Raw genomic sequence first — 72,089 nt, forward strand, 5'->3', positions numbered from 1 at the left:
GCGAACTGGGAGGGGGCCTTAAGGGGAGCAGAATGTCAGGCTGCTATCTCGGTTTCGTTATTGCCTCTGTCTCTGCGCTGTATTGTCTGCCCCCCAAGGTCGCATACCTAGGCCTGGGAACTCAGCTCCTGGGAAACTGTATTCAGCCTATGCGTGTAATCTCCCGCCTTTCCTGCCTTATAATATCTCCCAGCTAGTGAGTCTCTCATAGCTGTCATTTTATTCGTTTGCACTGTATGCCTATTTGACCAGTAAAAGCCATCTGTTTGGACTCTATATGACTTTGTGGTGATTTCTGGTTCTGTGGGCCAAGGGCTGACAATGAGTCAGCCTGCTGAGGCTTTCTTGAAAGCAGCAGACAGTGGAAGGGGAGAACCACAGCAGGCAGAGCAGGCACAGACGGATTAATGTTCTCTACGCCTACAACCATCCAGGGCAGGGGACTCACCTGCGTCCGACAGCAGCTCTCCACAGCCTCTGGAGCAGCACCGCCAAAAGTGCAGAACATTCCTAATTGAGCGTAGGAGGAGTGCTAGGTTGCAAGCACAAGGAAGAGCACTGCTGGCTGATAGCAATGAGGATAATGTGCCTCCTCCTGCAAGGAGTGCTGAGTCAGAGGAAGCAGCTGATTCCTCCTGAGGGTATTTAAGCAAATGCTTGCATCCAGGTGGGTGTGGGAACAACTTGTGTTACCACTCTGTGCCCACTGTGACTTTACCTGTTTTTGAACCCTGCATGCCTCTGACTCTGGACTGAACCCTAACTCTTCTCTTGGACTACGTTTTGTTACTTTGACCTGGACTCTACAGATTTTCCAGCTTTGACCTTGCACCGCTCCTGACCTTGTACCGCTCCTGGAACACAACAACACTACAGCTTTTGATTTCAGTTCTGCAGTGAAAGCAACTGACTTTATCTAGACCAGAAAATAACATGTAAATAACACATAGATTTCTTGAAGTGGTAATCCAGTACATCCTTCCACTTGAGTTCATTGGATGTCTCTTATTTGGTTGTGCTAATGAAAATCTCTCTACGGGGGGAGGGGAGTTGTACTGAAAAGTTGGTACAGAAGGATTTGCTGTCTATGGATAGCAGGATAACATTATTTGTGAGTAACCTATCATTCAGAATACAGGTGGCAAGACATGCATTATGGCCCACTTGGTGCTTAACCCCCCCCCTTTTTTTTCATTCTCAAGCAGGGATGTATGATGACCCATCTGTCTGGCTCGCACTTGCATGCCATTCACCACCAAAGAACAAACTACCTTTTTAAGGAGAATCAAACTGGCTTATAATCTCCTTCCATTCCTCTCCCCACAACAGACATCTTGTGAGTTAGGTAGGGCTGAGAGAGTTCTAAGAGAACTGTGACTATCTTGGGGTCATCCAGCAGGCTGCACATGGAGGAGTGGGGAAACCAACCTGGTTCACCAGATTAGTGTCCGCCACTCATGTAGAGGAGTGGGGAATCAGACCTGGTTCTCCAGATTAGCTCTTAACCACTACACCACTATGGCCAGTTTCAGGAAACCATTTCATCTGAAAAGCGTGATGATAATATAATAAAAATGTGACGAAGAAATACCCCCTTTCCCTCAAGAGATAATGAGATCTCAGAGGGACCTCAGGAACCCCTTTCACATTCTGGGTCAAAGATAATATTGAAGGCTGAAATCCTAACCATATTCTTGGGAGTAAATGCCATAGAACTTGGGACTTTCTTTGATGTAAACATGAAGAGAAGTCGGCTGCAAATATATTTAATTTTCTGTCGCGCCATATGTTGCAATTGCTTCTGTGAAGATCAGCTGCAGAGCTGTTGATTTCGCACGTTGCTGGTACCATTATTAAATTAAACAAACTAAAAAAAGAAGTACTCGTTCAGTGGAAAACTAAATAGATGAGTGGGTTAAGTAATAAAACTGACCTATTGAAAAATGGGCCTGATCTTTAAAGAAATTGCAGAAGGGCAATGTAGGGACTATTAGCAACAGCCGAATGATGACAGATATTCATTAGTGTTTGCATACGAATGAGAAGGCATTTAATTACAAATTACACTGCTCAAATTATTTAGTAGCTGTATATCGAATGCTAGAAAGATGAAAGATTTTGAGTGCAATGTAGTGAAAAGTTTTTTTTATTTTTATTTTTAATACAGGCAGTCCAATGCAAGAGAGCCCCGTGGTGCAGAGTGGTAAGCTGCAGTACTACAGTCCAAGCTCTGCTTATGACCTGAGTTCGATCCCGACAGAAGTTGGTTTTAGGTAGCCGGCTCAAGGTTGACTCAGCCTTCCATCCTTCCGAGGTTGGTAAAATGAGCACCCAGCTTGCTGGGGTTAAAGGGAAGATGACTGGGGAAGGCACTGGCAAACCAACCCATAAACAGAGTCTGCCTAGTAAATGTTGGGATGTGACGTCACCCCATGGGTCAGGAATGACCCGGTGCTTGCTTTACCTTTAGTCCAATGCAAACCGAGAAAGATACACACACATCTCAAACCACACAGCATTTTTAAAAAGAGCAACTAGAATTAAGAATGTTTCCAAAATTGTCTTTATCTAAATTTCTCCCCAGATTTTGGAGTTGAAGGTTACACGGCCTTGTTCAGAAGACGGGTTGATGCATTAGAAATCCTTCACCACTGTGAGGGGTCCCCCCCCCCCAACTTTTGTCTGGTATCTATGTGCCATCTGCTGTCATTTTCAGTTCCCTTTAGGGTTTTTTTGTCTTTTCCTCCCATCCTCTGTATTAATTATGTTCTGTACCCTGATCATATGATGCTGTGAAAATTGTTTTGACACAACAGTATAGATCAAGATTTTTTTTGATGTTGTTGTATGGTGGTCGCACGTGCGCTTGCGTGAATTGATAAAACTCTGAACACACGCAACACTTGGAGCAATCATAACTATATATACACATCTATACGGCTTTATGCAACAGAGCGGATTTCTAGAATAATAACGAACTGCATCTTCACAAGTACCATCAAGAGAGAAGACAGGTCAAGGGCAAAACATGGCCTCCTCTGGCTCTCCCTCTCCAAACGATAGCAATAGACAACTTCACTTACTTTAAACAATGCAGCAACATAACGAATGTATTATATAGTTGAACAAAACAGATAGATTCGAGCCAAGTAGCATCTTGGAGCCCAACAAGATTTTCAGGATATGAGTTTTCAAGAGTCAAAGGCCCTTTGTCAGAAATGTATCTAACGGCGACAGCTTTGACTCTCAAAACCTCGTACCACAAAAAGCTTGTTGGTCTCTAAGGTGCTGTGTGTGTGTGTGTGTGTGTGTGTGTGTTAAGTGCTGTCAAGTTGCTTCTGACTTACGGTGACCCTATGAATTACGTCCCGTCATTAACATCCTATAATTAACAGCCTTGCTCAAGTCTTGCCAACTTGGTGTAGTGGTTAAGAGAGGTGAACTCTGATCTGGAGAACCAGGTTTGATTCCACCACTCCTACACATGAGCAGTGGATGCTGACCTGGTGAACTGGATTGTTTCCCCACTCCTACACTTGAAGCCGGCTGGGTGACCTTGGCCTAGTCAACTCTCTCAGCCACACCTACCTCATAGGATGTCTGTTGTGGGGAGGTGAAGGGAAGGTGATTGCAAGCTGGTTTGATTCTTCTTTAAGTGGTAGAGAAAGTCGGCATATAAAAACCAATTCTTCTTCTTCTTCTTCTTCTTCTTCTTCTTTTTCTTCTTCTTCTTCTTCTTCTTCTTCTTCTTCTTCTTCTTCTTCTGCCATGGCTTCCTTTGTAGAGTCAATCCATCTCGTGTTGGGTCTTCCTCTTTTCCTGCTGCCTTCAACTTTGGTAGCTCCTGTCTGGGAAATTCCTGGAAATTTGACGAAAAAGTCTGAAGACTACTGTTATGCCTGAGACCATGAATCAAAGACCTAATTCAGTTATGCACTGCAAGGGTAACAGGACTAACGGGTAGGGTTGCCAGGTCCATTTTCTCCAGGCGAACTGATTTTTGACGCCTGGAGATGAGTTGTAATCCCAGGAGATCTTCCGGCCACCACCTGGAGGTTGGCAACTCAACACAAATGACTAGGGGATTCTTGTGCAGCCATAGCAGTCATCATCCCTGTTGTTCGACGCCTAGCACTATTTGTGCATAGCTTTGCTGATTCAGCTTTTATGTTCCACTTCACTACTAATCCAAATGGACTGGAAGGAGAGTATAAGCTCATTTAAATGAAATAGCTGGGGTTAAAGAGGGGAGGTAAATGAAACAGAGAATGTGTGTCGTGTTTCATGAGGCCTTGAGGATTCATTGCCATCACACACATACACACACACACACACAGAGAGAGAGAGAGAGAGAGAGAGAGAGAGAGAGAGAGAGAGAACGAACGAACACTGAAGGGCTGCATATAGAGGATGGTGCAGAGTTGCTGTTGCCCCAGAAGGTTGGACCAGCACCAACAGGTTGAAATTAAATAAACAGAATTTTTAGAGCGTTTCCTCAGTGGAACAGGAGGAAGGTAAGCTCTTCATCCCGGGAGGTGGTAAGCTCTTCATCCCTGGAGGTTTCTAAGCAGAGGCTAGATGGACATCTGACAGCAATGCTGATTCTATGACCTTAGGCAGATCATGAGAGGGAGGGCATCTTGGCCATCTTCTGGGCATGGAGTAAGGGTCACTGGGGGTGTGGGGGAAAGGTAGTTGTGAAATCCCTGCATTGTGCAAGGGGTTGGACTAGAGGACCCTGGTGGTCCCTTCCAACGTTATGGTTCTATGAATCTATGAACTTTTAGTCACAATGGGAGACCACTGAAGAAGCCCAAGGTTGCTACGCAGAGGCAGGCAATGGGCAACCACCTATAAATGTCTTTTGCCTTGTAAAACCTATGGGGTCGGCATAAGTCAGTGGAGACTTTATGGCAGTTTACACCACCACCTGCTCCTAGTATAGACAGAAGGATCCTATTTCAGTCTGATGAGGGGTACATGCATACTGGTGCACATTTTTTTAAAAAAAGATGAGGGATGTTGTGTATTTTTCTCAGAACCTCATTTTATCAGCTTTGAAACAACAGATGATAATTAACCTCCTCGTTTACCGAAAGGGGAAAAAATAAAGTTGATTCTATGCTTTCACTGTCCATTTACGCAGGGCTGTTTCCCTCATGGTCACCCTGCCGACTGCTTTGGGGATTCCTTTTGATTATGCATATAGGGTTGCCAACCTCCAGGTGCTAGTTGGAGATCTCCTGCTATTAGAACTGATCTCCAGATGATAGAGAAAACGGCCTGAAGAAAATTCACCTAGAGAAAATGGCCGCTTTGGCAATTGGACTCTATGGCATTGAAGTCTCTCCCCTCCCCAAACCCCGCCCTCCTCACGCTCTGCTCCCAAAATCTCCAGGTATTTCCCAACGCAGAGCTGGCAACCCCATATGCATGCCTTTCCCAACCGTCAGAGGTTGCCTCATGCTCCTTATTAGGGTTGCCAACCTCCAGGTACTAGCTGGAGATCTCCTGCTATTACAATTCATCTCCAGCCGATAGAGATCAGTTCACCTGGAGAAAATGGCCACTTTGACAACTGGACTCTATGGCATCAGAGTTCCTCCCCTCCCCAAACCCTGCCCTTCTCAGGCTCTGTCCCCCCCCCAAAAAAAAAAACTGCCGGTAGCAAAGAGGGACCTGGCAACCCTATTCCCTATGCGTTTCCGCTCATTTTGCCGACGTTTTCAGGATTCTGGCTAAAACAGCATCCAGAAAACACAGGCAAAACGTGCGGAAACATGCGGGGAGAGTGAGGCAAACTCTGACTGTCGGGAAAGGCATGCATAATCAAAAGGAATCCCCAGAGCAGTCGGCGGGGTGACCGTGAGGGAAACAGCCCTGCATAAATGGCCAGTGAAAGCATAGAATCAACTTTATTCAACTGATGTTTCAAAGTGGATAAAACAAGGATCCGTGAAGAATACACAGTAGTCGGCGGGGTGACCGCGAGGAAAACAGCCCTGCAGAAATGGCTTCTGAGTTCTAGGGGAAGGGGGAGGGAAGGAATTGCACAGAGACCCCTTTGGTGGGAATAAATCCTCGTTCGACATATCTGCCGTGAAGCATGGCTGTAAACATCCTGCATCAGCCATAGTTCACCGCAGAAAATAGCTCCTTGGTGGGAATGACAACATCTCAGAAAAAGCAGAGAAAAAAGATAAAAGGGCTGGCAGGCTTCCAGCCTTTGCACGTTCTCAGATAAAATGCCCCGAATACTGGGAACATCTAGGCTGCAGAGCCTAATAAAGCAATTAGACTTGCCTTCACAGAAAGGAGCAGTGCGGCTTTCACCTTCATTTCCCCCACCCCTCTCAATGAGACAAAGGCAGAGTTCATTGTCATTTTTTTTATTACAGCGGATACGAATGGCGCTCCAGGTTGGGACCCTTCCAATCACGGAGACCTCTAAAAACCATTCAGCCATAGAGATTGTGTCCAAGAGTCGTCCCCCCCCCCTTTGAGGTGACAAGTCGTCAATAACAAGAGAAGCAAGGAACTGGAGGAATCACTTCAATTCACTCCCCCTCCAACTTCCTCCAGATGATCTTGCCAGGCCTGATCTGTAGGATTGCCAACCTCCAGGTATTAGCTGGAGATCTCCCGCTGTTACAACTGATCTCCAGCCATAGAGATCAGTTCACCTGGAAAAAATGGACACTTTGGCAATTGGATTCTATGGCATTGAAGTCCCTCCCCTCCCCAAACCCTCCCCCCCTCAGACTCCACCCCAAAAACCTCCCGCCGTTGGCAAAGAGGGACTTGTCAACTAGGGTTGCCAAGTGCCTGGTGGTGGCAGGTAAAATCCCGCTAATCCACAGGGCTGCCCAGCGACCACCTTAGGGCCAGCGGGCAATGCGTGCATGTGTGCCCGTGCAACGTGCCCACGTCATTTCTGTTTTTACCCAGAAGTGACGCGGACGCTCTAGCAACCTCTGCCGAAAGTTTCAGCAGAGTTTCAGCAGAGATTGATAGAGCGTCCGTGTCACTTCCGAGTAAACCCGGAAGTAACATAGGCATGTCGCACGGATCGCATGCGCGTGTTGCACAAGGCAGTCGACTGCATTGTGTGCTGCTGAAGAGCTCCCACAGGTGGAGCAAAGGGACCTGGTAAGTCTACTGTCAACCCTACTGATCAGATCTGAAACAATCAGATGCACAATCGAGATGGCATTCTCGCCGGGTCAGTCCATGACCTTTGAGCTCCAGGAAGGCGAGGCAGGCCTCCTCTGCATGTGGAGAATCCTAAAGAACACCTCAGGAGATAACCATCCAGCTATTTTCTTAACAGTCTGCATGGCAGAAGAGGCTACAAAAACCAGATAGCTTATTGGGGTGGATCCTACCTTTCTACTGAACAAAGGACAGTCATTTATTTATTAAAATATTTATACAAACATATTTCCTTATGACTCAAGTTTGAAGCCTTCCTACACTCTGAGGAGCCTTCCTCCAATTTAAGAGGCTCTTCCATTGGCAATCGGCGCCAGTGTGGTGTAATGACTAGAAGTTCAGATCAAGGAGACCTGGGTTCAAATCCCCGCTCTGCCATGGAAGGTTACTGGCTAACCTTCGGCCACTCACACACTGCCAGCCAGGTCTACTTCTCAGGGTTGGTGTAAGGATAAACTGGAGGAGAACAGAACGTTGAACGGTGCTTTTGTTCCCTGTTGGCAGGGTTTCCAGCCTCAAGGTAGTGGCTGGAGATCTCCCCCTTTTATAATTGATCTCCAGGTGACAGAGATCAGTTCACCTGGAGATAGGGTTGCCAGGTCCCTCTGACACCAGCAGGAGGTTTTTGGGGTGGAGCCTGAGGAGAGCGAGGTTTGGGAAGGGGAGGGACTTCAATGCCATAGAGTCCAATTGCCAAAGCCGTCATTTTCGCCAAGGGAACTGATCTCCATAAGCTGGACATCAGTTGTAATAGCAGGAGATCTCCAACTAGTACCTGGAGGTTGGCAAGCCTAAAGGTGCAAGCACTGGCTTGATGTCAAATCCCGACATTTACAAGACAGACTATGCTTTGGAAGGTGGACTCTATGGCATGAAACCCCATTGAAGTTCCTCCCCTCACCAAACCCCACTCTACTCCGGCTCTACCCAAAAAAACTCCAGGTATTTCCCAACCCGGAGCTGGCAACCCTACTTGTTGGGGAGACAGGGAGATATGACATTTCTTCTAAATCTAATTTAGGCTTCAGTTGGAAAAAAAAGGATTATTATTATTGGTGTTGCTTCAGCTAGTACTGTAGCAGCTCTTTTGGCAGGTGGTTGAATTGCTCATTCAATAGTCAAACGCCCATTAAATATTGTGAGTGCAAAGAGCTGTGGTTCTGATGAGCAGAAAAGAGCCAGTGTGGTGTAGTGGTTAAGAGTGGTGGACTCTAGATCATAGAATCATAGAATTGGAAGGGATCACCAGTGTCATCTAGTCCAACCCCCTGCACAATGCAGGAAATTCACAACTACCTTCCCCTCACACCCCAGTGATCCCTACTCCATGCTCAGAAGATGCCCAAGATGCCCTCCCTCTCATGATCTGCCTAAGGTCATAGAATCAGCATTGCTGACAGATGGCCATCTAGCCTCTGCTTAAACACCTCCAGGGAAGGAGAGCTCACCACCTCCCGAGGAAGCCTGTTCCACTGAGGAACCACTCTGTTAAAAAATTCTTCCCAATGTCAAGATGGAAACTCTTTTGATTTAATTTCATCCCATTGGTTCTGGTCCGACTTTCTGTGGCAACGGAAAACAACTCAGCACCGTCCTCCATATGACAGCCCTTCAAGTACTAGAAGATGGTTATCGTATCCTCGCTCAGTCTTCTAATCTGGAAAACCAGGTTTAATTCCCCACTCCTCCACATGGGCAGAGGACTCTAATCTGGAGAACCGGATTTGATTCCCCACTCCTCCACATGAATCCTGCTGAATGACCTTGGGCGAGTGACAGTTCTCTCCGAACTCTCTCAGCCCAACCTACAGTACCTCATAAGATGCCTGTTGTGGGGAGGGGAAGGGAAGGTGATTGTAGGCCGCTTAGAGACTTAAAGAGGGGGTATAAAAACCAACTGTTCTGCTTCTTCTTTGTAGTTTAAATCAGGAATGTTTCCCAATTTTGTAACCCCTCTGCTTCAGTTTGAAAGTTAAAGATTTTGCCTCTCCATGCTGATACGTTAATTGAAGTCAGCAGACATAATTCTGTTGAAAGTTGCTCCTGTTCTGGCATTACTTGGATATCAATGGTGTTAAAAAGGCATTACATGTTGTAAAAAGTGCCATAAAAGAAACAAAACGAGTGAAAAATTGCCAAAGAAATTTGATAGGATGAAAAAAGATCCTACTGACCATACATGAAAATTAAAAGAAGCGTGGAAAAACATATTTGTGCATCCCTCGTTTAAAATAATTGTAATGATGATTACGATGAGCTTCTGGTTTGTAATTGCAGCATGCATTTTCATTCTAGGAAGGTCACAAACGAGACGACTGCAGCAGCATTATCCTGCTTGTGTTCCACAGCACCTGATATAACAGGCATGCTCCTCTGATCCTGGAGAGAATAGGTATGCATCATGACTAGTATCCATTTTTACCAGTAGCAATGAATAGCCCTCTCCTCCATGAACATGTCCACTCCCCTCTTAAAGCCTTCCAAGTTGGCAGCCATCACCACATCCTGGGGCAGGGAGTTCCTATGCTAAGATCCACCTATGGTTTGACTCCTGCTATGTGACAGCAGATGTTGTATTGAACACAGTTCTACTTGGGCAAAATGCAAAACCTACTGTTGGAGTTGGTTTTTATATGCCAATTTTCTCGACCACTTAAGGATGAATCAAACTGCCTTACAATCACCTTCTTTTCCCCTCCCCACAACAGACACCCTGTGAGGTAGGTGGGGCTGAGAGAGCTCAGGAGAGGGGAAACCAACCCAGTTCACTAGATTAGAGCCTGCCGCTCATGTGGAGGAGTGGGGAATCAAACCTGGCTCTCTAGATTAGAGTCCACCACCGCAAACCACTGCCCTTAATCACTACACCACGCTGGCTCTTGTGTTTCCATTTGCACAAATGGTCTTACACGAGTGGAAACGTTCTGTGGCATCCAACTCAAAAGCGTCTATTAAAAAGAACCAGCTTCCAAAAACTCAAAACCATCTGCTTGATGTCATTTAGCTAGATAAAAAAACAATTGAATTCATACGTCAGTCAATATGTAAGATGTGATTTCTGTCTTTGGAGATCTAATGAAGTTTGGATTTTATACAAGCATCTGTAATTTAATTTGAGATTTTATTCTAAGAGAAAAATTAAATTAACTAAAGATTGTGACAACCAACCCTGGACCACATCTTGATGCTGCTTTTTAAGAAGACTTGCCCAAAGACTATTATTTGCAAATGTAGTAGCCAGACTGGATCCTAGATTTCTACATTCAGTGTACTTTTCTGCATCGGTTCCTATACTTGTGAGCTTGAGTGTATTACAGAGGATTGCAGGACGTGTTCTTGGGTAAGTGGTTCCCAACATCATTCCTACAAATGTGTTTCCTGGTGTCCAGTTGTTTTTTCTTTCCCTCACAGCTCAATTTTTCCAAAGAAAAGAGCCTATCCCTGCCACCAGTCCCTGCATAAGAACATCAGAAGAGCCCTGCTGGATCAGACCGGTGGTCCATCTAGTCCAGCATCCTGTCTCACACAGTGGCCATCCAGCACCTCTGGAGGGCCAACAACAACCTGGCATAGAGGCTGAGGCCTTCATAAGAACTTAAGAAGAGCCCTGCTGGATCAGACCAGTGAGGGTCCATCTAGTCCTGCATCCTAACTCACACAGTGGCCAACCAGTTCCTTTGGAGGTCCAACAACAGGGCATTGAGGCCGAGGGCTTCCCCTGATGTTGCCTCCTGGCACTGGGATTCAAAGGTTGACTGCCTCTGAATGGGAAGGTTCCCTTTAGTCATTTGTAGCCACTGATAGTCCTCTCCTCCAACCTATCCATCATACTTGTTGCCTGTTTCTACAACTTTTCCAACTCTATGCTTTCCTTTTTGAGAAGGAGATAATGGCAGTATACTCTGCTGATATTTGATAAGTTTCTGGTTTAGCCTGTATGAGAATGCACAAGCGTGTATCCTCGCAAGTACTGTTAGCCATGGTGCTAAATCTTTGGTTCAGTAGCAATGAATCAGAACAAGGAACTGGTGGAAATCCAAAATCTGCATCACATAATTAGTTTATCCGAAGACAATACTTTATGAGGCCACAGCTCCATTTACAGCAATACTCCGTAATATTTCATCCTTTCTATTTAGCATATTTTGGCTCCTAGGAAATACATCTACTGTTTCCAATCATATAACATTTTATCTTGGACATTTCTGTAGTAAAATACCTGTCAACAAAATGGTTCGGAGGCTGTTCCCCACACCCCTCCCCCGCAAAAAAGACTACTTTGCTGGAAAACAAAACAAGACCCTCCCCAAAAGGCAAGAATCTGCAAAGGATGCTACAGTAACTATAATTCACAAAGAAAGATGGGCAAACAGGAACTAGGATTCAATGAAATCCCTTAAACTCTTGAGGTCAGTGGCTTGATTTACATGTGGCAAAATATACAGACATAAGAAAACAGCTCCTCCTTCTGCACCACAACATTCCCCATCAAGAGGGAGCTCTTCAGAGAGATTTATGCAGAGCCAAATCTGCAGCAAAATCTGTCCTCAGAACCACAGCCCAGGGGAGGAAAAGCAGCAGAGAAAGGACAAAATTCCCCATCTTTCATACAACCCTAGCAGGCAAGAAACTAGGAGAGATCTGGGGAGGGGCTGTGGCTCAGTGGTAGAGCATCTGCTTGGCATGCAGAAGGTCCCAGGTTCAGTCCCCAGCATCTCCAGTTAAAGGGACCAGGCAAACAGGTCATGTGAAAGACCCCTGCCTGAGACCCTGGAGAGCAGCTGCCAGTCTGAGTAGACAATACTGACTTTGATGGAACAAGTGTCTGATTCAGTATAAAGCAGCTTCATGTGTTCAATCTCCCAGAATTACAACTGATCTCCACACTACAGAGATCCGTTCCTCCTGGATAAATTAGCTGCTTTGGAGGGTAGGGTTGCCAGGTCCATCTTCACTACTGGCAGGATACTTTTGGGATGGAGCCTGAGGAAGGAGGGGTTTGGGGCGGGGAGGGACTTCAATGCCACAGAGTCCAATTGCCAAAGCGGCCATTTTCTCCAGGTGAACTGATCTCCATCAGCTGGAGATCAGTTGTAATAGCAAGAGATATCCAGCTAGTACCCGGAGGTTGGCAACCCTATTGGAGGGTGGTATCTATGACGTTAAACCCCTCTTAGTTCCCCTCTTCTCCACAAACCCCTCCCTCCCACTCCCAAATCTCCAGAAATATTCCAACCTGGAGTTGACAAATCTATTTCAGAAAAGCCTGTTAGCATTCTTAAGAAGGCCCCAAGTAGGGTTGCCAACCTCTAGGCCCTAGCTGGAGATCTCCTGCTATTACAGCTGATCTCCAGCCGATAGAGATCCGTTCACCTGGAGAAAATGGCCGCTTTGGCCATTGGACACTACTTGGAGATTCCTGGAGATTTGGGGGTAGTCCCTGTGGAGATCAACAGGACTGTGATGCCATAGAATCCATGGTCTAAAGGTGCCATTTCTCTGAGAGAAACTGATTCTGTAGTCCAGAGATCAGTTGAATTTCCAGAATTTCAGGCCCTACCTGAGAATTGACAACCCTATTTATACCCCAATGAAGTCCCTCCCGTCCCCAAACCCCACCCTCCTCAGGCTCCACCCCCAAAACCTCCAGGTATTTCCCAACCCAGAGCTGGCAGTGCTAGATTAGGGGCTGATAAAAATATTTTAAGACAGCAGAGCATTCATATAGAAAGACACAATCTCTAAGGAAGCGCTTACTAAAAAACAAAAATTGTTGGCTCTTTTAGGACCGACTCCCCCCCGCCCCCCTGCACGCAATATACCGTAAATGAATCCTTTCCGGTTTAAGGAGTTTGCATTTTTAACGCTTCTAAAATACCACACGAGGTTTCTTTTATTGGCTAACCTTTGCAGCCAGGCAAGCGATTGGCTGTCATAAAATTATTATAGGCCCCTTTTAAAATTCCGGCAGAGTAATTGGAGCAGCGGCCCAAGGCAGTTAATGTCACAGGTTCATTTTCCAGGTCTCAGGACTAATTTCCCTTTAGCGCTTCTAATTAATTGGTATTAATTGTGAAAATAAAGGGGCTCCGGCCCGGTCACTTTGGGATTGCGATTCAAAGGCACAGCAACATCACCATATTACATAGGGTTGCCAGCCTCCAGGTGCACAGTACACGGGCAATTGTATATTGTATATTTCATATTGCGTTGTGTATTGTAAGTGTCTTATGTATTGGTTGTATTGATATCTAAAGTTATTGTTTAGCAATTCAGTACTATTTCCTGCATGTAAGTAGTTGGTGTATATTTAGTAGATACCGTTTAGCCATAGTTGCATCTTGGATTAACACCATTGACTATGATACTGCATAAAGCTGCAGAAAGCTCGTGTTCATGTTCATGTTATAGGGTTGCCAACCTCCAGGTGGTGGCTGGAGATCTCTCACTATTACAACTGATCTTCAGCCAACAGAGATCAGTTCACCTGGAGAAAATGGCTGGTTTGGCAATTGGACTCTATGGCATTGGAGTCCCTAACCTCCCCAAACTACGTTCTCCTCAGGCTCCGCCCCAAAAATCTCCAGGTATTTCCCAACCCGGAGATGGCAACCCTATCATGTTAACTGGCCAGGTTCCATTGCTCATCTGAGCATGACAACTTTGATTATTGAACATCTTCTTTGTGAAAACTAAACCTTCACTCATCTGTATTAACTGTATGTAGGGTTGCTAACTTCCAAGTACTAGCTGGAGATCTCCTGGGATTACAAATGATCTCCAGCCATTAGAGATCAGTTCCTCTGGAGAAAATGGCAGCTTTGGAAGATTATACACCATTGTAGTCCCTCCCCTTCCCAAACCCAACCTTCCTCAGGCTCCACCCCCAAAATCTACATTTCCCAACCCAGAGCTGGCAACCCTAACTGTATGTGTAGTTTAGGGTTGCCAGGTCCCTCTTCGCCACAAGCAGGAGATTTTTGGGGTGGAGCCTGAGGAGGGCAGGGTTTGGGGAGATAAGGGACTTCAACATCATAGAGCAATTGCCAAAGCAACCATTTTCTCCAGGTGAACTGATCTCTATTGACTGAAGATCAGTTGTAAAAGGAGATCTCCAGCTAGTACCTGGAGGTTGGCAACCCTAGTGTGGTTCCTAGTCTCACAGTGGATCTAGTACAAGAAAGTCCCTGGGAACCTTCACAAATGCTTTTTGCTTTCCTCCAACTCAGATCTTTCATCTGAGGAGGAATCTCCAAACCGTCACATTTCACACTCCCTAAAATCCACTGACAATCTGAGGATGTGAATAAACTCCTACCTCGCCTCCTCTAGGGAAATTTTATTACTCTTATTGAAATGTCCCAATCTATTGCTACAAACTCCTCGCTTTCCCCGACCGGCAAGACTTCCCAGGGCCACACTGCAGGGCTTCATTTCATTTCAGATCGCAACAACAGTGTTTTCCATGATATACTCGCTTATTTACAAATATTCACATTTCGCGTGAAGGAGCAGACAGGCATTCAGAGAGACAATGAAGTCTGTCAAGAAGCATCAGTGTCAAGGAAGGGAGCCTCGGGAGCATCTTTGCCAGCTGACTGAGAGGGGGCCTGAACTTCTGTTTCCTCCTTTGCTACAGGTATTTAAGTCTGGGTGTAGCCAGAGGTAGGAGCCTTGTGGTTGGACTCAAAGGAATCTTGGCTCTTGCTTTTTAGCCCACGGCCCTGAGAACGCCTCGCTCAGAAAGTTTGAGTTGTATATTTTTTTTCCTGTTTATCTAAACCAGGAATGCCAACTTCCAGGTACTATCAAAATAGACACTTCTGTGTACCTTACAGTTCAACCCAAATCACACAGAAACTGAATTATATAAATCAGCCAATTCTATAATCCAAAATACAATTCTTCCATATAGTCAACATATGTTCTCTGGAAAATACATTCATGTCATGAACAACCTGACATTTGTTGATTAATCAAGAAATTTCGTTCCTGTAATAAGACAAGACTGTATTATTTGAAAGTTGGATTGAACATATATGGACTTACCTCTATGTATACTCACCTTTGTAAACATGTTTTTGTGTGATACTCTAGGACATGAATGTTTTTTTCCAGTGAATGTATGTTGACTATATGGAAGAATTGTATTTTGGATTATAGAATTGGCTGATTTATATAATTCAGTTTCTGTGTGATTTGGGTTGAACCTCCAGGTACTAGGTGGAGATCTCCTGCTATTTCAACTGACCTCCAGGCGACAGAGGTGAGTTCCCCTGGAGAAAATGGCCACTTTGGCAATCGGATTCTATGGCACTGAAGTCCCTCCCCATGCCAAGCCCCGCCCTCCTCAGGCTCTGCCCCCCAAAAAACCCTCCAGTTGCAAAAAGGGACCTGGCAACCTTAGGAACCCCCAATGTGGTGCCCGTGGATACCATGGCCCCCACCAACACTAGGGTTGCCAGGTCCCTCTTCGACACTGTCGGGACATTTTTGGGGCGGAGCTTGTGGAGGGTGGGGTTTGGGAAGGGGAGGGACTTCAATTCCATAGAGTCCAATTGCCAAAGCAGCCATTTTCTCCAGGTGAACTGATATCTATCGGCCAGAGATCAGTTGTAAAAGCAGGAGATCTCCAGCTACTACCTGCAGGTTGGCAACCCTAACCAACATCTTTCCTGGTGACCACTGTAGGTGGGGCTTTTGTCCATCAAAGCCTCTGATTGGCCGTTGGAGATTTGATTGGCTCTATAGATTTTTTAAAAGTTTCTTTGGCAGCAGCTGCCACCACAGCACAAGGATCTACATTGTAAGACTAAAGATAAACCATGGTAGCTATTTTGTGGCTGGCTTTACCTCCTGCAGCAGTAGGGTTGCCAACCTTCAGGTGGTGGCTGGAGATCTTCTGCTATAACAACCGATCTCCAGCAGATAGAGATCAGTTCACCTGGAGAAAAATGGCCGCTTTGGCAATTCAATGGCATTGAAGTCCCTTCCCTCCACAAACCCTGCCCTCCTCAGGCTCTGCCCCCAAAACCTCCCACCACTGACGAAGAGGGACCTGGCAACTCTATGTACTCACAGGAAAAATAATTTCACTGGAGATGGTACACACCTTTACCCCATAACTTCAGTACTGGACTGAGGTGTTTTGTAAAAGTCAGGGCATTGACCACTGTGAAATCTCAGTCTGATACACAACTCAACTCTGGACGGAATAGTGGGCATAGTTTCACATGATGGTGTTCTAGAAAACTCTGGAACATGGGGAAAGGGTTATGAAAAAAATTAACTTTCAGCCTGTCCTCCGAACAGTTGCCAGAAAACCTGCCTCCATCTATTGCCTATCAATTGCTGCTCTTTTAAAGAAAGAGAATACAGCCCCAGAGGTCAGGCAATGCCAAAATATATTGTGTCTGTTCTCCCTTTGCTATTTCCTGTAAAACTGTGGCTTCAACATTTCCAGAAACCGGCATGATTTTGAGTATGACAGTGACCTCTTTTATTAATTCATTCCATTTTAATGTATTTGTTTTATTGATTCCTAACACCGATGCCCTCTTTTACAGTATGAAAGAAAACCAGAATAAAATGGAGCAGACCCTCCTCCAGGAGAAGAGCAAAGAAAGAGAATATAGAAAGTAAGCAGAAAAAGCACATGGGTGTGGTCAAGAAGCAGGAAACGGATATCTACTTTTCCAGCGCAGATTAAGAACTTGGGGAGAGATGCTCATGGACCTGCCTTGAAAAGCAAGTTGGCATGCAGGAGTGCCATCTGATTCACCAACTTCCTTGTTACGTTAGGGTTGCCAACCTCCAGGTACTAGCTGGAGATCTCCTGCTATTATAACTGATCTCCAGCCGATAGAGATCAGTTCACCTGGAGAAAATGGCCACTTTGGCAATTGGACTCTATGGCATTGAAGTCCCTCCCCTCCCCAAACCCCACCCTCCTCAGGCTCCCCTCCCCAACCCCCACCCTCCTCAGGCTCCACCCCAAAAATCTCCAGGTATTTTCCATCTTGGAGCTGGCAACCCTACCCCAGGGACAGAGAGAGGGGAAAGTTGCAGGTCTACAGCAGGAGGAGGGAATCAGCAAAAATATTTATTTGCAGCAAATAATATAGCTCTCTGCCATAAATTTGTCTCAACCTTTTAAAAGCCACCAATCTAGCAACCGTGCCATATAACTGGTGGCATTCAAAAAAATGTAAATTCAACTGTAAATTGGTAGTATTCAAAAATCACAGATGTAGGCTAATGATTCACTTATATCAATATTTATAAATATAATTTCCTCAGATTGCACTATTGCTTCATAGCACCTTTTCAATCAACAAAATTAAATGTACAGTTTTATATATACAACAAGGCAAAATTCATAAAAAATCAAATTCAACAGAAATTAGCAATTGACTTGTGGTGTCTTTCTTTCATGAATTATGCATATATTGTCCATAAATGTCCTTGAGTCCAGTTGGGTAGAACAGGATTCCGGTATCTTTGCCTGTTTCAATATTTCTTCAGCTACCCTGAAGGACATATATTTATGACGTCTGGATCCTCTCTCAGAACGTCCCTTGTATCCTCAGCATTTGTTTGTAATATCAGAATGCTGGTCTGTTGATAAATTATTTAAATAGAACTATAAATTAACATTCTAAGCATTGCAATATTAATTATTTTACACATATATAATATAATTACAATTATACTTACAATCATAAATGAATTTTCATACACAGTGACTTGTGTGGTGTCAACCTGACAAGAATCCTTTCTTGTTTCCAGTCAATTAATTCCATACAGGCAGTATACTTAAATGCTTACTGCATTACTCATTAGGATCGATCCCAGGTGCAGGTGTTAATTTACAAGAAGGAGGTAAGATCATTGGCCATATTTAACCCCTTAGGGGATATGCAGTCAAAGAGTTGCACAAAGCGTGCTTCCTGCTGACTTAAAATTCGTTCTATGTTAGATCTCTGGAACTTCTTAGGTGTTGCTTGCCAAACTGCAAAGAACTGAAAGTCACTATCTGTATGTTTGCACTTCAACCAATGCTCCGCTAGGGGCGCTTCTAATACTTGATTTTTTATTCTGGACCTGTGCTCCCCAATTCTTAATTTAAGGGGGCGTGTGGTTTTTCCAACATAAATTAATTTGCACATACAAATGACTAAATAAATAACATTTGCAGAGGAGCAATTTGTAAATTGACGCAGTACGTATGTGAAGCCAGTGTCTTCCCTTGTGAAACTCTTTACTGGGAGGGAGAACCGGCAGACTGCGCATGATCCACAGCGATGATGTCCAACAGCCCCTGTGGTGGGAGGTGCTACATTGAGATCTGTATGTATTAGTGCATCTCTTAAAGAGCCCGTTCTTTTAAAACCAATCAACCTTCAGTTCTTTGCAGTTTGGCAAGCAACACCTAAGAAGTTCCAGAGATCTAACATAGAACGAATTTTAAGTCAGCAGGAAGCACGCTTTGTGCAACTCTTTGACTGCATATCCCCTAAGGGGTTAAATATGGCCAATGATCTTACCTCCTTCTTGTAAATTAACACCTGCACCTGGGATCGATCCTAATGAGTAATGCAGTAAGCATTTAAGTATACTGCCTGTATGGAATTAATTGACTGGAAACAAGAAAGGATTCTTGTCAGGTTGACACCACACAAGTCACTGTGTATGAAAATTCATTTATGATTGTAAGTATAATTGTAATTATATTATATATGTGTAAAATAATTAATATTGCAATGCTTAGAATGTTAATTTATAGTTCTATTTAAATAATTTATCAACAGACCAGCATTCTGATATTACAAACAAATGCTGAGGATACAAGGGACGTTCTGAGAGAGGATCCAGACGTCATAAATATATGTCCTTCAGGGTAGCTGAAGAAATATTGAAACAGGCAAAGATACCGGTATCCTGTTCTACCCAACTGGACTCAAGGACATTTATGGACAATATATGCATAATTCATGAAAGAAAGACACCACAAGTCAATTGCTAATTTCTGTTGAATTTGATTTTTTATGAATTTTGCCTTGTTGTATATATATAACTGGTGGCGGCAAATCCCATACATAAATTAAGTATAAGCCATATTCATTCTAGTTTTATCCTCCAGAGCCTATTGCCAATCAGTTTTATATATTATTCTTATTAATAATAATAACCATACTCTGTTTATTATTTATCTATTGCTATAAGTAGGTTCACACTGTGCATTTTTGCATCGTTTAACATGTCATGTTAATATTTATGCTTTGCCTTCAGATCTCTGGTTAGTTCTGGATTTCTATCAGTCAAATCCTATCGCGTTCTCTTGGATGTCCCATCCTGTTGCTTATGTTGACTTACTCTGTGTAGTCCCAGCAAGAAAGGTGGACTATAAATAACATAGATAAATTGAATTAATAAATAAAACATGCAACCCCTTCCATGAGTGGAAATCTTCTTCTGGATCCTACTCCGTGATTTGGTTGCAAATGCACATCTGGATCACAAAGAAGTTTGCAGAGGGGAAAATGACAGGATTGGATGTACCGTTTTGAGCCAGAGAAGATTTATGAGGCTCATCGCCATTCAGTTGCATTACAGCCAGGCATGACAAGCCGCTGAAGCATGCACTTTGAATGCATGAAACAAGTATTAGGGTGGCATCCCTAGTAGTATGTGACAAGAGGTTTAAGAAGATGCAACAGCTAGCACACTCTGCCTTAAATCGGAAGAAGAAGGAGAAGGAGAAGATTTGGTTTTTATATGCTGACTTTCTCTACCACTTAAGGGAGACTCAAAGCAGCTTATAATCACCTTCCCTTCCCCTCCCCACAACAGACGCCCGGTGAGGTGGGTGAGGCTGAGAAAGTGTGACTGGCCCAAGGTCACCCAGCTGACTTCATGTGTAGGAATGGGGAATCAAATCCAGTTCACCAGATTAGCCTCCGCTCTTCATGTGGAGGAGTGGGGTATCAAACCCGGTTCTCCAGATCAGAGTCCACCGCTCCAATCCACTGCTCTTAACCACGCTGGCTCTGTACGACGCCAACTTGATCAGTTCGAACTGATACAGAATGTACTGAATAGATTATCGGATAAAAGAGGGATGAACTCTTTGCTCACAAACCATCCTGTCGGAATTCCAGCTAGCAAGTACAGAGAAGAAGGCTCTGCCGCGGTCTTTTGCCAGCTCTTGGGGGAAAGGGTGAGCAAAATAGTATTGGGGAGGGGGACACCCCCCTTTCATGATTCGGATTGCCAGGTCCCTCTTTGCCACCGGCGGGAGGTTTTTGGGGCAGAGCCTGAGGAGGGAGGGGTTTGGGGAGGGGAGGGACTTCAATGCCATAGAGTCCAATTGCCAAAGCAGCCATTGTCTCCAGGGGTACTGATCTCTATCGGCTGGAGATCAGTTGTAATAGCGGGAGTTCTCCAGCTAGTACCTGGAAGTTGGCAACCCTATTCATGAAAGCTGGACTCTGTGTCCAGCTTTCATGCCTTTTGTAACGTTTTTCAGGTATTTAAATCTGACTCCTGCAAACTTATTCTGCAAATTGGGTTTTGTAGCCAGTTTGAGACCCTACATAATCCTTAAAATCATCGGTCCCAGCAGGAAAGAAATATGACTGGAAAAATTAACTGGGCACCAGATACTACATCATCATCATCATCATCATCATCATCATCATCATCATCATCATCATCATCATCATCATTACTACTATTATTACTATTATTATTACTATTATTATTATTACTATTATTACTACTATTACTACTATTATTATTATTTAAAGGGTAGCAATTGAGAAGTGAAAACACAGTCCGTAGACCCTTTTACTCCTGCTATTCTATGGATGGATGACCAGTGAGTTTACTACATGAACGTAATACGCTAGAGAATTGTACATAAACGGGTAGCAATTTGGTGGTAGTGTAAATTTTGGAGCTAGCATAGTTTAGCGGTAGCCCTGAGCACTTAATAAAAATGAAATGGAGAGTGTTATAATAAAGTAAGAAGACTTTGGTGATAGATCACAATATTATTTTTTTTTTCTTTGAGAGAAGCAAATCACCAGTTCCTCTACTGCAATATCACTTCCAAAACCCAGTGGGCAACGGCCCTGGGTAAATAATTCTGCAATCCTGGCTTTTGTACGAACAAATCCCAGGTGTAGTAAACAAGACCAGAAAATGAGATTCAAGCCGGCTTTGCAAAGCTCCGGATTTGATATTAGAAAATAAATACATCGGCAATTTTCAGCCACCTCCGAATTATCCCCCCCCCTTCTATTTGAGAACAGGCCTTGTGTAACATCGTGCAGCACTTCAGTCTGATGCTGAGGTTCGCTTGTTTTAAAGCAGATTTTTATTTGTAAAGTGTCCTGTGACCTAGGTTCAGTTCGGGGAAATGCAGCAGGATGCAAAGAGACAATGGCCTTTTATGCAAGGATATTTCCCTGCCGTCACCCCTGTCGACTGCTTCGGGGCTTCTTTTTAATTATGCCTGCCTTTTCTGCCCATCAGAGGTCACCTCACTCTCCCTGCACATTTTGCATGGTTTTTCCGGATGCTATTTTAGTAGAGTTGCTAACCTCCAATTGGCAATTGGACTCTATGGCATTGAAGTCCCTCCCCTCCCCAAACCCCACCCTCCTCAGGCTCCATCCAAAAAATCTCTCTCTGGTGGTGAAGGGGGACCTGGCAACCCTACTCCAGGTACTAGCTGGAGATCTCCTGCTATTACAACTGATTTCCAGCCGATAGGGATCAGTTCACCTGCTTTGGCAATTGGACTCTATGGCATTGAAGTCCCTCCCCAAACACTGCCCTCCTCAGGTTCCTCCCCAGAAACCACCCACCAGTGGTAGACCTGGGAACCCTACCTGGAAGCTGGTATCTCTACAACCTCCAGCAGTGAATTCCTCATTTTAATCACTCGTGTAAAGAAATATTTCCTGTTGTCTATTGTCCATTGCAAGACCATCTGGATTCCTTTCCTGTAAAAGCAAAGTCTATAATTCCGGTAACACATAACGCTGTAGCTCAAAAAGTCATCAAAATATGCATCTGGTGAACTGCAACCAAAGTCCCTGTCAATCAGTTTTCAGCTTCTGCCCAATTTTCTAAGGTCTAACTGTTATTACTATACCTTTTAAATGATCCCGCTAGGGTTGCCGTGTCCCTCTTCACCACTGGTGGGAGGTTTTGGGGGCGGAGTCTGAGGAGGTTTGGGGAAGGGAAGGACTTCAATGCCATAGAGTCCAATTGCCAAAGTGGCCATTTTTCTCCAGGTGAACTGATCTCCATCGGCTGGAGATCAGCTGTAATAGCAAGAGCTCTCCAGCTAGTACCTGGAGGTTGGAAACTCTAGATCCTACCTACCTGGTCTCTTGACGAATTTGTGGCTTCCTCAAATCTTGCCCAAGTCTTCTGCAATTCTTCCTTAAGCATACCTCTGAAATTGCATGAAATGGAACTAAACCCAAGCAAATTGGGTAATGACTGCCATTTTTTGGTCAGACAATTGATTTTAGCTGTTGTTTGAGAAGCAACATTCCTTTGGCCTCTCCAGAGGGCATTTCTCCCAAGGAAGTGAGGCCCATGTTCCCGTTCTGACTGCCAAACTGCAAACTTCTTACATTGAATCTATTGTTCCTGGGATTGGAAGCTGTATTCAGCAGAGGCTGTGATTTTACTACAACACCCTTGCGGTACATTTTAAAAGTAGTGAAATGCCAGTGATGCAGAGAAACGTTGCACACATAAACCCACAGGTTTCCTGTGAGGGTGGGCCACATGGGAAATGAAGAATGCTCGTGGTTCCTGCCCTCGAAGACTTCCACCACTTAGAATAGGGTTGCCAACCTCTAGGAAGTAGCTGGAGATCTCCTACTATTACAACTGATCTCCTGCCGATAGAGATCAGTTCACCTGGAGAAAATGGCTGCTTTGGCAATTGGATTCTATGGCATTGAAGTCTAGGGTTGCCAACCTCCAGGTATGCTGGCCCAGATGGACCTTTGGTCTGATCCAGCAGGGATCTTCTTAGGTTCTTATGAAGGCCTCGGCCTCTATGCCCTGTTGTTGGCCCTCCAGAGGAACTGGTTGGCCAATGTGTGAGGCAGGACGCTAGACTAGATGGACCACCGGTCTGATCCAGCAGTTCTCTTCTGATGTTCTTATTATGAAGGCCTCGGTTTCTATGCCCTGTTGTTGGAACTCCAGAGGAACTAGTTGGCCACCGTGTGAGACAGGATGCTGCATTAGATAGACCAGTGGTCTGATTCAGCTGGGCTCTTCTTATGTCCTTATGTAGTATGACAGCTTTTTATATCTGCATCTGCATATAGGTCATGCATTACTTTGTCCGCTAATTGCTGGACGTGGAGACAGAGTGAACATGGAACTGAGGGAACTGGATGCTACAGTTTTTCATTCTGTGAAATTCTCAAAAAAAAAAAAAGATCATTCAAAATATAGAGAGACTGTTCCTTTTATAGGGGTTCCTCCCCACCCTGTGTGTTCCAGCCATCTGTAATCTTTTGGCATTAGTCACATACAGATGATGTCTCCTCTGTCTGAACAGCACATCAGCAATTACTGGTCCCTTGCCAAGATCATGATGTGCATGCAGATTGCGCATTACATCAAGCGTAGAAACGGTCTTCTGGAACGCATGCTTATGCAGCCTAAGCTTTTATTATTTATCAAGGGTATGAGAAGGTTGCATTCAGCATAAATGTTTCCCGTTGCAAAAGATATACAATTCATTTGAAGGGAGCGGAACACATGCAAGGAAAGGCAACCGAGGAGAGGAGACATGGCTAAGTGGTAAAGCGCACCTTTGGCATGCAGAAAGTACCCAGTTCAATCCCAGGTCTCTCCAATTAAAAGCTTCTCAATAATAGATTTCCCTCTTGGAGATCCTGGACAGCCACAGCCTGTCAATGTAAGCAAGACCGAGTTACATGAACCCATAGTCTGACTCCGTATAAGACAGCTTCATATATGTTTCATGTGCTGGAGGCACACTTTGCACATTATATGATCATCCATCATATCAGTAAATTCTTCAGAGTTACAAAAAAAAAGTGATTTATTTCATTGGGCTCCTGGTCCTATTGAGGCGAGCGATTCAGCGGCCCTGAACATTCACAGTGGATTCTTTTATCCATCACTCTTAATACAAATACATACTTGGGCCTTCCAATGTCTAGTCAAGTGGTTCACAGAGCTGAGGAATTCATTCTAATATACCGTAAACCTGATTCAACTCACCCAATTATGGGGAAAGGGGTGCCTCAGAAGCAGTGGGAGACAGAAGAAGAAGAAGAAGAAGATTTGGTTTTCATATGCCAATTTTCTCTACCACTTAAGGAAGAATCAAACTGCTTTCAACAACCTTCCCTTCCCCTCCCTACAACAGGCACCCTGTGAGGTATGTGGAGCTGAGAAAGCTCTAAGAGAGCTGTGACTAGCCCAAGGTCACCCATGTGTAGGAGTGGGGAAATCAACCCAGTTCACCAGACTCGCAATAATGGGTTGAAATTGCGGGCTGAAAAGGTTTTTTACAGTAAGAGTGGAATCAGCTACCTAGGGAGGTGTTGAGCTCCCTCCTCACTGGCAGTCTTTAAGCAGAGGCTGGACAAGCACTTGTCAGGGATGCTCTAGGCTGATCCTGCATTAAGCGGGGTTGGACTAGATGGCCTGTATGGCCCCTTGTAACTCTATGCTTCTATGAGTGTAGATCTGCCTTATGAATTCTTTTGTATGTTACTTCAGCAGCTCAATCTGCATATTATTTGTGAAATAAATGCCTTCCTGCGGCACTTCATATGTGATAGCATATTACCCATTTCCCTACACAGAGGTTTTCTCAGTACAGGAAAAATATATCACCTGTGAGATATCTTTAAATAATGAGCTCCTTTCATAAATTATATCACTTTCTCAGTTGTCATATTTTAGAATTCTGCAGCTCTTTAGCAAATACAAATCTTCCATGAAAAACCAATTATAAATATGGACATGGTATTGTTAAGTTCAATCTCGGCTCCAGGAAATTGCTTTGGCGTCGCTGACGTCTGCGCCAATGTTCATGTTTACGACATGACAGCAATCCAGGAAATGTACTAGTTTATTGTGTGCATATATATCTAATTCATATAAATAATTTAAAAGTAATGATCAATTAGCATATTTTTATGTACCTGTTTCAAAGGCTGCATAATTACTGGTTTTCCCAGGAGATCTCAACAGCATCTATTCTAGCCCATCATGAGAACGGTGCTCGTTTTCGTAGGAAATGATATAATTACCCAAAGGACCACCACTATCTCCTAGTTACCGTGTCTCTTGTGCAGTATACCATGAGGATAAATATTACTGGCATTTTTTTAACCTGGTACCAGTCCAACAGTTCAGCTGTGTGAGCTAACAGAGCATGTTTGCTAGTATTTCCTGCATTGTGCAGGTGGGGTTAGACTAGATGACCTTGGTAGTCCCTTCCAACTCTACGATTCTATTATTCCACATGAAGCAGCCTTTCCACATGTGCAATCCAAGTTGTATCATGTGCCACGTGGCATAATTATTTATTATTATTGTTGTTGTTGTTGTGGTGGTGGTGGTGGTGGTGGTGATTTATTTAGATGTATAGCCCGCCCCCATTCCCAGCAAAGCCAGGCTCAGGGCGGGTAGATATTATGTACTTGGACTTCCAAAAGGCTTTTGACAAGGTACCTCACCAAAAACTCCTGAGTAAGCTTAGCAGACATGGGATAAGAGGATGGGTCCTTTTATGGATTAAACGTTGGTTAACAGGCAGGAAGAAGAGAGCAGGAATAAATGGACAGTTTGATGTAGTAGTTAAGAGCGGTGGTTTGGAGCGGTGGACTCTGATCTGGAGAACCAGGTTTGATTCCCCACTCCTCCACATGAACGGTGGAGGCTAATCTGGTGAACTGGATTGGTTTCCCCACTCCTACACATGAAGCCAGCTGGGTGACCTTGGGCTAGTCACAGTTCTCTTACAGTTCCCTCAGCCTCACCTACCTCACAGAGTGTCTGTGGTGGGGAGGGGGAGGGAAAATAGGGTTGCCAGGTCCCTCTTTGCCACCCGTGGGAGATTTTTGGGGTGGAGCCTGAGGAGGGCGGGGTTTGGGGAAGGGAGGGACTTCAATTATGCCATAGAGTCCAATTGCCAAAGCAGCTATTTTCTCCAGGGGAACTGATCTCTATCAGCTGGAAATCCGTTGTAATAGCAGGAGATCTCCAGCTAGTACCTGGAAGTTGGCAATCCTAAGGGAAGCTGATTGTAAGCTGGTTTGAGTCTCCCTTAAGTGGTAGAAAAAGTTGGCATGTAAAAACTAACACTTCTTCTTCTTCTTGCAATGGAGGACAATGTGCAGTGGAAATATTCCTGTACCCAAAAAGCAATTAAACTGCGGGATTCATTGACGGTGGAGATAGTGACGGTCATGAGCATAGTTCAAGGGTGTCAAACATGTGCCAGATCTGGCCCCTTGAGCTCTTATTCAGCCTTCGAGCCAGCCGAGGCAGCCACCACCACCCACTCTCGATTTGGGCTGGCGAGACATAGTCTGGCCCGACCAAGCGACATTTATGTCATATCCAGCCCTTGTAACCAATGAGATTGACACCCCTAGTGTATATAGTTTTAAAAGGGGGTTAACCAGATGCATGGGGGAGAGGTTCATCGATGGCTAGTAACCGAAGGGAGCTTTGTAGGGTTGCTGGTCCCTCTTCGCCACCGGCGAGAGGTTTTTGGGGCAGAGCCTGAGGAAGGCGGGGTTCGGGGAGGGGAGGCACTTCAATGCCATAGAGTCCAATTGCCAAAGCGGCCACTTCCTTCCGGTGAACTGATCTCTATCGGCTGGAGATCAGTTGTAATAGCAGGAGATCTCCAGCCAGTACCTGGAGGCTTGAGTCTCGAGAGTTCATACCCTCAAAATCTTGTTGATCTCTAAAGTGCTACCTGACTCCATTCTAGCTGCAAAAAGTCAGTTATTTTCTGATGCCTGAGGGATTCACCCATCTCTAATTAGTACTCGTGTGCAGATATCACAGAATCAAACCAAAATAACAGCAATGCTCAGGGGAATGAAGAGAGAGAAAATCCGAAGGTGCAACACGTTTGAAAATGTTTATTGTATTACAAAAAAATTCAACTCATACCCTGCGTTGTTCAGGGATAATAGAATGTATATCTTGAGTTTTAGATGGAATACATTTGTCACACAAGTTGAACGGCTTTCTCCAAATTATCAGCAAAGCAGAAAACATGAATTTTGTAACAGTCACTAGACAAGATTTTACAAAAAAATCAGGATAAACAAAAATCTACCGGCAAAACCATGAAAAAACAGAGGTATTCTTTCTGGAATCAAAGCGCAGTCTCCCCTGAAGGAGCGTGTGTAAATGTGACAGATGTCTAAATTGTCACAAGAAATATTCTCACAGTGCAATGCAGATTGTACCTTTGCATCCTCTAGGAGTATTCTTTACAATACCTAGGGTTGCCAACCTCCAGGTAGTAGCTGGAGATCTCCTGCTATTACAACTGATCTCCAGCTGATGGAGATCAGTTCCCCTGGAGAAAATGGCTGCTTTGGCCATTGGACTGTATGGCATTGAAGTCCCTCCCCTCTCCTAACCCTACCCACCTCAGGCTTCGCCCCAAAATCTCCAGGTATTCCCCAACCTGTAGCTGGCAACCCTATGAATGCAACCAGCTTCCTTTGCCGATGGTGGGACTGAACCCTGTACACTTAGCTGTATGGATTAGCAGGTTGAAATGTTCTTCCTATCTCTATATCAAGGTTCTGTGTGAGCTGACCCTTGCAGCCAATTCCCACGTTATCAGAGCTGGTTGCTAGGCACAAATAATCCTCTCCGGAGAGGCCGGCTTGCTTCAGCCGTGCTGGAGAAGGTTCTCGCAGAAAATCACATGCAATGCTTCCAGAAGCAGAGATTTTCATCCCCCCCCCCCCACACACACACACACTTCCTTTGCATGCATCTTTACCATCGCACATTCTGTTATCTCCATGTTTGCTCCTGTGAAGCCTGGCTGTACATAAAGGTTTCCTTCCATCCAAATGCTTTGTGTCCTTCAGCAAAGCAGTCTGCTAAAGCAGGGGTCTCCAACCCTTTTGTGCTTGCAGGCACCTTTTGGATTCCGGCACAGAGTGGTGGGCGCAGTCACAAAACGGCTGCTGCATAGGGTTGCCAACGGCCAGGTACTAGCTGGAGATCTCCTGCTATTACAACTAGGGTTGCCAACTGCCAGGAAGTAATATAGACAAACAGAACGTCGGCTTAATATCGAATGTATCTGTATATTTGTATCGCGAGCTATCCTTACACAATCAAAGAAACCTTAGAATATCACAAAAACGCACAGAAAATAAAGTTGTAAGAGATTAATTTCATGCTTACACGAATAACAGTGAAATTATATATACCATCGGTGTCAATAACACAAACCACGTGTCAGTATCAAGTCCAATAGAAGTACTGAACACAGAAGCCAATCTCCTGCTATTAGAACTGCTCTCCAGCTGATAGAGATAAATTCGCTGGAGAAAATGGCAGCTTTGGCAACTGGACTCTACGGCACAGAAGTCCCTCCCCTCCGTAAACCCCTCCCTCCTCAGGCTCCGCCCCAAAAACGTCCCACTGGTGGCTAAGAGGGACCTGGCAACCCTAATCACAACTGATCTCCAGTTGATACAGAGCAGTTCACCTGAAGAAAATGGCCACTTTGGCCATTGGACTCCATGGCATCGAAGTCCCGCCCCTCCTTCAACCCTGCCCCCCTCAGAGTCCGTCCCCAAAATCTCCAGGTATTTCCCAACCCAGAGCTGGCAACCATACTGCTGCAGGAGACAGTCACAAAATGGCTGCCACAAAATGGCTGCCAGATAGGGGTGCCAACTGCCAGGTAATAGCAGAAGATCTCCTGCTAATTCAACTGATCTCCAGCCGATAGAGATCAGTTCACCTGGAGAAAATAGTTGCTTTGGCCATTGGACTCTATGACATTGAAGTCCCTCCCCTTCCAAACCCCGCCCCTCCTCAGGCTCCTCCCCAAAAATCCCCCACCGATAGCGAAGAGGGACCTGGCAACCCTACTGCCAGAAGAGGCAGCTGTAGCCTATCAAATCTCCAATGACCAATCAGAAGCCTTGCTAGGCAAAAAAAGCCTAGCACATGGCCCTGCCCACTTTTTACCAGGAAATGTAACAGTGGGTACTGTGGTGCCTACCAGCGCCACGTTGGGGACTAGGGTTGCCAGGTCCCTCTTCACCACCGGCAGGAGGTTATTGGAGCAGAGCCTGAGGAGGGGAGGGACTTCAGTGCCATATAGTCCAATTGCCAAAGCAGCCATTTTCTAAAGAGGAACTCATCTCTATTGGCTGGAGATCAGTTGTAATAGCAGGCGATCTCCAGATAGTACCTAGAGGTCGGCGACCCTATTGGGGACCCTGCCCTAAAGCAATGTCTCCCTTGCGTGCTATATGATAATCCACATCGCGCAAGCCTTTCCACCTGTATATGTAGCCATTACATGTGCCACTGCGGAAATACAGATTGTATTTATTTTGGGGAGGTGTTTATTTAAGGTATTATAAGTTTCACTTTCCATAAAAAAAATGCTCCAAGCAGCTTACAGAATGAAAATGTAAAACAATCTGAAACATCGACGGTAGAGAAGCATACCTACAAGCTGCAAATAATATACCAGATTAAAAACACACTCAAGCAGCAGATGAGATGCTATTCGGGAAGATTGGATTCCCACGGTTTTATCCCACAGGGGGTCCCCATCTCTCTTTCCCAAGAAGGAGACATTTACAAGGGACAGTTTTGAATTTCTCATCTCTGCTGCGTCAACCCCTCAATCTCTGTTTTGATTTTGCTTCTTCATTGTGGAACCTGGATCTATAATTTTTCATTGTATTACCATTTTCTCTTTTCTCACACATTATTTCCGGGTCCCTAGATCAGAATTATACACAGTACATATAAATAACTTACACTGCATATTTAAACATTGGCATGGATCCTACAGTCAACTTCACTAGAGTAACAGCTATTATGTCCATGGAAGTTTTCTTTTTGTTTGTTTTTTTAAGCTGTTGAACACATGACCATGCCTCATACTGAATCAGACCCTTGGTCTATTAAGGTCAGTATTGTCTACTCAGACAGGCAGCAGCTCTCCAGGGTCTCAGGCAGAGGTCTTTCACATCACCTACAAGCTGATCCTTTTAACTGGAGATGCTGAGGATTGAACCTGGGACCTTCTGCATACCAAGCAGACACTCTACCACTGATCCACAGCCCCTCCTCTTTGTTGTGCAAAGAAAATCCCATTGTATTTAAACACCTATTCCCACCTGCACCGACAGGAGGTTTTTGGGGCAGAGCCTGAGAAAGGCGGGGTTTGGGGAGGGGAGGGACTTCAATGCCATAGAGTCCAATTTCTCAGGAAGCCATTTTCTCCTGGTGAACTGATCTCTATCGGCTGGAGATCAGTTGTAATAGGAGGAGATCTCCAACTAGTACCTGGGAGTTGGCAACCCTAATCCCGGAAGCGACTGGGATACTCTAGCATGTTTCTCCAGAAACTGTATGGAAACCTGGAAGTGACGGGAACGTTCTAGTACATTCCTCCAAAAACTCGATGGTCTGCCCATGTGAGGATCACCAAGTCATTTTATCCAGGTGAACTGCTCTCTGTCACCTGAAGATCAGTTGTAATAGCAGGAGCCAACACCTGGAGATTGGCAACTCTACCCAGGCCCCACCACCTCAAATTTCCAAAAATTTCCCAACCCAGAGCTGGCAACCCTATGTATGAATCAGCTCTGTTCTCATCCAAACTGGAATCTGTCAGAGTCCCAGCTATACCGACGTGCTAACCACAGATATAGCATCTACCTCAGATTCCCATCATTCACACAGTTAAGAACACAAAAGCATAAGACCATAAGAAAAGCTCTGCTGGATCAGACCAAGGTCCATCAAGTCCAGCAGTCGCTTCACACAATGGCCAACCAGGTGCCTCTAGGAAGCCCACAAACATGAAGACTGCAGCAGCATTGGGTCCTGCCTGTGTTCCACAGCACAGTTTTCAGCGCCCTTCTAAATATTCCAGTAGATGATTGCTTTAACAAATCCCAGTAAAATGGCACAAATTTCCGTTGGAGAAGGGGCTTAGCGCACATGTTTTGGGTACAGAAGTTCACCAGCTGAGCCTCTGTCATTTCCGGTTAAAAATAAAGAGCTCTCGACCAGCAGGAATGGAAAAGACCTTTGCCTGAGACCCAGGAGAGACACTGTTGGCCAGAGGACACAATACTGAACTAGAATAGTACCAATTCGTCTGTATCTTCAGCTCAATGTGTACCACATCAAATATTTTCATAAATAGGGTTGCCAGGTCTCTCTTCGCCACTGGCGGGAGGTTTTTGGGTCTGGGCCTAAAGAGGGCAGGGTTTGGGGAAGAGAGGGACTTCAATGCTATAGAGTCCAATTGCCAATGTAGCCATGAAAAGATCTCTATCGGCTGGAGATCAGTTGTAATAGGAGGGTGGGGTTTGGGGAGGGCAGGGACTTCAATGCCATAAAGTCCGATTGCCAAAGCAGCCATTTTCTCCAGGTCTGGGCCTAAGGAGGGCAGGGTTTGGGGAAGAGAGGGACTTCAATGCCATAGAGTCCAATTGCCAACGTAGCCATGAAAGGATCTCTATCAGCTGGAGATCAGTTGTAATAGCAGGAGATCTCCAGCTACTACCTGGAAGTTGGCAACCCTAGCCACAGTCCTAATCCAAACTGGGCCCTGTGGCATGTCGGAATTGGGTTCTCCCAGGGAACTCGCACCTGCCGTCTACCTGCAAGTCCCTGTGGGGACCACATGTAACCCTTAACATCTAGCTCGAACCTTAGATACGCTTACCGATCTGCAAGTCCATGTCGTCCTTTGCAGAGTCACAGAGAAAGTTGAACTTCTTCCCGGCAGACGCATCTCCAATGAAAGTTACCCTGAATTTCCTCTGCCTTTGCTCTATGCCGTCTTCTGCACGTGCCAGAGACAAATAATTATACGGGTTTTGCAGAAATCTGCATTTGGTCTTCCAAATGCAGAGTGTAACTGTTCGGAATGTTTTCTGCAGCTTATGAGACAAACCCCTAGGGACACAATGTTTTGGATTCTAAACTCTCTCGTTACCATATTAATTGCTTTTGTCATGACAGCTTTGGCATCTATAAATGGCTGCAGCCATGCTGTGCTCCTCGAGAGACCAATCAGGGGCAGGGGAAATTGGTTTCCTGGTTCCCAAAGCAGCTTGGGCGGAAGGTGCTGCGTTTCAAGCTCAGATTTTAATTCCTCGAGCTTGAATGAGAAGCCAGCTCTTCTTCAGGCTAAAGAGAGCAAAGCTTCTGTTTCGAATGAAATGGAACAACAAATAATATTAATAATAATATTTTCTACCAATGCAATTTCTGAGAAAGGATTTTTTTGTTAGTGCATCTGATACTTAGGAAACAAGAAAGAAGAGCAGTACAAGTTAAAGATTTTAATAACATGAAGGGGGATCCATAGAGTTGCCAACCTCCAGGTACTAATCAAACGAACGGCTTACAAGTGCTTGCAGGAGTATAGAATTCAAAATATGGCACCAAATAAATATTTCCAATATAGGAAAATAACCATGCAGTTTTTGCAATTAGAAAAATATATTAAGGATATGGAAACAGATACACTTCTAAAGCAACATGGTGCCATATTTCGAATTCTAACCTCCAGGTACTAGCTGGAGATCTTCTGCTATTACAACTGATCTCCAGCTGATAGAGATCAGTTCACCTGGAGAAAATGGCTGCTTTGGCAGTTGGACTCTATGGAATGGAAGTCCTGCCCCTCCCCAAACCCTGCCCTCCTCAGGCTCCACCCCTAAAACCACATGCCGATGATGAAGAGGCACCTGGCAACATTAGGGATTCATAGGGTTGCCAACCTCCAGGTGGTGTCTGGAGATCTCCTGCTATTACAACTGATCTCCAGCTGATAGAGATCAGTTCACCTGGAGAAAATGGCTGCTTTGGCCATTGGACTCTATGGCATTGAAGTCCTTCCCCTCCCCAAACCCTGCCCTCCTCAGGCTCCACCCCAAAAATCTCCCACCAGCGGTGAAGAGGGACTTGGCAACCCTTAGTGGGAACATGGCAAGCCTGCTAGGCCCCCATGTGTGTAGGCCCCACGAATAGGGTTGCCCACCTCCAGGTAATAGCAGGAGATCTCCTGCTATTACAAGTGATCTCCAGCCAAAAGAGATCAGTTCCTCTGGAGAAAATGGCAGCTTTGGCAATTGGACTCTATGGCATTGAAGCCCCCCTCCCAACTCCGCCCTTCTCAGGGTCCATCCTAAAAACCTCCCACTGGTGGTGAAGAGGGAGCTGGGAACCCTACCCATGAAGAATGTCCATCCTATTTCTTACATTTGCATATGCTTAAGGAAGTAGAATTGTCTGCATCTTCTCTTCTACCACACAAACACTGACAAAACCTGGGTAAGTGACCAACTCAGGCCTCAGGCCTGCCTGTTGCTGCAGCAGTTTTATTTCTGTCCAAGGCTGGACACCACCATCAGACTTCACTGCAGTTTTTGATGAATGAGAACTTTGACATTATTTCTACCAGCAATGCCAAGAAGGGAGACAGCAAATGCCTGTTGCAAACAAAGCTCTATCTATTTAGGTGTTCTTTCCTGCTCTCACGTCATCCTGGAAATATTCAGAACCTACAACGATAGGTTAATGGACCTGAAGATGTTAGTTCAGAGGCTTTCATATTTGGTCAAAGATGAGGAGAGAGAAAAAAACTTCTTCAGATGTAATGCTCCCCCCCCCCCCCCCCAGAGGACTGCGACTAAGTTCAGCATGATATGCAGGCTGGAGAATGGCCGAGGAAGAATTTTCGTTCTGTCTGCCAACAGACAGCAGCCCGTCTCACCCTTTGAGAATAATGGCACTGGGTTAATGAAGGATTTCAGTTTAATATGGCATTAGCAAGCTCTCGGTTGCCTTATCCTTCGGAAACCCGAGAAAGGCGAAGGGAAGAGTCATTGTGAAAGATACTCCGCAATTATCTCTCCCTGTTCAACTCTGTCCATTTTGTGACATGCCGCAGAAATGGGGGGCAGATCGACGTGGCAAGACCGGAGTGAGGACATGAAGAGGTAGGCAGAACATCCATTATTCATTTCTAATTCACATCCCAATCAAGAGTCAGAAGGGTAATGGTTTGACAGGCGGGACAAGCCAGGAAATGGCACATTCAATTATATAATCTGCTTCTGATCGAATGCTGGAAAATGCCATGCAGGGATACAATTTTTCAGCATGTATTCCACATAAAAACATGTCCTTGAAGAGTGTGAACTTCAGAGTCCTTTTCCATCATGGATGCTCAATAACCCACTGGTTCAGCTCATGTTTTCCTCATTAGACATGATCAGGGAGCTGATGGTTGCCTGAGCTGTTCAGTTGAACAAATTTGGATTTATCCATTTGCTCAATGGCAGATTTCTTCCTCACACCTTCTACTCCTCAATCCCGGTTCTCTCTCTAGTTGTTAAAAGACAAATAGTTGGAAGAGGGGGAGGATCCAATTGAGATTTTTGAGTTGAGATTTACTATTTAAGTGTCTTTGGCAGCAATCCTAAATTCCTGGGAATACGCCCCATGGAATAAATGGGAATTACTTCTGAGCAGAAAAGTTTAGGATTGCTCCCTGTGTGACGTTGTTCTCTGCCCATAAATAGGGTTGCAAATCTCTGGATGGTGGCTGGAGATCTCCTGCTATTACAACTGATGTCCAGGCAACAGAGGGCAGTTGCTCTAGTCCCCTGATCATTTTGGTTTCTGTGAGGTATGTTAAGCTATTTTATGATAACCCCAGGATAGTATCCTATGTGTAGCATTGTCAGGTGGTAAATGGGGCTTCATTGTTCTCAAGGGGGCCAGTGGTTGAGGTGGGTTGATGGAACTGATTTACACTGGAACAGTAGGGTTTCAAGGTTCCCCATTGCCACCGGCAAGAGCTTTGTTGTGGTGGGGCCTTGGGGGTAGAGATCCTCACACGTGGAGCACACGCAGCAATAATGTCACTTCTGGGGTACGCCCTAGCACATTTTACCCAAAACTCTATGGTTTCCATATAGTTTTTGGAGAAACATGCTACAGCATCCCAGTTGCTTCTGGGGTAAACCCGGAAGTGACGTTATTGTGGCACATGCCTCCCCACACAGTTGGATTGCCCCTCTTCAGCTGACCTGCTTTTGCCTGCTGGCCAGCTGAGAGGTGGCGGGCCGGCCCATTAATTGGCAGGTAATTGCTCGCCATTACTGGGCATCTGGGAATCCTATACAACTAGGGTTTCCAGGTCCCTTTTTGCTACCGGAGGGAGGTTTTTGGGGTAGAGTCTGAAGAGGGCAAGGTTTGGGAAGGGGAAGGACTTCAATGCCATAGAGTCCAATTGCTAAAGCGGCCATTTTCTCCAGGGGAATTGATCTCTATCGGCTGGAGATCGGTTGTAATAGCAGGAGATCTCCCGCTAGTACCTGGAGGTTGGCAACCCTATATGCAAGTGTAGCCCCTGCCTAACAATCAAAATGGTGACCTCAACCAGTTTCTAAAGAAGGTACAGTCTTAGTTTGATTCCAGCAAGTGTTGTGAGTGAGGATGAATTATTGAAATGTTCGTACAGGGTCAGGACATTTTGAAAGAGTGTTTCCTATGAGGGAATGCAGAACACAAGAAAATATTTCTAGGCCCATCCAAGTCCGAAAGACGGGCAAGGCGGACAAGGGGTTGGATCCATTCATGTTGGTGAAATAAGAGAACACAAGCTATCATAACCACAACACTCCCTTTCCAAAGAGAAGTGAAAAGCAAAGGAGAAAGGAAAAAATATAACTGATTCAAAGCAGCTTAAAAAACTGATCTCACAGACTAACCGGGTTCATTAACAATGCAAATATTTCAGTCACTTCAGGTTGGTAATGTCTCACCAACAAGCCTTTAGCACATCAAAGAGGTTTTTCTTGTACTTCAGATCATGAAATTCCCTTCTGAAAGTGAGCTGATAGCACATTTTGCTCTTGAAGCTCTAATCCTCAAACCCTATAAACCTCAGTAGTTCCACTAGGCCCGATGGGACTACTCCTGAGCTTACCGTTAAAGGATTGCACCTGAGTAGGCGAAGGGGAGAGGGGGAAAAATGACACTTCAGCTCAGAAACCAGGAACTCTGCCCAATCTTCTCCTTTGGATTTAAGTCTGACAGCATTACTGCCTCTGCAATTTCATTGCTTGTCACTTTAATACAAATACTCAATAATAAGCTTTATCCTGGCCATTAGATGGTTGGATGCATTTGAAAGGCTAGTCCATAATGCTATTATCAGCATTCGTAGAACACCTTCAAATACATTTCAAAATGCAAGAAACACCATACACATACTTTGTAAAATGTGTAATAGGAGTGGTTCCTCTGTAGGGTTGCCAGCTCCAGGTTGGGAAATACCTGGAGATTTGTGAGGTGCAGCCTGAGGGGGCTGTGGCTCAGTCTGTAGAGCATCTGCTTTGCATGCAGAAGGTCCCAGGTTCAACCCCCAGCATCTCCAGTTAAAGGGACCAGGCAAGTAGGTGATGTGAAAGACCTCTACCTGAGACCCTGGACAGCTGCAGTTAGTCTGAGTAGACAATACTGACTTTGACAGACCGATGGTCTGATTCGGTATCAGGCAGCTTCTTGTGTTCACTGAAATTTTACAAGGATGAAATTGTATTGTTTTCCTTTTGTTATCCATCTCTGTTTTTTGGGGACAAAACAGGGAATAGCCTCTTAAAAAATGTCATTAGCTATTGGATGGCCTTTGGCATCTCTTAAAATTCCACAGATAATTTTTTGCCTAAGCAATGCCTAAAAAGAAGCCCTGCTCTAGACTAGGGGTATCAAACATAAGATTGCAAGCTGGATCCAACCTCTTGAGAGCTCTTATCTGGCCCGTGAGCCAGCCAAGGCAGGCACTCCCCCCTCTCAATCTGGGCTGGCAAGGCATGGCCCGGCCCAACCATGTGACATTTATATCCTATCTGACACTCATAACAATTGAGTTTGACACCCTGTCTTCCACTCTGACATATTTCTGCACTAGGGTTCCAACCTCCAGGTGGTAGCTGAAGATCTCCCGTTATTATAACTGATCGCCAGCCGATAGAGATCAGTTCACCTGGAGAAAGTGGCCGCTTTGGCAACTGGACTCTATTGCATTGAAGTCCCTCCCCTCCCCAAATCCCGCCCTCCTCAGGCTCTGCCCCAAAAGCCTCCTGTCAGTGGTAAAGAGGGACCTGGCAACCCCAAGGTACTAGCTGGAGATCTTCTGCTATTACATCTGATTTCCAGCTGATAGAGGTCAGTGCCCCTGGAGAAAATGGCCGCTTTGGCAACTGGACTCTATGTCATTGAAGTCCCTCCCCTCCCCAAACCATGCCCTCCTCAGGCTCCACCCCCAAAACCTCACATGGGTGGCGAAGAGGGACCTGGCAACCCTATTCTACACTGCCAAGACAAAGAACAAAGGAAGTTGGATGAAGTTTTTAGCTTCCTGTACAGTGCCGGCAAAGTTTTCAGGATGATGAAAGAAAGTGGATAAGGGCATTATCTGCTAGGAAATTGCTTCAAGGTCGCAGAGATTACGTAACACAGCGGCGGTGGTTTCTGTCATGCCAATACCTTGTCACTGTCTGTTACAAGGGGAAATAGTGTGTTTTTTCCCCCTCTGAATGCTTTGCCTTAAACTGACGGATGCCTTTGTGTGTTTAGAGGACAGCATGTTAGGCGTAAAGAATGAGCCTCCTTACTTAGAACACAGCAAGAACTAGAGAAGTATATTCTAGCCATGGCGATGAGACAAAGAAGACAAATCGCTTGCAAGAGATGTTAACCCTACTTTGGGAAATGAGGTAGGTGTTAGAGCAGAGGCTTGGCTGCCCAATGACTTCTTAGAATCACAGAATCATAGAGTTGGAAGGGACCATCAGGGTCATCTAGTCCAACCTCCTGTACAATGCAGGAATTTCGCAACTTCCTCCTCCCACACACACCCAGTAACCCCTACTCCATGCCCAGAAGATGGCCAAGGTGCCCTCCCTCTTATGATCTGCTAAGGTCATAGTATTGCTGACAGATGGCCATCTAGCCTCTGCTTAAAAACTTCCAGGGAAGGAGAGCTTACCACCTCCCGAGGAAGCCTGTTCCATTGAGGAACCACTCTAACTGTTAGAAAATTCTTCCTAATGTCTAGACGGTAACTCTTTTGATTTAATTTTAACCTGTTGTTTCTGGTCCAACCTTCTGGAGCAACTTGGCACCATCCTCTATGACAGCCCTTCAAGTTCTTGCTTCCCATTCCCTATAGAAATGGAAGCTGAGTGATTCCTCACAATCTATTAATTAAAAAAAACCCAATATACTGTAGGTTGAGTATCCCTTATGCTGATTGCTTGGGATCTCAAGTTAGTCTGTATTTTGGATTTTTTCATATATTGGAATATTTTTGGAATTTTTGCATATACATATGAGATATGAGATATCTTGGGAATGGAACCCAAATTTCGTTCTTGGAGTTGACAAAAGCAGCCACAATCAGCAACAACCAAGCCACACTCCTATGCAGACAGAAAACTGCTCGACACGGATCCTGCATGGCTGGGGGAGGGTTGGGGTCACTGGGGATAAGGGGTGAGGTAGTTGTTAATTTCCTGCATTGTGCAGGGGATTGGACTAGATGACCCTGGTAGTCCCTTCCAACTCTATTATTCTATTCTATGATTGTTAGGGTCGCCATCTTTGGGTTGGGAAATACAGTACCTAAAGATTTTGGGGGTGGAACCTGGGGAGGGCGGGGGTTAGAGAGGGGAGGGACTTCAATGCCATGGAGCCCAGTTGCCAAAGCGGCCATTTTCTCCAGGTGAACTGATCTCTATCAGCTGGAGATCAGTTGTAATAGCAGGAGATCTCCAGCTAGTACCTGGAGGTTGGCAACCCTAACCTTAGGTTGATGCCTAGATGCCTGGTCAAGTGGGAAAAGGGGAATAAGCCAAAGGTGAATCCAGACAAGACAGATATATTGCTGGTAAAACAAACAAACAAAAAGTCTGACGAGAACTCTGTTGCCAACTTTGGTGGGGTGGCTTTCTTTCTAGCCATCTGTGTTATGAGTTCAGGACTTGGTTCTTCTAATGCAGGGGTGGGGAACTTTTTTTCTACCAAGGGCCATTGGATATTTATAACATCATTCGCGGGCCGTGCAAAATTATCAACTTAAAAATTAACTGACCAAGCCCCAAGCAGGCAGGTGCCCCAGATGACACCCCCCCCCCGGCATGGGCAAGTAGGCAAGCATCCAACCAGATGGTGGCGCCCATCTGGTGGCACAGGATGGTCAGTTGTAATAGCAGATCTCCAGCTAGTACCTTGAGGTTGGCAACCCTATACATTGTTCAAGTTGAGCATCACCAGGAACAATTCACCCTCCTATGCGATCGAGAGTTTGGATAAGATACCTTTGCCTGGTGATGGCGTTGGTGGCATAGTTCCCAGAATGCTTTGGGAAACCTGTTTTCTGCTCAATGGGCAGGCCTACCTTCTGGCACTGACGTTTTTGCATTTTATAACCAAACAACCTGATGATGTCCATGAACGCATATCACATTCTCAGCCAGCTTTGCTTTTAAAATATACTACGGGTTCCTTTTATCACAGGCTCGAATCTGCCCTGCGGGGCTTTTTGTTTTATTGCTCATTTGTTTCGTCCTCTCCCTGCTCATTTGTTTTCCTGGCTGTGGAAACAGCCGGCTCATTTATCTAAGTAAAATTGTCCTTGACTGGTTTGTCTCCCCCTTCTTTCTTTCTTGCTGGTCACTTTGTACGAGGGCGTCTGTGTAATGCTACCAGGCTCATTATCATTCTTCCTTTACAATAGCCTTCGCATAGCTGCTTACAAAGGCAAATGTCCAAAGGTTTTCTTTAAAAAAAAAAATAATAATAAAAAAAACAGAAATCACACTTATTATTTTTGTGTTAGCAAACAAACAAGAATTCATTAGAAAGGAAATATACTAAAGGGGGTGTCACAGGGCAGAACTAACGCTGAAAGAGCAGTTTGGCTTGGTGTAGAGAAATCTTAAAGACTGCATTTGCTACTTTCCTTGAGCTACAATAAAGTGAAAAAGTGTGTGTGTGTGTGGTTGTTTTTGGGGTGGAGATGAGGCAAGATTGTGTGCGCACGCGGCCGCGCTGACTCGATCACGTCACTTCTGGTTTACACTTGGAAGTGCCGCATCGCAAGGGGACTTTACCACTCAAACTGGGAGTTTGAGTGGTCAACGGCCCCTTGTGATGCAGTGCTTCTGGGTGTAAACTGGAAGTGACCTGGTGGGGTGGGTAGATGCGCATGCATGCCTTGCCCGCTGACCCTCAGCTGGCTGGCGGGCAGCCAGGTGGATTGGCAGGGGTTTGCCCGCCACCGCCTGGCACTTGGCAACCTTATGTGTGTGTGGGGGGGGTGGGATTTTACATTTTCCTTTTCAAATGCTGGCTGCTTGAAATCTGGGTTTCCATGGGGGTCCATTTTTGGTATACAAACATGTGAACACTCACATTTTGATTGATGACTTCCTCGTAAAAATCTTGTCAGCTTTGGTTTTTGAAAGCAGCATTTGAAATCTGGTGTTTCCAAATGCTCGAAATTTGGTTGATTTGAGGAACGCAGAAAACTCAATTTTCACTCTCTCCCACCCTGCCCCATGATAGCAGCGTTCAAACACAAGGACTGTGCTGTTGGTGAATGCTTTTTAGTTCTGGAATTTTCTTCTCCCAGAGGGTTCCCATCTTAAACATAGAACAGGCTTACTGTATAACTATAAAAGGTTGGCAACCCTACCTTTCTCACCTACATTTCATTCTTGCAAGAACTCTGTGATTTAGGCTAGGCTAAGAGAGAGTGACTGGCCCAAGGTCACCAATTAAGCTTCCATGGCACAGTGGGTCTGAAATTCTAACCACTACACCACCACATTACACTTTCATAGGATGGCCGCTGTTGAACAGTAATAAGCATCTGGGCCTTACTACTACATGACATGGCAATCATGTAGTAGCAAGTTGTCCAGTGGCTAGTGGCAGGCCTGGCCCCAATGAGATCTCCTTACAAATGTCAAAAACTGCCCCACCTTTTACTGACAGAAGCCCAAAGCTGAAAGGCTGGCAATGCTGTTGTGGTTGCCTAGCAACAGCCACTGAGGGCATTCATTTCTTAAAGCTACAACTGCTCCTTCTTTCATCGGGGGGGGGGGGCTGTATTTTTTTTAAGTTTTCAGATTTTTCTGCAAACCTGGGACTTTTTTCAGGGTTGTACAAAGGTATATCAAATCTGTCCATGGCCCCAGTCTCTGGATTTAAGTATCTGTAGATGGGCCACCTTGAGAATTAGACATATTGATAACTCCTATGTACACTGTAGACATATTGACAACAATTAATATGCTATCATGTGTTTCATCATTATATCTTACTAAAGAGTTCAGTGTTTTCAGTGTTATAAAGTTTAATTTCATAGCCAAATGTCCTGGTAGTTCTACCTGTTGTGACTATTTGAGTATGTTTCGGTTCAAATAATACTTTCTTTTGGTTACTACAGAATTTGTTTTCTGCCTTCAACGTTTATTTTTCCTACTTCCCAGATTGCAAAAATTAAAATTCATGTGCTGTGGTAGCATAGGGTGCAGAAACTTGCAACTCTTTCTCAAGTACTTTTCTTATAGAAAACAAAGTCATTTAAATTTTGAAATTACACAAATGAGCCAAATGGTACATTTGGATATGCTAACTAGGTTATAAATGATGCATGTTATATTATTACATCAGTAAAAGAAGTTTAGGATTGATGGTCAAGTAAGTACTGTGTGGTGTAGTGGTTAAGAGCAGGGGACTCTAATCTGGAGAACCGGGTTTGATTCCCCACTCCTCCACATGAGCAACAGACTATAATCTGGAGAACTGGGTTTGATTCCCCACTCCTTCACATGAGCAGCGGGCTCTAATCTGGAGAACTGTGTTGGTTTCCCCACTCCTCCACATGAAGCCTGCTGGGTGACCTTGGGCTAGTCACAGTTCTCTCTGAACACTGTCAGCCCCATCTACCTCACAAGGTGTCTGTTGTGGAGAGAGGAAGGGAAGGTGATCGTAAGCAGATCTGAGGCTCCTTAAAGGTAGAGAAAATCGGGTAAAAATCCCTAACTCTTCTTCTATTTCATTTCCCCCCAAAATTTTCATTCCACTTGAAACTGTTGGTAAAGCCAGTCCCCCCCCCCCCCCCGCCGCCCATGGCTTCAAAATTCCCAGAAATTTTCCCTCGCTGGATGTCACTGTTAGAAAACCATAGCAAATCAGGTAGTATCCACACATCCTGTTAGCCAAAATGCTCGGTTATGAATATTTATATAACCGGCAATGGGCTTAACTGCAGGCTCTAAGCCTTTGTCTACCAGAGTCCATTCCATGGTTCAAAGAATAAGGCAGAAGAAATGGAGTTAAAATTAAAAGGTGTTTTCTTGATTATATGTTCGCACACAAACAAAACAGATTTTTGCAAAACACACACACATATCCTAGAGAATATAAAGGTGGTAGAGTAGAGACGTTTGCCAATGTGGCAGGCCCTCTGAAGATGGGTAATACTGTACCTAGTCTAGAAGCAGAGACGTCCAGGGTTCCGTGGGCTAAGATACTGGGAAAGTGGGGAGAAGAAGAGGGGTTCCCGGGACTCGACCAGCGAGGCAGGAGGGGAGCGTGGTCAGGCTGCGCAAGACCCAAACCAACAGAGTGACAGCAAGTATGCAAGGGGAAGACCTAAGGTAAGGTATGGATTACGGAGACCCCAGTTATACCCTTTCCTGAGGGCGGGTTGATGAAATTACCCCTTCGTGGTTCCCGTGGTGAAACAAAAGGTGATAATATCACTAATGGTCTGCTGCCGGGGTGGGGCAAAAGGGCAATTGAGACAAACTATTCTACTCCTACTGATTTGCGCAATTCCGGGAGGACTGGGAGTCATTCGTAGATGGGATTAATGAGCTGGAACAAAGACGCGTGCAACTGGGGCTGGGGCAGGGTTGCTTTGCATAGCCGGGGGAGCGATCCTTCGTTACTACTATCTCGATGCTTTCCGATGGGCCATCAATCATGCAGATGATGCGGGGAGAGGGGGGGGATTGGCGACGATTACGTGCTTGACAATTCCTTGCGAAATGGCTTCTGCTGGAATGGGCGCACAGGAAAATGGATTCCCTCTGGTTCACAGGAGGGGTTGACCTGGCTGTGGTTCCTTGGCTGCCTGTTTTGCGAGATGGGATAGGAGCCCTTTCAATGGCGATTTGGGCTGGCTGTCACGTCTGGAAAGGTGGTGTCACGCATCTGTTGTTGTTGCCATGACCAGTCCGGGAGATTGGCAACCCGTTTGCTTATAATCCTCCCATGTAACAGCTGTCATCTCTTGCAAATAGTGCCTTTTTCCTAGTCAGCTTCTGTGCCAGAGAGTAAAAGGATACAAATAGAACATTTAAAACAATGACAACTGTCAGAAGCAGTGGGAGAAATTCTCAATCAGCCAGGTCCCTCTGCTTCTGACTGCAGAGTCATCCCACTTAAACAAAAAGTCTTCAAAATAAGCCTCCAGCGGGGAACTGCCGAACTAGAATTTATCAGCAAATTGATCCTCTTGGATCCGGACTCAATTGAGACTGGCAGTAGCTTTCCCACTACAGAAAGTAATTGCTTCTCTTTAGGTGTTAATCTAGCATAAATTGTGGTGTGTATCTGCACCTCGGAGATGTTAATACTGCAGATACTGTGAGGTGCAAAAAGCAAAAATCGGCCTAATTTTTCTGTGTAACACTTCTTTAATTTTTTTTAAAAAGCTTCCTATACCTGGTGTGGGGAGGGAAGGTGGCATCAACGCAGCGCCCTGACCTAGGGTTGCCAACCTCCAGATAATGAGTCAGTTACAGGTTACAGGTAGATGGCTCAAGGTTGACTCAGCCTTCCATCCTTCCAAGGTCGGTCAAATGAGTACCCAACTTGCTGGGGGTAAGGCGTAGATGACTAGGGAAGGCAATGGCAAACACCCCGTAAACATAGTCTGCCTATTAAATGTTGGGATGTATATGTGTGTGTGTGTATACACATACATGTATTTATATTTTATAATTTATAACATATAACAATTATATAATTATTTATAATATATAATAGTGATATAGGGATGACTGTGCTAGGTGGTGGTGCACGATGTTGCCCAGGCAGAGCTGTGCTAAACTCGTTTATGTCTCTGCTTGCGCATCACTGGATCCAAGCTTGTGCCTCCACTAGCAACTGCCCAGGCATTCAAAGGAGTGTTTGCTTCATACTTCGCGAGCCTTGATTTGTATAAAATGAACATACTTTGTATGGCAATAGTCACTTGCACAGGGAGCTAGGGGCCGAGGGTCAGTCCAGCCGCACAACGACCAGCTGTTTGGCAAATCTACAGGGAAGGACGGATGGCAGATGTGAGAACAATTGTGCCATTGTGCTGGGTGCTTCCAGCGATCTACTCTCAAGAGGAAAGGAACCAAGGGGAGGGGGGAGACAGGAAAACTACAAATGAGATGGGAAAAGGGAGAACAAGAAGATTTGGAAAAGTAGACTGACCCTGCTGCACATCAGCTAAATGCAACCTGACAACCTAGACATGGGATTGAGAGGAAGGCCTTGTGTAGAGTATGGCTTGGGAAAATGGGGGAGTTACTGGCTTTAGACTACCAGATGTAAGCTTGATGAGATCAGACACACTCTAATGGTTTGCTGCTCACATGAATGCTTTCGTGACGACCGCGTACCAATGATATCCTCAGGCTGCACAACCAGTTCAATATAAACTACCCCACACATACTTCAAACATGTTACCTGGCCCAAATACCTATTTACATTTCTCTGTTACTGACTTAACGCTTTTTAGACTACTATGCTTAAAATTGGCCTAGTGCATTCCAAGCTTTCCAAGTATGGCATACCTTCATTAATCTCTAGGGTCGCCAACCTCCAGGTAGTAATGGAGATCTCCTGCTATTACAACTGATCTCCAGCAGATAGAGATCAGTTCCCCTGGAGAAAATAACTGCTTTGGTTATTGGACTCTATGGCATTGAAGTCCCTCCCCTCCACAAACCATGCCCTCCTTAGGCTCCGCCCCAAAAACCTCCCGCCGGTGGTGAAGAGGGACCTGGCAACCCTATACCAACACCTTTCCTGATGCCTGCCAAGTGGTTTGAGTAAGTGGGCATGGCCAGCTGGGGCTTTGGCCCAACAAAGCTTCTGGTTGGCCATTGGAAATATTATTAGCTGGGTGAATTTTTAAAATTTTTGCTTTGGCAGCAGCTGCCACCACAGCACAAGGATCTTCACTGTGTGCCTGAAGATAGAGCAGCGAACAGGTAGGGGATTTGGGAATGGATCCTGGGGAGGACAGGGACCTCAGTGGGGTACAATGCCATACAGTACATACCCTCCAAAGCATCCATTTTCTCCAGGGGAAAATGATTTATGTAGTCTAAAGATGAGCTGTAATTCCAGGAGATCCCCAGGTTTCACCTGGAGGCTGGCGCCTCTAGCGGGACACCATTCATAGCCACATTTTTCTTGGGGGATCACAAGAGCAGGCTTGTTTTGTAATTAAAAGATCATGTTGAGACACTTGGGTGGGGGGATGCAATCCTAGAATGTGGCATCAGAGGACATCAGAGGACAGAAGAATTTTCTAACAGAGCGGTTCCTCAGTGCAACAGGCTTCCTCGGGAGGTGGTAAGCTCTCCTTCCCTGGAGGTTTTTAAGAAGAGGATAGATGGCCATCTGTCTGCAATGCTGATTCTATGACCTCAGGCATATCATGAGAGGGAGAGCATCTTGGCCATTTTCTGAGCATGGAGTAGGAGTCACTGGGGGGGGGGGAGTGGGAGGTAGTTGCGAATTTCCTGCATTGTGCAATGGGTTGGACTAGATGACCCTGGTGTTACTTTCCAACTCTATGATTCTATGACATGCCTTAGTAATTAAAAAAAAACTTTCTCAGTTAGCTCTGTTATAAGGTTGTCAGCCGGTAGCTGGTACTCAATGGGAGATGGGTCAGCATGACATCACTTCCTGAGAAAAACCAGAAGTGATTTCATGCCACTCTAGGAATCGACAGAAACTCTACAGTAAAGACAAAGTTTCCAGTGATTCCCAGGGCAGTGTGATGTCACATCCAGGTTTTCCACAGAAGTGACATCATATAATTCACCAACGGTGATCTTTAAATATTTTTTTCTCCTGCTGGTCAGTAGTTCGGCTACAGGAAGCAGTGGTTGCTGGCAGGAGGTTTCCCACCATAGCAGGAGACCTGCGAATCCTAAATGCTGTGTTTCTCTATATGTCTGACCTGTAATCCATCATTACTTTGGCAAATGAGAAACTGATGTTTATGATCAAGTACAGAAAAATACGAATGGTATGCTCATTCTATGAACTACAAAGATTCTCTCTCTTTCCCCTCCTCTTCACCATCTAGAAGAACTGAAGCAAGATCAGCTCAGATGGGCTTAAATGTTTCAAATAAGCCCAGAGGTTTTATCTGATGTAGCTGCTTTCAAAACGCCAGCAGAAATCTGAAATACCAAAGCAGAAAAGCTTTGGTGATAAGCTTTCATTAGGAAGTATCAGGAGAGGCGTAGAGTAACTTTTTGTATTCATTCTTTCGACTAATTAATCAGTTAATGCCTATTTCCAAGTGTTCATCTTGTAGGTAGTAAAAAAATGTAATAAATATTTTGGTCATGTGGATCTAGTTTAATTATTTGTTCTCAGGACTGATGCGGCACCCGCTTAATTGCTATGCTTAATTATTCAAAGCATATCTTTCTTGCTAGTTGTTTGTCTATCACTTTTTGCTATTTTGGTAAGCAAACCAATACACTGTACTTTTCCTTCAGATGAGCCACAGAGTTATGTTTCGACGGCTACAAGTTCTAAATTATTCCAGTAGCCGAAGCTGACATGCGCTACGTTTAATCAATATTTGCCCAGAACAAATGACACTTAGTCCACCAACTTAATGTCAGAAGATAAATAACAGGCCAGCCTACGCAATCACTCCATGCATCTTGGATATGGTTTCCATAGAGTTTTTGGAGGAATGTAATGTTAATTGCCCATAGAGTCCACCTTCCAAAGTGGCCATTTTCTCCAGGTGAACTGATCTGCGTCGCCTGGAGAGGAATTATAATAGAGGAAAATCTCCAGCAACTACCTGGAGGTTGGAAACCCTAGGCATTGTATCCCATTGAATTTCCTTCCCTCCCCAAACCCCGCCCTCCTCATGCCCCACCCCTAAAATCTCCAGGTATTTCCCAACCAGGACCTGCAACCCTATTGATTGGAGGGAATTTGAAAAAAAATTACCAGTATGAATATTCAGCTTATTTTGGGTTTTCAGGAAAAAATTGGGTCCAATAAACCTGAACCTGAAATTTACTGAAAATTTGGGGGGGGGGGAGGCAAAGCCCTAGCTCCCATTTTAACGGCTTTTCTGACACTACCTCCTCCCGCTTGGACATTTGTGCGTTCTTTTTTGAACCTTCAGCAATATGATGTCAACCTGCCCTGCCAAGATGAATCTTGTAGCCTATTGAGTGCCTCCAGCTGAGAATGTTCATGGAGTCCAGTGGCAAGGTAGGAGATTGTGGTAGTGCCATATGTCCATGTCATTAGACAGGCTTTCAGATTGTTTCCCCAGATGAGACCCATGGGGAGGGGCTGTGGCTCGGTGGTAGAGCATCTGCTTGGCATGCAGAAGGTCCCAGGTTCAATCCCCGGCATTTCCAGTTAAAGGGACCAGGCAAGTAGGTGATCATAGAATCATAGAGTTGGAAGGGACCACCAGGGTCATGTAGTCCAACCCCCTGCACAATGCAGGAAATTCACAACTACCTCCCCACACACACACACACACACAGTGACCCCTACTCCATGCCCAGAAGATGGCCAAGATGCCTTCCCTTTCATCTGCTTAAGGTCATAGAATCAAGATCGCTGACAGATGGCCATCTAGCCTCTTCTAAAAAACCTCCAGGGAAAGAGAGCTTACTACCTCCCGAGGAGGCCTGTTCCACTAAGGAACTGCTCTAACTGTTAGAAAATTCTTCCTAATGGCTAGACATGATGTCTGGATATGAAATAAATCTGCCTGAGACCCTGGAGAGCCGTTGCTGGTCTGAATAGACAAGACTGACTCTGATGGACCAAGGGTCCGATTCAGTAGAAAGCAGCTTCATGTGTTCATGTGTACTCCAGAGTAATGGAACTAATAAAAAGGGAAGAAGAAAAAAACTCAACTTAACTACACAAAAAACCTAAAAGCTGAAAATTATAACAAAATACTGATGTTATTTATTATGCAGTGTACACTAAATTAAAAACTGGGCCTTAAATATACAGTCTGATCAATTAAAGAATATATAAAAATAGTTACTAATTTTCCAACATAGTTGAAGATAAAAAATCAATATAAATGACCAATAATTAACCCAAATGCATTTAGGCCTATGTGGCCTGCTTCCGTGGTCACATATACACTTACATATTTTAGAAACACATCGAGAAATACGTATACATATAAAGGTATGCTGTAAATTAATAACCTTCTATATTGTGTGGCCTGTTGTCACTTGTTGTGCAACATAGAATTTTCACCATTTAAATTGGCTCACTCAGAGGTCTTATAATGTATTCCCAATGTTGTAAATATCCCAATGTGTATTCCCAATCTGTATATCATCAATCAATGATAAAGTGTATTACGCTACTCCAGAGTAATTTTGTGCAAAGACTGACACTTTCACATTGGGAAAAAAACACAATAGGATACAATGCAATAACGGCTACGCACATTTCATTAAAAAACAAAAATGAAAAGCGATACCATAAATGATCTATTTCCATAGTCCAAATTTCTGCTGTGTTCCTTTAGAAACAGCGCATTTTAGATATTGCGATGAAAGTTAGAGCAAATGCTTCATGATTAACGTATGTGCATTTTTAATACCGTTGTTTCATAATGCAATTCAGAATTGTTTTTTTTGTTTTTTGTTTTAATGTATGCTCCCAAACAAAGGATTTTTGTCATGGTGTCAGGCAAACAAAGCCTGGTACACAGAACAGACTATAAGGAGAATGTAAAATACAGCCGCTTAAGATGAGTACTTCAGTACCAATACCGTTAGCATTCTGGAATGCACCACAAGCTGACAGGTCTACAGTCATGCCGCGTATTACAGAGGTTTTTTGTTTTATTTTTGCAGCGAATCCACAAACATAATCCATTTTAATTGGATGCACGAGGCTGGAGTCACAGCTTGAGGGCATTTCACATGATCACATGCCATGAAACTAGGAGAAACATATAAAGAGAGAAGAAAGGGTTGGACTCTGATAAACAAAAAGTCGGCCCTATTATCAGGAAAGCCTCGAGCAGCAGATCTGGAGGACTCTTGAAGGAGGCTGGATGGAAGGCATATATATGCAAACTAGGGGCAGAACTCCACCAAGGAGCTCTGTCTGCACCAGCCACACAGAAATAAATGGGATTTATACAGGCGCGCACGAAACTGCCAGGGTTCCATATCAGCTGCTCTGCTCAAGCTAGCAGTCGATCTCCCAAATCTCATCTGACAGCCATGCCTATGGTTGCCAACCTCCAGGTACTAGCTGTAGATCTCCTGCTATTACAACTGATCTCCAGCTGATAGAGATCAGTTCACCTGAAGAAAAGGGTCGCTTGAACACATGAACACATGAAGCTGCCTTGTACTGAATCAGACCCTTGGTCCATCAAAGTCAGTATTATCTACTCTGACCTGCAGCAGCTCTCCAGGGTCTCAGGCAGGGGTCTTTCACATCACCTACTTGCCTAGTCCCTTTAACTGGAGATGTTGGGAATTGATTTCCTTCTGCATGTCAAGCAGAGGCTCTACCACTGAGACATGGCCCCTCTCCTGCTTCGGCAATTGGCCTCTGTGGCATTGAAGTCCCTCCCCTCCCCAAACCCTGCCCTCCTCAGGCTCCACTCCAAAAACCTCCTGCCAGTAGTGAAGAGGGACCTGGCAACCCTAGTCATGCCCCACCTTGTTATCTGACACCCTTCCATTGTGGAGGACCCAGAAGTGATGTCATTGCATATGCTATAGCACCTGCCTAAAATTCTATGGTAGCCATTGGGTTTGTGGAGAATGTAAGAACCTTTCCCCTACATGGTGATGTCATTTCCAGGTTGTGCCGGAAGTGACATCACTGCATTGCTGGTGGAACTGCCCCATTTCCCCCCCTGCCAGCCCACCGAGTGGCAGCTGGGAAAGAGGAATCCTTACAGGCTTAGCACAACCCAATAGGGAATCCTTGAATCTTGTAAAAAATACACTAACTGCTCCGGGCAGTGACAATAAGAGGTGGCATGTAGCAGGCAGAGCCAGGGATAGGGTTGCCAGGTCCCTCTTCACCTCCAGCGGGAGGGTTTGGGGGTGGATCCTGAGGAGGGCAGGGTTTGGGGAGAGGAGGGACTTCAATACCATAGAGTCCAATTGCGAGTGAACTGATCTCTATCAGCTGGAGATCAGTTGTAATAGCGGGAGATCTCCTGCTACTACCGAAGCTTATGGTCTCAAACCTATAAACTTTTTGAGAAGGTAATACTTGCCGTCCGTGTTTGCCACTGATTTTTTTTTCCTATTTGGTATTCTTATGTCATTTCATTTATTTAACTGAATGTTTGCTTACAAGCGTTTGTAACCCTTGTGTGGTTAATCAAGATTTTTTATGATAAAGTGCCAGGCTGACGAAGCCAATTTTATTGGTGACAACTCTACACATCCAAAAGGCATCCCTGTGCATCGCTTGTGCAATTCACCACGCCTATTGTCAGCAACTCGAACTCTTTAAGCTTTACAGCTATTTCTAAGAACTTCAAGAACATCCTTTTCAGTAATTTATGAAGCTTTGCTTTCGTTGCAAAATTCCTCTTTGGAGGCGCATATTTGTATATAGTTGTATGTGTAATGTATGTATAGGCTTGTAGAAACTCACCTTTTCATGTTTGTAACATTGTCTTTGCACTGCACTTCACTTTGTATATAACTGAAGAATAATTTTCATATTTGAGCGTGTACTGTGTATTTTCTAGTAACTACCTGGAGGCTGGCAACCCTAGGCAGGGAGCAGTGCCCTCTGCTGAGCCCCCATTGCTGGGCAAGGCACCCCACGTGCTCTGGAGCACCGTGGAGTAGCATGTTGTTTCCTAGCCCCCGATAAAGCAACGCACGACAATCCTCATGTGCCTCATGCAATCAAAGAGACGGCCCTTCACTCTCAGCCCCATTGGTTTAAATTCATGCCAGCCAATTAAAATGGGTGCTGCTCAAATTAATCAACTAACGCTTGGGCTGATTAATCGGTGGGGACCCATTTTCAACCCAGCAAAGCTTGCGGCCCTTCAAAACAATCTTTTAAGGACTGTAGAAGGCAGCTGGAGGGAACACAGCGTCGAGAGACTCCTCGTTTGTTCAAACCTTCCACGCTAAGTGTCCCGTCGGGCTTCCTTGGTTGTGCTCTGTTAGTGCAGCACTTGGGGCAATTTGATTCTCTCTTTATCCTATCGGAAAAGTGTTCTCGTAAGTTAGCAGGAAGGCAGGGATGAACCTGACATCCATACACTGTACTTGCGTCGCATGCTCCCACGCATATGCAGCTGGTGCCTGAGCAGGGGTGGAACAGGAAGGAGGAGGAGGAGGAGGAGGAGGAGGAGGAGGAGGAGGAGGAGGAGGAGGAGGAGAAGAAGAAGAAGAGTTGGTTTTTATATGCTGACTTTCTCAACCACTTAAGGGAGACTCAAACCGGCTTACAATCGCCTTCCCTTCCCTTCCCCACAACAGACACCCTGTGAGGTGGGTGGGGCTGAGAGAGCTGTGACTAGCCCAAGGTCACCCAGCTGGCTTCATGTGGAGGAGTGGGGGAAACCAACCCAGTTCACCAGTTCACCAGAATTGGGTTGGAGCAGATGCTGGATCCTGTGCTATGGCTGTGCTTGAGCAATCGTTCACCTTCTGAAGTGTGTTGAAAACCCAGCTGCAAATTCTTGCTATAGGGCCGCTTTGGAAGGTGGACTCTATGGCATTATACCCCATTGAAGTCCCTCCCCTCCCCCAAACCCCACCCTCCTCAGGCCCCACCCCCAAAATCTCCAGGTAGTTTTTAACCCAGAGCTGGCAACCCTGGGCAGAATGGAGAGGAATGCCAGTCCTGGTCTGACATTCTAACCACACACATGCACATACAAACAATGCCACCTAACTTACCTGAGAGCAATGCTACTTTCATACCTGATCTGAACCAGTTTTTTTTTCCAATTTCCGGAATTCTTTGCAATCTTTACATTTAGTAGGAACAATATTTGGAACATGTTGAGCTACAGCTGTCAGAACTGCATTTCCCTCAGCCCTCCCTGTCTTTGGACTCTGTAGCTGAATATATATATTTTTTTCCTGTGGATAGACAGAAGAACACCATTCAATGCATTAAAGAGAGCATGCACTCTTGGGTTTTTAAGAGTTCCTTTAATATATATTAAGAGTTCCTTTAATATAGTCATTTAAGCTTCACTCCATGAATAGCTTGAGTCTTTAGACAAAATCCAGGCAAACTCCCTGCTTTTGCGTGTGTGTGTGTGTGTGTGTGTGTGTGGAGGGCATCAACTATTGAATACCATGACAGCAAGAACGGTGGAGGTTTGATCTCATTATTTCCAATGAAACTAGTAAGTCACTTCTTCAACTTAGCAGACTAAGCTGGCAACCAGCAAACACCAAAGGGGAGGCATTCCTTTCCTTGCATTTCGAAAAGCAATGTTGAACTTTCTAGAGTTGGATGTGGCACAGAATATGAAGTGTGGAGCCGGGAGAGTCCCAGAATGAGATCTGCCCGCTCCCAACCGCAGTCCTCGCAATGAAGAGATCTTGTGGCAATGGACAAATGATGCGTGATGAGCGCATATGATTTGTCAACACAATCAGGGCCGGCCACGGTTGCTTCAGATTGGAAGTGCCACTACATTTCAGCGGAAGTCAAGGCAATTTGGAGGTTCCTGTTTTAGGCAAACTATTGAAGGAACTTTGGGAGAAAGTAATAGAGTTTCCAGAGAGACTAATGTTTCTCAAGGAGCACATGCCAACCAGGGCCGTAACTAGGGGTGGGGGGGCAAGAAGGGCAGAACTACCTCTCCTACCTGGCACAGAGGTGCATGCTCCTCCTTTAGGAGAGGCAGTTCTGCTGCCCTCTCTGCCTGTCACAGGGGTGGCAGCTGCCCTCCTTGCCCACCCTGCCACCCCCCACACTTACGGCTCTGTTTGCTGCTCACCTAAACAGAAGATGAAAACTCTGAAGAAGAATTTGAGGGTTCCAACTCAATGAAAAAAAATGCTTTCAAGGGAAACTAGAAGAGTTAAGATACAAGTAGTAAAAATACTCAGTGGGGTTTTGTGCAATTTTTTTTTGTCCAAATGTTGTTGGGTAAGGTGTTCTCTCTAAACCTTATTTACACAGTCAGGGAATCCCACAGTATTTTGCGCATGCAACACCATTATAACATGTCATTTTCAAGGATTTGGGTTTAGGGTGGCCAGGTAGCCCCTGGCAACTGGCGGGGGAGAGGGTGGAGCGGTCTTACCAGGCTTAAAATGAGGCTGAGGCCTCAAAGTCGCTGGCGCAATGACATCACTTCCACAAGTGACACTATCACATCGCTGATGTTGAGGGAGACACTCTGGTATTTGGGCAAAAACTCTGATATAAGTTGTTTTTACCATAGAGTTTTGCCAAAATACCAGAGCGTCTCCCTTGTCTTCAGTGATGTGATGCTGGTGATGTTGAGACCCAGGCCACATTTTAAGCCTGATAAGGCTTATCCAAATAACATCTCAATTGTAAAAACCCATCATTCATATAAGTTCTTTAGGATTCTTTCACCCTGAATGTTTTGTTCCCTTGTCTGCCTGTGCACAAATTTGTATTCCCGCAGTCCTTGACAATCCATACTACTTGTTTGACTTAAAGCAGGGAGGGGGAAATCGTAGCTTTAAAAATGTGATATTGTCATTTCCAACTGAGAACAAGTTCAGATCTTTTCTAGTTTGTTTCAAAAGCATGAAGTAAAGTGAAGGAGAACTCATTTAACGGCTTTCTCCTGCTGATATTAATTCAGTGGCAAACCTCCCTTTCATTTCAGTGCATAAAGGATTGCAGAAGTCTTTATCAACCCAAAACCTATCTAAGGGGGAAAAACAAGAGAGGCTGGACTCTTCAGGTTTTTTGCACATGGTAGAAGAGTTGTGAAAAGCACCACTTATATGACCTCATAAAACGAATGCATGTCTTCTCATGGTTCGGGGGCTAAATTGACAGGAATGGTTTTATTTTTATTCAGATATAAATAGCTTCCCCACATACATTGTATTTATTTTCTAAACTCCTATACATCCTTGGGCATGTCCACCATGTGAGTTCCGTCAAGTCACGTCCGACTCATGACAATCCTATGAATCAATGTCCTCCAAAATGTTCTGTCATTAACAGCCTTGGTCAGGTCGTGCAAAATGAGGGTTGCAGCTTCCTTTTTACAGTCAATCTATCTCATGTTGGGTCTTCCTCTTTTTCTGCTGCCTTCATAACCTGGAGGAAATCCACTCCTCATTTGGGGACAGGTTTCTGTTGGAGTGAGTGATTCCGCATTAGGGTTGTGCATATCAATATACCCTAACCAAAAATAAACCCAAATTTAGCCATTTTGGCAATATTTGAGTTTCAGGTCAGCCGAATACCAAAACCTGGGAATCTACGCAAAGCTGAATAGGCGATTCCTGAATAAGCTGAATAGATATTCGGATTTTCAAGTTTTGGCTATTCGCCTTCTTAGGAGTCTCCATTTTGTGGCCCTTGTTGTGTTTAAAGGAGAACTATCTCCTTTCTTCATATTCCTGCCCCTTGGCTGGTTTCCAGGGCAGCAGGAGGGAAGGAGCAGGCAAGGTGGAGTGGCCAATAGGAAGGCTCACTGGAGCGTTCTCAACACCTTGAGGTTGGTAACCCTACTTGAGGGGCCTAAAAAATTGGCTCTTCATGATATAGACTGAGGCCTTGTTCTTTCCACCAAGGAGACAGCCACAGAAAGATGGGGTTGGACTTCTTTTTTTAAAAAAAAAACAGCCTCCTATTTTTGGAATGGAGAGGAGAAGTAAAACTGGGGATTGCTGTACAAAGAGAACAAAGTTCCTCTTGGTAAAGGTAGTCCTGGAAGGCTGAGGCAACTTTGAGCTGGCTACCTGAAACCAACTTTCAATGGGATCGATAGGGTTGCCAGGTCCCTCTTCACCACCGGTGGGAGGTTTTAGGAGCAGAGCTTGAGGAAAGTGGGGTTTGGGGAATGGAGGGACTTCGATGGGGAGGAATTGAGGTTGGCAACCATAGGGATTGAACTCATGTCCTGAGCAGAGCTTTGAGTGCAGTACTGCAGCTTACCACTGTGTGACACAGGACTCTTGATTCCTTTTGGACTTACCTAAATTAGCTTACTGAACTCTGGTCCTTGTCTCTGCCTACCAACACCTTACCAAGCAAACAGAGAAACAATATTTTAAAGCTGCCTCACAGTATGAATAGCAACAAAGTCTCTGTTAAAGGGCTAACGAACTTGACCTGTGTTTTGGATTCATTCTGGTTGCAGGTGGTTGCTGGAGATCTCCCTCTTTTTTTAATATATTTTATTAGGGTTTTTTTATACAAAATGGGATAGGGAAAAGGGTATGGGAACAACTGATGTATTATACATGGTTGACATTCTGGAGATCTCCTGCTATTACAACTGATCTCCAGCCGAAAGAGATCAGTTCACTGGGAGAAAATGGCCGCTTTGGCAATTGGACTCTATGGCATTGAAGTCCCTCCCCTCCCCAAACCCCACCCTCCTCAGGCTCTGCCCCAAAAATCTCCTGGCAGTGGTGAAGAGGGACCTGACAACCCTACTGGCAACCCTACTTATATAGGACTTATCCTGACCCATGTGATTTCTCCATTTTTAAGTTACCAGAACACAACTGGTAGAAACCAAAAAGAAACAACCTCCACTGGTGGCCAATGTGAATTAAGTTTCAATGGTATAGTGCAGGGAAGATAGGAATGCCAACTCTAAGCTGAGAACTCCCTGGAGATTTTGGGGGTGGAGCCTGAGGATGGGCAGACCTTATCAGGGTATAATGCCATAGAATACACTCTGTAATACATCCATTTTTTCCAGAGGATTTGATCTCTGTAGTCTGGGGATCACTTGTAATTCCAGGAGATCACCTTCTAGAAATCACTGGTGGCTATAACCTACCAAGTGCCCAACTTGATGTAAAAGCCCTGCTCTAACACATGAAGAGTTAGTAGTAGTGGAAAGTGCCTTCAAGTCGCAGCTGACTTATGGCAACCCCATAGGGTTTTCAAGGCAAGAGATGAACAGAGGTGGTTTGCCATTTGCTGCTTCTGTGCAGCAACCCTGGACTTCCTTGGTGGTCTCCCATCCTAGTACTAACCAAGGCCAGCCCTGTTTACCTTCTGAGATCTGATGAGATTGGGCTAGTCTGGACCATCCAGGTCAAGACTATTAAGACTAATTTTGTTTATAAACCTCTCCAAGGAGGATTTTCCCACCAAACAAAAGTCCCTACCTCTTCTGGTCTAGCATGTAACATTTTGAACAACGAAGAAGAAGAAGAAGAAGAAGAAGAAGAAGAAGAAGAAGAAGAAGAAGAAGAAGAAGAAGAAGAAGAAGAAGAAGACCTTCCCCTTCCCACAACAGATACCCTGTGAGGTAAGTGGGGTTGAGAGAGTGTGACTAGCCCAAGGTCACCCAACATGGCTTCATGTGAAGGAGTGGTTTTCCAGATCAGAGTCCACTGCTCTTAACCACTACACCATGCTATTTTGCCTAGTGGATACATGCAGTCTTCTATATGTGTCAATGCTTATATTAACAGAAAAGTATTTCCTTGGTGAGAAGGAAGGCAGCATGGTACAGCCCAGTCTCAGCAGACCTTGGGAGCTACTCAGGGTCGGTGCTTGGATGGGAGACACCAGAGAAGTCTCTGCAGAAGAAGGCGATGGCAAACCACCTCTGCTTCTCACTTGCCTTGAAAGCCCCTTGCCAGGGTTGCCATAATTCGGCTGAGACTCAACGGCATTTTACACACACACATTTCCTTGGCAGGAACATGGCTTTGTGTTAGTCATTTGTTTCAAGTTCTTTACTTCCAGACTGGGGGCGGGGGGGTCTGGTATACATACAAATGCAGGTGATGCTTGACTGATTCACCTTCACAGGGCCAGTAGCGTTCAGGTTTTCAAAAGCATGTATACAGTCATCATCTGCCTGTCAGGGGATATAGAAAACGATCACAAATCATTACCCACACAAGCACAAACATTGTCCCATGCACTGTCACTATCTTCATCCTCTGCTACTTCTCAAGACGATGATTAATTTGCCTGAGATGCGTTTGGTCCACTGCTCCCATTTTGTACATATTGCTTCTTCATCCATCTCATCATGCTGAGTTGGTTTCTCCGGAGAAGGAGTTGGTGGGAAGCTCAACCAGCCAGCTGACATTGTCCCATCTAAACTGCCACCAAGAAATCCCATTGATGGGGTTGAAAGGGTCCCCTCTGGTGAAACGGCAAGATCCTCTGGTTTCTCAAGTGCTATAAGCTTCCATGACTCCTAGGAAAATATCATGCATGTGTTTCACACAAATAAACATCTTGTCACACTTTACACCTGCAGCATTGGGTAGCAGCCCTCAAACTTAGCGTGGCAATATGTCAGAAGTGGGGAATGACAAAAGCTCTGGTTTTCGGAGCCACATTTATCCATTACATGTTCAGAAAACTGTGGAAGTCCTCAGGTCACAACCTGCAAAGCTTTTTGATGGACCGTAAAGACAGTTGGCTGCCCTTTAGAGAAGGACAGCTCAGAATGGCTAAAACGGAGCCCTGCTTCATGAGAGGATTCTTAGCCCAGGAAGAAGAGGAGGAAGAAGAGGAAGAGGAAGTTGTTTTTTATATGTCAACTTTCTCTACCTTTTTAAGGAGAATCAAACTGGCTTACAATCGCCTTCCCTCCCCCTCCCCACAACAGACGCCCTGTGAGTTAGGCAGGACTGACAGAGTTTGGAGAGAACTGTGACTGGTCACCCAGCAGGCTTCATGTGCAGGAGTGGAGAATCAAACCCAGTTCTCCAGATTAGAGTCCACCGCTTTTAACCACTACACCACATTGGAGTTATTTATATTGACCAGGGAGGGGGAAGCGGGTAAAGGGACAATGTTGAAGAGAGTTCTCATGATACTCCATACCTTGTGGTAATGTAGTATTGGGGACACAACACACCCAAAAAACTTCCAGTAGGACAGTAGGCTGGAATAGGGGTCGGATTTCCAGCCATGGATCTGTCATGAGGAAGGCTTTGCCGTCCTATGGGGGCACTTGATAGGTAGTTTTATATGAAATTTGGGGTAAGAAGTGGGGCTCAAATAAGCACTACAGGGATCCATCTACATAGGTTGGTGCCATGGTCACATTCAGTGTTAGGGTTGCCAACCTCCAGGTACTAGTGGAGATCCCCTGCTATTACAACTGATCTCCAGGTGATAGAGATCAGTTCTCCTGGAGAAAATGGATGCTTTGGCAATTGGACTCTATGGCATTGAAGTCCCTCTCCTCCCCAAGCCCCACCAAAACCTCCCACTGGTGGCGAAGAGGGACCTGGCAGCCCTTATTCAATGAAGAGTTTGGCTCAGTGAGACGGGTTAACTGTCTCTCCATAAAGCTGATAAAATATTCATTGCTTGCCCGGAAATTTAAACATTCTGTTTTGTTTCACAAAGTCATCCCTCTAACTCTCATTTTCCATACTAGAGTGAACTAAAGTCTTGGAGAAAGAGAGAGAGAAAGCATGTTATTTTATAGGCCAGGAAAGCTACATCAGAACCTCAGTAGGGCATCTTTCACATCCAAGCAAATGATATGTAAAAAACATCAGTATATCACAAAGCAACGTTATGACATAAGTTCTGTGCAAACAAGTTACCCTTTTGAAGGTCTCAAGCAATAGTAATCATCCAATTTTAGGAGTGGAGGCTTACAGAGATTAAATGATTTATCCCTGTTAGTGCGAGACGTTTTTCGGAGACCTGGGAATGGGAATTAGATCTAAGTCCCCCAACAAATGCTGTAAACACAACACCATTCTTCCTAGAACTTATTTCTCCTTTTCTGAAAAATGTACCCACTATACAAGCTATCCAAAAGCAATATAGGAACGTCCGTGCTGAAATCCCAAGGGGAGAGGCGAGCCGTTCTTTCTTTAGTTTTATAGCCCTACTTAGCCCAAGGTTCTCACATACACCAAATATCCAGCATTTCTGTTCAAAGTAAATCTTCCATATGTTTCAAGCTTTAAGAGAATTAAACAAGATGATGGTAAAATAAAATCCTCTGGGTCTTCCTTTGGATTCAACATATGGTGACTTCTTATTTCTCTCCACAATGCAAAATTAATTTGTTGTCTGGCAGAGCCAGTGTGGTGCAGTGGTTAAGAGTGGTGGTTTGGAGCGGGGGACTCTGATCTGGATAACCGGGTTTGATTCCCCACTCCTCCACATGAGCAGCGGATGCAAATCTCGTGAACTGGATTTATTTCCCCACTCCTACACATGAAGCCAGCTGGGTGACCTTGGGCTAGTCACACTCTCTCAGCCCCACCTACCTCACAGGATGTCTGTTGTGGGGAAGGGAAGGGAAGGTGATTGTAAGCTGGTTTGATTCTTCCTTAAGTGGTTGAGAAAGTCAGCATATAAAAACCAACTCTTCTTCTTCTCTCTTTCCTTCCAGGAGAAACAGGCAACTGGTTGCATTTATCCAACCAAACCATTACTGGCATCCAACTGGACTCCCAAAACATCTTCAATTCCAAAGATTCCTTCATATTAAGTTCAGCTGAGTCAACTGAGTTCATAGAATCACAGAATCATAGGGTTGTAAGGGACCACCAGGGTCATCTAGTCTGACCCCCAGCACAGTGCAGGAAATGCACAACTACCCCCCCACATACACACACACACTCCCAGTGACACCTGCTCTATGCCCAGAGGAAGGCAAAAAATGTGATTTCCCTGTGTTTTGCCCGTGTTTTCAAATTCGAGATAAAACAGGTCTCTGAAAATGTGGCAAAATGTGGGGAAACGCAGGGGGAGAGTGAGGCGACCTCTGACGGTTGGAAACAGCATGCGTAATCTACACAAAGATCCGAAGTCATCAGAGGGGTAACCGTGAGGGAAACAGTAATGCACAAAATGCCTATGTCTCATTGAGAAATATCTGCAGGTGCACAGACACCCCTAATCCTTTCCCCAAAAGGGGATATTGTTGGGTTGCCAGCTCTGGGTTGGGAAATACCTGGAGATTTTGGGGGTGGAGCCTGGGGAGGGTGGGGTTTGGGGAGGGGAGGGACCTTGACAGGGTATAATGCCACAGAGGCAACCCTCGAAAGCATCCATTTTCTCCAGGTGAACTGATCTTGGTCGTCTGGAGATTAATTGTAATAGCTTTCATTAGCTATGCCTGCCAAAACACGACATAGTTGATCCAGTTCAGTCAGCGAAGCAAATTTGTCAATTATGTGGCGCTAATGAATATTTGAAGATCCCGATACATCTTTGTCTGTACATATATTTGCAAGCACGCAATCATTTGCAGTCAGTCATTTCATGAAAGGAGCTATGCACTGATATCTTTCAGGACCTTCTCTGTATAATTCATGGTGATCGTTGTGAACCACATTTTAAATAACTTGCCACAATATTTTTTCTCCCTAGTGTGTGAAATGCAAATCTTTCATATCTGTCACATGTTGGCTGCTACCTTTGGTAGTAATTTTGATGGGGCTCATAACATCTGAAAAATATTCAGTCCTCAGATTCAAATGTTTCTAAAACCCAATCCTTAAACCCAAACATTTGTGTGTTTTTAAGTGCCGTCAAGTCGTTTCCGACTCATGGCGACCCTATGAATCAGTCCTCCAAAAGGACCTATCTTTGACAGCCTTGCTCAGATCTTGCAAGTTGAGGGCTGTGACTTACTTTATTGAGTCAATCCATCTCTTGTTGGGTCTTCCTCTTTTCCCTGCTGCCCTCAACTTTTCCTAGCATGATTGTCTTTTCTAGTGACTCTTGTCTTCTCATAATGTGACCAAAATACGATAGCCTCATTTTAGTCATTTTAGCTTCTAGGGTCAGTTCAGGCTTTGATCTATAACCCACTGATTTGTTTTTTTTTTTGGCAGTCCAGGGCATCCGTAACACTCTCCTCCAACACTACATTTCAAAGGAGTGTACTTTCTTCCTATCAGCTTTCTTCAATGTCCCGCTCTCACACCCATACAAAATAATAGGGAATATGATGGCATGAATTAACTTGATCTTGGTGGCCAGCAACACATCCTTATGCTTCAGAATCTTTTCTAGCTCCTTCATGGCTGCCCTTCCCAGTCTCAACTGCCTTCTGATTTCTTGGCTGCAGTCTCCCTTTTGGTAGATGATGGAGCCAAGGAATAGAAAGTCTTCAAACATTTGATTTCTAGCTAACACCTGCTTAGTTTTCAGTTAAACAATAATGATCCAGGATTTTGAAACCTGACTGTATGAGGATAAAGGCCTAAAGAATTCAGCAATGGCCATGCTGGGTATTCTACCAGAGTTTTCCCAGAGCGGTGTAGTAAATGTGGTTCACTGGGATTTCACCCTATTTCTTCTCTAAGAGCTGTTGGTTGATTATTTTCTGATTTACTGCTTTCCCTCTTAGCATGGTAGGTTTTATTTTTGGTTTACTGCTCTCTCAATAGTTTTATTGCTCCCTTGTGGTTTTATCTATACTTATTGGCTCCAATGACTATTTTAAACATCTTTTAATCAGCTGTGTTTTTAAGTACGGATTTGTTATTTTGGCTTATTTTGTTTTAATTAAGATGCTTTTTTCAAGTGAGTTCATTGGTGAGGTGGGATAAAGTTCTTCAAAAATCCTCTCCCATATACAGTCTGTTTTGAATGTACAGAGATGGTGTTTGAACCAGGGGCAGATTGATCACCTAATCTATATTCTCCAACTAAAATCCTCTCTCTTTCTATCTCCTTCAGACTTGCAGTTGAGGTCCTATTCAGGATACCATCTCAGGTGGCTGTAAGGTTAGTATCTACCAGGAGCAAGGTCTTCTCGGTGCTGGCTCCCTACATTGTGGAAATGAGTTCCCCAGATGGTCCACCTGACCCCCTCCTCAGCATCATTCTGAAGGCAAGACTATCCTTTTCCTTCAGGAATTTGAAATTTGATTGGCAGAGAATTAGACGTGCCTGCTATCCTTGCTGCAGTTTCCATTGTGATTTTTATGGCGATAACTTCCTAATGTTTTCCTCTGAGGTTATTTTTTCTTCTTCTTATGAGAGGCTACATTACTGGCAGAAAATTGCAACAACTTGAAATGACTACTGCTGAAAGTTAAAAGAGAACGTGCCAAAGCAGGACTACAGCTGACAGAAAACAAAAGTAATGACTACAGGAGAATTACTCAATTTTAAGGTTGACAATGAGGAAATTGAAATTGTTCAAAACTTTGTATTCCTTGGCTTCATCATCAACCAAAAGGGAGACTGCAGCCAAGAAATCAGAAGGAGGTTGAGACTGGGAAGGGCAGCCATGAAGGAGCTAGAAAAGATTCCGAAGTGTAAGGATGTGTCACTGGCAACCCAAATCTAGTTAATTCATGCCATCGTATTTCCTATTACTATGTATGGGTGTGAAAGCTGGACATTGAAGAAAGCTGTTGGGAAGAAAGTAGACTCCTTTGAAATGTGGTGTTGGAGGAGAGTGTTACAGATACCGTGGACTGCCAAAAAAATAAATCAGTGGGTTCTAGATCAAAGCAAGCCTGAACTGACCCTAGAAGCTAAAATGACTAAACTGAGGCTGTTGTACTTTGGTCACACTATGAGAAAGCAAGAGTCACTGGAAAAGACAACCATGCTAGGAAAAGAGGAAGACCCAACAAGAGATGGACTGACTCTATAAAGGAAGCCACGGCCCTCAATTTGCAAGATCTGAGCAAGGCTGTCAAAGACAGGACATTTTGGAGGACGTTGATCATAAGGTCTCCATCATAAGCGACTTGATGGCACTTAACACACACAATAGGCTTGGGAAACTGTAAGCTGTAAATCAGCATCCAAGTGCTGCAAAATAAATAAAATGGCAACATCACTGTAGTGCAATACAACCATTCATATATCTCTGTTAAACATACTAATTCCAGTGCGAGGCTCACACATAGCAAAGAACCAATGGAACAGGTAAAGCAGAACGAATTTCCATCTTTTCCCTCAATGGAATCGTTTTCTTTATTAAGTTATATCAAATTGCTTACCTTGACAGAGATGGAAGATTGCTAATTAAGAACCGCACGAGCTAATAAAAAAGACGAATTGAAATCGGCATAAATATTAAACATGGTTATCATGGCCTGTAGAGTCCCGGAAAGACTTTCCTTTGTGGAAACGCTCTCTGGAGCCCAAATTGTAACCGTGTCTTCACAGAGTAGGAGATCTCGGCAGACGTGTAGTGAAACTTAAGGTGACCTTGCAAGCAGCCGATATAAAACATTTGATAAAGCAGCTGTTTCTCTGCATTCTTCTCTTTCACTCTTTGATGTCAGCTTGCATCTGGCAGAAATGAAACTGCATGAACAGCCATCCTTTAGATATTAAGCTCCATCATTTCTCCTGCCTCCCCGGGCATGAAATAGCTCCCCGCCCCCTGCTGCTCCTAAGTTAGTTTGTTGGGTTGCTAGTCAGAAAGGATGCAGACTTTATAGGGCAGGCCAACAGATGGTTGCTGTGGGGTTCTTCGGGTCATCCCATCTGTCCTCTTCTGCTCTGAGAATGCCAAAGAAAAGAAACAAACATTAACAGAGGAATAAAATGCTTCCCCTTGCGTTATATACTGTACGTAGCACAATATAACCAATAATATCATGGTTTTGCAGCATAGTAAAACAAGATGTGCTCTCAGCAATACAGATGCTAGCTGAGTGTGGTGTGTGTGTGTGTGTGTAGAGTCATCTTCTGGACTCAGTTGAGGGTTGCCAACCTCCAGGTTGTGGCTGGAGATCTCCTACTTATTACAACAGATCAGCAGGCGACAGACATCAGTTCTCCTGGAGAAAATGGCAACGTGGGAAGGTGGAATCTATGACATTGTCCCCCACTGAAGTTCCTCCCCTCCCCAACAGGGTTGCCTGGTCCCTCTTTGCCACTGGTGGGAGGTTTTTGGGGTGGAGCATGAAGAGGGTGGGGTTTGGGGAGGGGTGGGACTTCAATGCCATAGAGTCCAATTGCCAAAGCGGCCATTTTCTCCAGGTGAATTGATCTCTATCGGCTGGAGATCAGTTGTAAGATCTCCAGCTAGTACCTGGAGGTTGGCAACCCAACTCCCCAAACTCTACTCTCCCCTTGCTCCACCCCCAAAATCTCTAGGTATTTCCTAAATTAAAGATGGCAACCCTAGCTCAATTCAAGGTGCTGGTATTGATAGGGCAGCCTGATTTTCCAGCCAGGTTGTGCTATTTCTGAAACAAATATCAAAATGAGAGAATATTTGGCGCCACTGCAGACTGCATAGGGTTGCCAACCTCCAGGTAGTGGCTGGAGATCTCCTGCTATTACAACTGATCTCCAGCCAATAGAGATTGGTTCACCTGGAGAAAGTGGCCGCTTTGGCAATTGGACTCTATGGCATTGAAGTCCCTCCCCTCCCCAAACCCCGCCCTCTTCAGGCTCCATCCCAAAAACCTCACACCAGTGGCAAAGAGGGACCTGGATAAGACCGCATGACCATGACCATACACTTGAATAATCACAACAACGTAGGAAATGTTCCTCTGCTTCTGTGTACAGGGGGGGAAGGCCGTGGTCCATCTGTTAGAAGCTCTAAGGGACCTTTGCTTCTTGTGTCTGTGTCTTGAAAACTCTTGTTGTTAGCTTGGCCGCCATACTAGAAAAACAAAGTTTGCTTTGTAGCAAGGCATTAGCGCAGTGGCTTTCAAGGGTTTCTTGGTTCCACTGATCATCTGTCTGACAATAATAGCGGGGCAAAACAAACAGGATGTCAGAACAATCCCGGGCCTGGAGGGAATTAGCCGGTTAATTGAAAGGCGCAAGTTTCTTCAGAGGAAGTTTTTCCCCTTCGCTTTGATGGAAGCATTTGCTTCCTCGCAATTCTGCAATTCCTCTGCAGTTTTAAAAACAAAACAAATTCCTGCAAGCTACAACGGCTAGATTTGTACACATTTCGTAAGACAACGGCTGCAAGATGTGTTGTTATTAGCCAAGCCAGGGATCACGACTTGCCCATAGCGTTTAGTTCCACAACAGGAAAATGTTCTTTCTTAGAAAAAGAAAGTGAACACTAAGAAAGGGCGTGCGGTTTGGTAAAGACAGCATGACAGGGCAGGCTTCAACAGTACCACATATGGGAAGGAAATAGGGTTGCCAGCCTCCAGGAGGTGTCTGGAGATCTCCTGGAATTAGAACTGGTGGTCTCCAGGTGACAGAGATCAGTTCCACTGGAGAAAATGACTGCTTTGGAAGTTGGTCATTATAGCCTGCTGAGAAGGTTGCCAGCTCCCTTTTTGCCACCGGCGGGAGGTTTTTGGGGCAGAGCCAGAGGAGGGTGGGGTTTGGGGAGGGGAGGGACTTCAATGCCATAGAGTCCAATTGCCAAAGCGGCCATTATCTCCAGGTGAACTGATCTCTATCGGCTGGAGATCAGTTGTAATAACAGGAAATCTCCAGCTATTACCTAGAGGTTGGTAACCCTATGGTTGCCAACCTCCAGGTACTAGCTGGTGATTTCCTGCTATTACAAGTGTTCTCCAGCTGATAGAGACCAGTTCCCCTGGAGAAAATGGCCACTCTGCCAATTGGACACTATGGCATTGAAGTCCCTCCCCTACCCAAACCCCGCCCTCCTCAGGCTGTGCCACAAAAACCTCCAGCCGGTGGTGAAGAGGGACCTGGCAACCTACTGCTGAGGTCCATGTCCTCCTCAAACTGGCCTGAATGGCCTATGATTAACACACCTACAACATCTACGGTTGCCAACCTCCAGGTGGTGGTTGGAGATCTCCCGCTGTTACAACTGATGTCCAGGTGATAGAGATCAGTTACCTGGAGACATTGGCTGCTTTGGCCACTGAACTCTATGGCATTGAAGTCCCTCTCCTCCCCTCCCCAAACCCTCTCCTCCTCAGGCTCCGCCCCCAAAACCTCCCACCAGTGGCAAAGAGGGACCTGGCAACTCTAGCCAAGCCCCACCCTCCCCAGGCTCCAAAATCTCCAAGAATTTCCCAACACAGAGTTGGTAACCCTACATCCCCAAATAGGGTTGCCAAACTTCAGGTTGTAGCTGGAGATCTCCTGAGATTACAACCGATCTCCAGGTGACAAGAGAAAATAACTGCTTTGGAAGGTGGACTCTGTCACCATGGTCCTTGGTTTTATTGTGGTGAGCAGGTGTTTCCTCATTCTTACAAACCGACGTCTGCTCATACTTGAAGGACATACATGGATTCAATGTAATGTATACGAGAAACAGGATGGTGTAGTGGTTAGAGTGTTGGAGTTGGATGTGGGATTCCCAAGTCTCAGTCACCACACTGCCATGAAAATCACTGGGTGACCCTGGGCCAGTCGTTCTCTGTTTCAGCCTAACCTACCTCATCAGGTTGTTGTGAGGATCAAATGGAGCTGGAAGGGGGAGTGATGTCATCAGCTGCTTCTGGTCCCTTTTGGGGAGGAAAGCTTGGAATAAAGATCTAAGCATTGCATTACATTAATTTAATTAAGAGGAACAGCTTTTAATTAAAAGGAAATAATTATTTACACAGCGAGCGATTAAAATGTGGCCATTTGCTGCCAGGAGATATAGTGATAGCTGCAGGCACAGGCAGTGCTAAAAAGAGATGAGACAGATTCATGGAGGAAAGGTCTATCAGTGGCTGCTACCCATGGCGACTAAAGGGATCCTCCATATTCAAAGTCAGTCAATCTCTGAATCCCAATTCCAGGATGAAACCTAAGAGGAAGGCCTCGGCCTCTGTGTGAGACAACATGCAAGACTAGATGGACCACTGGTCTGATCCAGCAGGGATCTTCTGAAATCTTTATGAAGGCTTCGGCCTCTCTGTCCAGTTGTTGGGCCTCCAGAGGAACTGGTTGGCTACCGTGTGAGACAGGGTGCCAGACTTGATGGACCCTCACTGGTCTGATCCAGCAGGGCTCTTCTGATGTTCTTATGAAGGCCTCAGCCTCTATGCCCTGTTGTTGGCCCTCCAGAGGAACTGGTTGGCCACTGTGTGAGCCAGGGTGCTGGACAAGATAGACCACTGGGGTGATCCAGCAGGGCTGTTCTTGTGTTCTTTTGTTCTTAATTAAATTTGCCTTGTCAGGAATGCTCTAGGGATGTTCTAGGGCTGATCCTGCATTAAGCAGGGGGTTGGACTAGATGGCCTGGATGGCCCCTTCCAACTCTATGATTCTATGATTCTAAATTAAAATTAGATCAAATTAATGTGCTCGCAGGGCTACAGTCTATCACAATTCCATCACCTTACCAGGTGGAGGCATACACCTCCAAAAGTACACAGCCAGTACTGCTGCTCAGATAGCCTTCCACAAGGCAGTTCAGCAGAGCTAGAATCAGCCTGACCCGATCGCAGCAACCTTTGTTCCTTTCCAGTAGTTTTTATAGCCCTTTTGTTTCGGGCTCATTTTCACCGTATCAGATGGTTAATGAATTTGTTTAAAATCTATTATGGCTACATTGACTTGGCTATTGATCTGTAACAAAAAAAAAATTGACGTACTGAGAGCAACTGTATTTTTGGTTGCTGTTTTGCAAGCCGAAAAGGAGGGGGTGGGGGTGGGGGAGAAATTCCCCCGTTTAAATATGAAACGCATTTCCGCGGAAGCAATGACGTTCCGCCATCTGTCCAGCATCGCAGATTTACACTCCCCAATAACTTCATATTTCACCCTGCAATCCCTAAAGAAACATCACTTTAAACGGAGCCACATGGAAAAAAAATGCACTCCAATAACATCTGAAGGTCTCGCTTCGAGCTGGAAGGGCCTCAAATCTAAATGAGCAATATGTCTACTGAGTGAGCTCCTTTTGGAGTTACGGTAACAGGGCGGAGCCAATGCAGGAGGAGAAATGCTTTTTAAAAACAAAAACAAAATTATTTGTATCTGGAAAACAAACATACCAACAAACCAGCCATCCATGGCAATGCAGAAAAGATGGAGGGGTTTACCAATAAAGCACGCATCTGCCGGCTTCTCTCTGCCCAGCTGCCTTCATGAAATAGGTATTGGAAATTAACTCGGGAGCCCTATGAATTACATTCAATCCATGCTGGAGGCTAAGCACTTGTCAATTTCAGCCACCAGCACAACCTATTACTTACAGGCTACGAGGATGGCAAGCTAATGGTGCCGGAGAGCATTAACAGAGGGGAGGATAAACATGATGCTCCAAAGCCTCTTCACTGTGGCGCGATGCGCATCTGGCTGCACAAAGATCTCGACGGACAGCCTTGGCTGTCCTGAACAGCTTGGGGGTAGGACCCCGGAAGGATGGTCTTCTCCTAAACTGTCCGGCTTTGCCAATGAAGGTCTTCACCCAAGTGGTCCATCTTCACCCAAGTGGTCCACTCAGTGCCCCTCTGGAGGAGGAGGAGGAGGAGGAGGAAAAGAAGTAGTAGTAGTAGTAGTAGTTTTCTGTTGCCCCAGAAGATCAGACCAGAACCAACAGGTTGAAATTAAATCAAAAGAGTTTCCATCTAGACATTAGAAAGAACTTTCTAACAGTTAAAGTGGTTCCTCAGTGGAACAGGCTTCCTCGGAGGTGGTGGGCTCTCCTTCCCTGGAGGTTTTCAAGCAGAGGCTAGATGACCATCTGTCAGCAATGCTGATTCTATGACCTTAGGCAGATCATGAGAGGAAGGGCATCTTGACCATTTTCTGGGCATGGAGTAGGGGTCAGTGTGTGTGTGTGTGTGGGGAGATAGTTGTGAATTTCCTGCATTGTGCACGGGTTTGGAGTAGATGACCCTGGTGGTCCCTTCCAACTCTATAATTCTATGATTCTAAGAAGAGTTATAATTTTATATAAAAATATATTTTCATGTTGTAGCTGCCTTCAGCAAATTTGGGAGAAGCCAAGAATAAATCTTCTAAATAAATAAAATCTGCCCCAGTGTGAACTCTCAACTCCCTGTCCAGGCCTTTGCACCTTATGACAGGTGTGTCATACCTAAGGCCCGCAGGCTGGACTCCTCCACATGAGCGGCATATTCTTATCTAGTGAACTGGGTTGGTTTCCCCACTCCTCCATATGAAGCCTGCTGGGTGACCTTGGGCCAGACACCATTCTCTCTTAACTCTCTCAGCCCTACCTACCTCACAAGATGTCTGTTGTGGGGTGGGGAAGGGAAGGAGATTGTAAACCAGTTTGATTCTCCTTAAAAGGTAGAGAAAATCAGAGTAAAAACAACTCTTCTTCTTCACTTGATGCCACTTCTAGCCTGCATTTAAGCTAACAAGGTAATAGCTATTTGCTAGTAAAACTTTAATTTTAATTTTTACCTCCAAGCTTACTTATTGACCTTGTTTTAAATCTAAAATAAACTTGCTTCTCCCAAAAAGGATGATTTAAAATGTATTGAGGAGCGATCTTGAGCTGGAATGACTATTTAGCACATTTTAAATTAATTTCAAACGGCATGATGGGTTGCTCTCCTTTTTGTTTTGCTGATTTAATTGATGTTATGACTTGCTATTGATTTTAATCATTGATCATGAATTATTACTCTTGGAATATATCTATTAAAAACTTTTCAGTCCAGATTGAATAAAACTAAGCTTCTAATCCAGCAATTTATGCTGGAGCCTCTGGAAATCTTTTTGTTGAAAAATAGTCAACAAGTGTGAGACTCGGGCGAATGAAAAGTTCAGCCTTTGATTTGTGAGTGCAGATGTTTTTGATGCCAGATGTTTTTACTGTGCAGATATGACTATCTAGGATACCAAACCACCAGCCCATGCTCTGTAACAGCATTAGCCAGAATTCAGCAAGGTGTGTGTTTGTGTGTGTGTGTGCCGTCAAGTCACAGCTGACTTATGGCAACCTCGTAGGATTTTCAAGGCAAGGGACGTTCAGAGGTGGTTTGTCATTGCCTGCCTCCATGTGGGCTGAGAGAGTTCTGAGAGAACTGTGACTGACCCAAGGTCACCCGGCAGTAGGGTTGCCAACCTCCAGGTACTAGATGGAGATCTGCTATTAGAACTGACCTCCAGCTGATAGAGATCAGTTCACCTAGAGAAAATGGTCTCTTTGGCAATTGGACTCTATGGCATTGAAGTCCTCCCCCTCCCCAAACTCTGCCCTTTTCAGGCTCCTCCCCAAAAACCTCCCCCTTCACACCAGAGAGCCAGCATGGTGTGGTGGTTAAGAGTGGTGGTCTAGAGTGGCGGAGTCTGATCTGGAGAACTTGGTTTGACTTTGGGTAAGTCACACTCTCTCAGCCCCACCTACCTCACAGGTGTCTGTTGTGGGGAGGGGAAAGGAAGGTGATTGTAAGGCAGTTTGATTCTTCCTTAAGTGGTTGAGGAAGTCAGCATATAAAAACCAACTCCTCCTCCTCCTCCTCCTCCTCTTCCTCTTCTTCTTCTTCTTCTTCTTCTTCTTCTTCTTCTTCTTCTTCTTCTTCTTCTTCTTCTTCTTCTTCTTCTTCCCTATTTTGCACCATTGACCTCGGCCTTATTTTTATTTCCTGTTACTGGTGCAGCCCTTTTATTTATCTTTGAAACATTGGACATTCATGTGGGGGGGGGGGTGAACAAGCTTCAGCATTCTAGACAGACCTTATTGTGACTTTTCAGCTGATAAATGTATCTCTAGCACTGAAGTTTTTTAATAAGCAAGCAGGCGGAGGGTAAATGTCAGTCTGCGCAGTCCCTCTGACTAACAGATGCTGCCTGATGTGGTGCATGGAGGGGGGAGGGGAGGAATGAACCAGCTACAGAGCAGCAAACTCCCAACTAAGGGCAAATTAGAACAAATGCTTGTCAAGCAAAGAGGACAGCTTGTCATCTGAAGGAAGGGATTTAATTAGAAAAGTCACAGAGAGGCCGCCTCAAAAGAGCCAAGGCCCATTTTCTTTAGATAAGCTAATGAAGCTCGTTGAACTCTGCAAAGCATTGCTGAGGCAGTAACACAATGGAAAGGGATCCAGAAAGATCTGCTGGAACAGACCCTTGGGAACGAAGACAAGCATTTATTTACTGCACTCCAGATCGTAACTAGGGTTGCCAGCCTCCAGGTACTAGCTGGAGATCTCCTGCTATTACAACAGATCTCCAGCAGACAGATCAGTTCACCTGGAGAAAATGG

Source organism: Euleptes europaea, chromosome 16 (genome assembly GCF_029931775.1).
Source record: "Euleptes europaea isolate rEulEur1 chromosome 16, rEulEur1.hap1, whole genome shotgun sequence".
NCBI lineage: Eukaryota > Metazoa > Chordata > Lepidosauria > Squamata > Sphaerodactylidae > Euleptes > Euleptes europaea.